The sequence below is a fragment of the Vicia villosa genome, unplaced genomic scaffold, assembly GCF_029867415.1.
Source record: "Vicia villosa cultivar HV-30 ecotype Madison, WI unplaced genomic scaffold, Vvil1.0 ctg.001616F_1_1, whole genome shotgun sequence".
NCBI lineage: Eukaryota > Viridiplantae > Streptophyta > Magnoliopsida > Fabales > Fabaceae > Vicia > Vicia villosa.
Genome location: NW_026705674.1, coordinates 66,807 through 138,895, shown reverse-complemented (window position 1 = coordinate 138,895; position 72,089 = coordinate 66,807). Strand labels below are relative to the sequence as shown.

Below are 72,089 nucleotides of genomic sequence, written 5' to 3'. Positions count from 1 at the left end.
GGTTTTCAAAGGTTTCTAAGGATTGCTACATGTTCATTGGTGTTTGCTGAAGCGATTGGTATACTCACACGACACCAACAACCCCAGAATAATCTCCAATTGGCCAAGGTACGTGACTCTGAAACTTGGATCGATTGGACTGTTTCGTGCATTCTCATGAGTTTTTAATTGTATATTGTGACTGTTCTTGATGCTATGAACGTTTATGTATCACTAATTTGATTTCTGGGCACGTTTAATACAAATCGCCATTGATGAATAAGTTAGGGTTCATGAGACCGATTTGGGGCTTTTCTGTTCAGGGTGAAATTAAGGGTTAATGAGAGTACGATGATGCTTAGGGATCTCGGACGAAGAGATTTACGTACTCGCGAAAAGTTTCTATGCAGGTTTTTGGATTTTAGAATTGTTAGGTTTTATAGCTACGAAAGAATCTGCAGCAGATTCGTAGCAAATTTTATGAAAAATTGCAGGTCCTGGGGAAGAAGAAAGGTGCGTGGCAACGCACCATTGGTGGATTTGAATTGCGCGCGTTTTTTTCATTTAAAATTGGGGAGTCCACATATGATGTGCTGAGGGCGTTTTGTTAAACAAAACAAGCGCGTAGTAGAGTTGGTGAGGGGCGTGTGTGTTGGTCCCTAGGGTCCAGGGTTCGATCCCTGGCCCTCTCATATTATTTTTCTAAAATTCCTTCTCTGATTCCATACCCCCTCAGCCCTATGGTACGCCATAGTCCATCAGATCTACCCTTTCAATCCTTTACTAAGCCAGATCTAACGTCCCTAACCTGATGGCCTATGCCATGTACCCTCATAATTACCATATAGGATTATAACCTAATAACTTTAATAATTTTAATTATTCATTTTGTTTTAATTAAAATATCTTTTTAATATATTATTTATATAATAATAATTATTTTTTACAAATAAGTTATTATATGGTATTTATATTAAAAGTTCTAATTTGTTGTTCGTGCCGATTAAATCGATTAATCGCTATGGTCAACAATAATTTTAATTAAAATGTTTATTTAATTAAATATAATCATATTATATTCGATTAAATGGTTGCAATTATCTTATTGATTGTGATGATTAACTTTCCTGTTTTCTAAATTACCATTTGTTATTATTTGTAATCGTGTTAATCGGTTATGAGGGATAACAATACAAAATAAAATTCACAAAAAATAATAAAACACAATAATTCATTATTAGTGATAATCGAATCAATCGATTTGAATTGGTAATGGTACAAAACCCCTAATCTTTTGACTATGGTGATCAAACCCATTGATCATTGCGGTTAATTGTGCCAAATCAGGGTTGTACGCCCAAACCCTAAAATAATTCTAAAATCCATTCAAACTTCAAATTCAAAAATACAGATGTTTATCTACGATAGGCTATTCAAAGCCTTCAAACCTTCAAATCAAATTTCAAACCTTAAGGGCGTACAACCCGTCCCCCGAACTACGTTGACTCTGATTCTCCATAAGGAGATACGTAGGCACTTGGCAACAAGGCGAGTCCCCTTCCCTAAAATCTCAATTTTTCCCCTATTCACTTCCTTAGCTATAAACCTCAATTTTAGCCATAAACCTTTATCCTTAGATTCAAAGCCAATAGGAAAGGGTTGAGGGTGCCTAACACCTTCCCTCGACCTGAATATAGTATCTTACCCTGATCTCTATACTGCGTAGGGTTTCCTATTCGCCCTTCAGAATAGGTGGCGACTCTCTAAGTTAAATTTTAGGCAGATTGCTACAGCTGGCGACTCTGCTGGGGACAACTATAATGGTGAATACTATGCTCCTATAGGTCTTAGGTTTTGGCAGGGTTTAGGTTTGACAACTTTTTAGGGTTTGGCTAACTCGCCTTTTTTAGGGTTTGTAATTATTCTTTTTATTTTTTTTTTAAAAAAAAAAACTTGTTTATTTAATTTTTATCTAAAAAATATTTAACTGTTTATAATATGTTTATATTTAATTGTTTATGTTAATATATTTATATTTTATTGCCTAATTGTTATATTTTTATATACACTGCTGCCATTATGTAATGTTAAAACCCTAAGTGTGGGAGTTAACTTTGAGACCAAAAGGGGACATGAATCGCCTTACGAGTCTCACTGATAACTCCACTCGGAGTGGGTTAGGTATTTGGAAAGGTCCGAAACGAAGCTTGACTTTGTGGAGGGCTGGACTGGATACTTAGCTGATCTCTCCGGGAACCTACCCCAAAAATTCGAACCTCATGGATAAAATGAGTTGTTCTAAAATCCAAAGAGACAAAAAGTCTCGGAGGCTACGAACGACCCCATGAGACCTTCTAGAACACCCCCTATTAAAAGGTTGGCTCCCAAGAGCCGCTACGTCGAACCTATGAACTTATGTGATTTGTGCTATATGTATATATTGTGTGGATCATTATTTTTATTATTATTTTTTTTTTTTTATTCATCATACATCATGTGCATTCTTGCATCATATTTTATTCAAAAAAAAAAGAAAAAAGGATATCATACGCATCATGCATGGCATACACATCATTTTCATGACATTAAGAGAAGATTCCTCTTCTGTCTCCAGAGCAAGGGACCATTGGGAAGGATAACCTAACATCCCGACCATACTATCAAACAAGATTTCAGCAGAAGAAATCAATGGATCAGTTGGAACAGAATCAAGCCGCCCTTCGTGAGGAAGTAGATCAACTGAAGGTCAGCGTGGAAGAGGTTAAAGGAGGTATGGCTCAGATGCTAGAGTTCATGAAGGCCCTCCTAGACAAACAAGACAAAGCAAAAGAGGTTCAGTCTGGGGATACCCTGGTTCAGGATGAGATCCCCAATGACGAAAACCCGCTGCTAGGATTTGTTCCAGGCTTTGGCCCTGCTAAGGACAGACCTCAAGTCCGATCTGTTAGGAGAGCTATCCAATTCCAAGAGAAAGGAGAGGCCTCCCAAGAAGGATTTGTCCCCACTCCACAAAAAAAGGGACAACCCGCACAGTGCGCATTCCTGCTAGCAATGTCCCTAAGGACGATGATTACCTGGATCTACAATACGGAGTGCAAGAGATGGACAACTCAGACCAAGTACCTCAAACACAACAGTCTATTCCTAACTCTAGGGAAGACTCCAAGGGTAGTGAACAAATCAAGGCACTGGAGGAGAGACTAAAAGTGATAGAAGGATACGATGTCTTTGATGTGGATGCCTTCGAAATGAGTTTGGTCTCAGACTTGACTATCCCTCGCAAATTCAAGATTCCCGACTTCGAGAAATACAAAGGACTCACATGTCCGAGGAATCACTTGCGCATGTATGTGCGGAAAATGGCTGCTTACGCCCGCGATCAAAAGCTAATGATACATTTCTTTCAAGAAAGTTTAAGCGGAACGTCTATTGACTGGTACATGCAATTAGAGAAGTCCTCTGTCCGAAGCTGGAATGATCTGGCCAACACCTTCTTAAAGCATTACAAATACAACCTGGACATGGCACCTGATCGGATGCAATTACAAAATATGTCACAGAAGAAGGATGAATCATTCAAGGAGTATGCCCAAAGGTGGAGGGAGATGGCTTCTCGAGTCCAACCTCCCCTAATGGACAAAGAACTGGTGGACATATTTATGAGCACTTTGCAAGGACCATACTACGACAAGATGGTCGGAAGCATATCTTCAGGGTTCTCGGACTTGGTAGTCATTGGTGAGAGAATTGAAGATGGAATCAAAAATGGGAAGATACAAGGGGCACCCTCAGGTTCCTATCACACAAAGAAGTCATATGACGGAAAAAGGGAACCCAACACTGTCGGAGCGATCCTGGTTAATCAAACACCAACACTACAACAGAAGGATCAGCAAAAACAACAGGGTGGCCAACGCCCCTGGAGGTCCAAGCCAAAACGATCATTCACCCCATTGCACATGCCGCTGTCTTAAGCTCTACAACATTTGCTCAGTCAGAACTTGGTAACTCTGCTGCCTCCATACTCAGCTCCGGCTAACCCCGCTCCCGGGTACAAGCATCATGCTAGGTGCGCTTATCATTCAGATAGTCCTGGTCATGATACAGAGGATTGTGGGCCATTGAAGCACAAGATCCAAGATTTGATTGAAGAAGGGCTCATTGAGTTTGAAGATCCTAGCAAGTCTAACACCATAGGTGGCTAGAAGGAGGATTTCTTAGATCATTAGTTTTGTTTCCATTCGCAATTTCTTTCCGTTTGTTTAAACATTAGTCTTATGACATATGCTATGTACTTTTCAAAAAAATCATTAATGCATTGCTTACGTTTGTCTTGATTCATTCCTAGTGTTCTCACTATATTTAAAACTGTGTTTTTACTCGATTTTCTCATTTGTGATATTCAACTCTAGTGGGAAGTTTTACACCTTTTGAGGGAGAATGACGAAAACGATACCATAATTTCATGCACTATGCTTTCAAACAGACCGTGTTGACGATGTACAGGCATTTGTTCAAATCCATAAAAATGGAGATATAAGGATGTTAATCCCTCGTCAACCCCTTTGAGCCCAAAGAAGTAGGAGTTTTCCTTCATACAAAATAAAACCCGTAATATATAACCTGGGGTAGGGTAGTTGCTCAGTTAACTTAATTGTTCCATGTTGTTCCTTCGAACATAATCACCGATGGTTCTCCGTCATCATTAAGACCGGCAGTCAATGTCCTCAAAGAAAAAGAAAAGCAATGCAAGAGCCTGCTAAGTCAAAACCTGTTAAGGAGACTTAGGCAAAATTGGGGCATCCCGCTGACTGTAGTTTTAAAACAAACAGTTCAGAAAAAGTTAGGGATAACAAAGTCGAAAAAGGTTACTATGTACCTTCGACAAAAGGAAAATACTACAAAAAAGGAGGATGACTGCTTTTGCAGATAAACCTTTGGTTTTGAACCATCATAAATGTCAAGTCACAATTCCCAAATTCTTTTGGAGACTAAACGCATAGCTAACTGAGCATAGGACTGAAGAACATCACGAAGATTGGGATGGGTACAAACAAACTTTGAGCCTCTATCTTTTGTTTCTTTAAACCGTGAACCAGGCCACGTTACAACCTTTAAAAGTCCTAACTGAAGCATGGTTAGTTCGAAAGCATAGCGTTACTAAAGGTATCCCGACTCCTTAAGGTCTACTATAACTCTTGAGTTGATATCACTTTCTTACAGAAAAAAAAAACCTTGTTTTACTCAAAAAAAATGTTTTCAAACTTTCAAGACAGACGTATGCATTTGCATTTCATTATAAAGTACACTTGTCTATATAGATTTAAATGTTAACATCAGGGAGAAGTTGCATGGGGCATGGTTAATGTCTAAAAATCCTACTGACTGACGAAGTAGCTTTTAAAAGCTTGTCAAAAGAAGAAGCATCTCTCACACATGACTGAGATAGCTGAAGTGCACACGGGGCATAACTCGTCATTATCCCATTTACATGGGGCAATCAAATCAAGATCCATGGAATCTCTCAAGGACGCGGAATAGCCCACGGGGCAAGCCCATTACCTGGGGGCACGTTGCAAAGGTCGCTCAGTATCAAATGACGTCAATGCCACTCTCGCATCCTTTTCAGGAACATTTATAGGACAGTTTTCTCTAAGATATATTCATTTCCAAGAACCTTTTCTAGGTAGTCTTCTGTAAGACGTTTCTTAACTGTTTTCAGTTAGTCTTTTAAGACATATTCAAACTTCTCCTACGCTTCCAAAAAACCTTGTCAAACTTTATTTAAATTACAGAGTCTTTTCTAAGACAGTTCACCATTCTTTCTAGAGTAGTCTTCTTCAAGATGTATTCCCTGAGTTTTGTTCAAAACCTCGCGTTCCTAAAAACAGTCTTTATCCTCTATAGGAATATTTCTGACCCTTTGCACAACACATCCCTTCGAGCTTTTGTTTAAAAGCGCAGTCTTATTTAAGACAATCTCCCATTTCTTTCCAAGGACCTCTTCAGGTAGTCTTATAGCAGACATCATCTCATTCATGAGTACTCAGCAAATCACTATCCGTCAGGCGTGACCGAAACGCATGACTCAACATCTGCTTCATATTCAAACCAACACTTAGCGTCAAGGAGACCTCTAAATTGGTCTAATCAAAGACGATCATTCCTGACAAAGACCCTTGAATGGGGAAACCACGTTCAGAGGGTTTTCCTAAAACGGGGGCATACAATCAAGGATCCTATTGACTAGGGGCATATCTTTCAAGAATTCAAACACTGGGCAATGCATATCAGGCAAGACATGGTGAAATTCGAGCTCACTCGAAAGGTCCCTCCCTCAGATTAAGGGGCACGTCTCTCAAAATTTCCAATATTCGGGAAGTCACATTGGCATCATACAAAGAGCATTGTTGCATATTCGATCTTCTCACGCCTATACCATTCACATCCCGCAGTGTGGGATAGGCATACATGCATAATTCTCATTGAGAATCTCATTACATGACACATGCATCATGACATTGCATAAAACTAACACTGCCTTTTCAGGACACTTCATAATCAAAAGGGTGTTATCATCCAATTACAGTACAAATACGATCGTATCAACGATTCAATCTCCACAGATACAATTCTAATACCTCATTCTGAGTTTTTCTTCAAAGGCAATCCAGAAGCAATCTAAGAATTTCTCACCTCTCCAGGTAGTCTTGTCCAAGACAATTATCCTGACCTTCCCAAGCAGTCTTATGTAAGACATATCCTAACCTTTCTAGGTAGTTTTGTTTAAAACGTTTCATGTCCTTTATAGGAACCTTTCCAGGTAGTTTTGTTTAAAACGTTTCATGTCCTTTATAGGAACCTTTCTAGGTAGTTTTGTTTAAAACGTTTCATGTCCTTTATAGGAACCTTTCTAGGTAGTTTTGTTTAAAACGTTTCATGTCCTTTATAGGAACCTTTCCAGGTAGTTTTGTTTAAAACGTTTCATGTCCTTTATAGGAACCTTTCTAGGTAGTTTTGTTTAAAACGTTTCATGTCCTTTATAGGAACCTTTCTAGGTAGTTTTGTTTAAAACGTTTCATGTCCTTTATAGGAACCTTTTTAGGTAGTTTTGTTTAAAACGTTTCATGTCCTTTATAGGAACCTTTCCAGGTAGTTTTGTTTAAAACGTTTCATATCCTCTATAGGAATCTTTTTAGATATTTTGTTTAAAATATTTCATATCCTTTATAGGAATCTTTTTAGATATTTTGTTTAAAACATTTCATATCCTTTGTAGGAATCTTTTTAGTCTTGTGTAAAACTCATCATTCCCTTTACAGAAACCTTTCTAGTTAGTTTTGTTTAAAACATATCGTTCTCTTTATAGGAACCTCTCTAGGCAATCTTGTTTAAGATATCTCGTATCCTATCCAGGAGCATTTCCAAGTGAGTCTTGTGTAAGACATATTACATCCATTCCAAAAAAAAAAAAAAAAAAAAAACCTTTTCAGGTAGCCTTCTTCGAGACATTCTTGTTTTAAGTACCTTTGGAGGTAGTCTTAGTCGAGACATTCCTGTTCTAAGTACCTTTTCTGGTAATCTTTTTCAAAAAAAAATTTGGCATCCTTTTCAGTCTTCTTTAAGATATTCTACGAACCTTTCTGGGTGGTCTTCTCTAAGACATTCATTGTCCTCTCCAAGAATCTCTTTAGGTAGTCTTTGCAAAACATTTCCAGCCTCTTCAGGTAGTCTTCTTCAAGACAAATTTCCGTATCCATTCCAGAAACCTCTTCAGGTAGTCTTATGTAAGACATTACTTTATATCTCTTCAGATAAGATCAAATGGGTGGCATCTATAAGCCCATCTCCCACAGAGCTCATTCTCTACGCAAGTAAATTTTAGGGCATTTCAGTGTCCAATCATCTTCTACCTCTTCAGGTTCAAGAAGATTGAACAGGGGCAGCTGTCATACCCCAAAATTTGCCCTCCCATATTCCACCTGCAATGATTCAAAATTCAAGATCCAGTCCCAAAGATTACTCATTCAAAAGTCCAGATGATCCACAATCAACTGGTTTGACCTAAAAAAAAGTCAACCATAATCAGAGCATAGTCAAAGCCTCCCAATTTTGGTCAACATCAAGTATGTGAGGTGTAACCATCATTTGATCAAAGATTGATCATGATTCCATTAATAGAAACTCAGAGATGAACAAATACAAAAAGGTTCAAATTAGGGTTTTTTAGGAGAAAGTCAACCCAACTTTGACTGGGCATAACTTTCACATGGAACATCAAAAATTCCCCACTCAAAGCCTATTTTGAAGGAAATTGGATTCTCTACAACTTTGTCTCTCACAAGCCAGGGCTAGAAATGATTCATTTGAGAGATACAGTGCAAAAGATTACAGGTCTTTTTCAGGCATCCTTCAAAAGTAGTTTTTTCCCAAGGAGGATATGATCAAGATAAAAGCTCCAAATGGAAAATATATTCCAAAGTGGCTTGTAGAGGACCTCTTGAGGTTTCCAAAAAGTCTTAGAACTCCCTCATAGCTTAAAAATTGAGTGAGATATGATTGATCAAAGTTGGGTGATTTTTGAAAGCAAAATGTGAAAAAAGAAGGTTCAGATTGAGAAACTTTGCAAATGGGCCTATGGTTTTTTGAGGCAATCTTGATCCACAAGTCATTAGCATGCCCAAAATCATTTGCCACGAAATTTAGCATTATATTTGATTTAATATGATTTTTTATTTCATTTTAATGATTTAAATTAAGATAAAAATCAAATATTATGATAAAGGAGATATTTTGATTGATTCCAATCAATATTTATGACTAAATGCAATATAGTTTCGTGGGATGTTAATTGGAAAAATATTGGCACAAGTTGAGAACAAAAATAGAAGGTTTTGAATCAAGAAATAAAATCAAATTCTCAAACATGGAAATATTGGATACAAATGCTTTGGGCTTTGTTTTTTAACCTAATTCCATTGTCCTATAAGTATACAACACTTAGCAATAGAATAGGGTTGAAAAATTGGATCGGAGGAGAGCACTCAAGAACTTAAAAAATTCACAAGAAAGGTGAATTCGGATTTTGGGAATTAGAGGTTTTCAAAGGTTTCTAAGGATTGCTACATGTTCATTGGTGTTTGCTGAAGCGATTGGTATACTCACACGACACCAACAACCCCAGAATAATCTCCAATTGGCCAAGGTACGTGACTCTGAAACTTGGATCGATTGGACTGTTTCGTGCATTCTCATGAGTTTTTAATTGTATATTGTGACTGTTCTTGATGCTATGAACGTTTATGTATCACTAATTTGATTTCTGGGCACGTTTAATACAAATCGCCATTGATGAATAAGTTAGGGTTCATGAGACCGATTTGGGGCTTTTCTGTTCAGGGTGAAATTAAGGGTTAATGAGAGTACGATGATGCTTAGGGATCTCGGACGAAGAGATTTACGTACTCGCGAAAAGTTTCTATGCAGGTTTTTGGATTTTAGAATTGTTAGGTTTTATAGCTACGAAAGAATCTGCAGCAGATTCGTAGCAAATTTTATGAAAAATTGCAGGTCCTGGGGAAGAAGAAAGGTGCGTGGCAACGCACCATTGGTGGATTTGAATTGCGCGCGTTTTTTTCATTTAAAATTGGGGAGTCCACATATGATGTGCTGAGGGCGTTTTGTTAAACAAAACAAGCGCGTAGTAGAGTTGGTGAGGGGCGTGTGTGTTGGTCCCTAGGGTCCAGGGTTCGATCCCTGGCCCTCTCATATTATTTTTCTAAAATTCCTTCTCTGATTCCATACCCCCTCAGCCCTATGGTACGCCATAGTCCATCAGATCTACCCTTTCAATCCTTTACTAAGCCAGATCTAACGTCCCTAACCTGATGGCCTATGCCATGTACCCTCATAATTACCATATAGGATTATAACCTAATAACTTTAATAATTTTAATTATTCATTTTGTTTTAATTAAAATATCTTTTTAATATATTATTTATATAATAATAATTATTTTTTACAAATAAGTTATTATATGGTATTTATATTAAAAGTTCTAATTTGTTGTTCGTGCCGATTAAATCGATTAATCGCTATGGTCAACAATAATTTTAATTAAAATGTTTATTTAATTAAATATAATCATATTATATTCGATTAAATGGTTGCAATTATCTTATTGATTGTGATGATTAACTTTCCTGTTTTCTAAATTACCATTTGTTATTATTTGTAATCGTGTTAATCGGTTATGAGGGATAACAATACAAAATAAAATTCACAAAAAATAATAAAACACAATAATTCATTATTAGTGATAATCGAATCAATCGATTTGAATTGGTAATGGTACAAAACCCCTAATCTTTTGACTATGGTGATCAAACCCATTGATCATTGCGGTTAATTGTGCCAAATCAGGGTTGTACGCCCAAACCCTAAAATAATTCTAAAATCCATTCAAACTTCAAATTCAAAAATACAGATGTTTATCTACGATAGGCTATTCAAAGCCTTCAAACCTTCAAATCAAATTTCAAACCTTAAGGGCGTACAACCCGTCCCCCGAACTACGTTGACTCTGATTCTCCATAAGGAGATACGTAGGCACTTGGCAACAAGGCGAGTCCCCTTCCCTAAAATCTCAATTTTTCCCCTATTCACTTCCTTAGCTATAAACCTCAATTTTAGCCATAAACCTTTATCCTTAGATTCAAAGCCAATAGGAAAGGGTTGAGGGTGCCTAACACCTTCCCTCGGCCTGAATATAGTATCTTACCCTGATCTCTATACTGCGTAGGGTTTCCTATTCGCCCTTCAGAATAGGTGGCGACTCTCTAAGTTAAATTTTAGGCAGGTTGCTACACTTTCATTTGCGATGCAAAGAACTCATTTGTTCTCATGCTCAAGATCAATGGCTGAGTATTTCTCTCCAACGACGATAAAGTGTTTATTCGTTTTAAAAATGTTTTCCCAAAAAGCGGAACTACATTAGCTCTGACTTCTCCATTGCACCGAGGAGGTATGTAGGCCCAAAGCTTAACGCTTTGCAGAGCTTATTTTAAAAATAAAACAAACCCTTTTTTTAGCACACACACACAGATTTTCAAAAAGGTTCCTGTGGAGTACCACAGATATGAGGGGTGCTTTAAACCTTCCCCTCATATAATCAACACCCGTACCTGAGATCTGTTTCTTGTTTTAAAAACAAAACTTTGGGTTTTTCGTTCTTTTCCATTTTCCTTTGAAAAAATAAAGCGCGGTGGCGATTTCAAACGGAATATTGATTCGAGTCAATCCCATGGCTTCGATATCAGATTTTCCCCGCTACACAACTGTAGGAGGGCACTCAGGGTATTTAAGGACCTACAAAAGAATTTCTAGTGTGGTTTACTGGGAAGGGATGAGAAAGCAAATTCAAGCTTATGTTCAAGCTTGTGAAGTATGCCAAAGAAATAAGTATCAAACTTTGACACCTGGAGGGCTGCTACAACCCTTGCCAGTACCCACTCAAATTTGGAGTGACATTTCAATGGACTTCATTGGAGGATTTCCTAAAGTCCAAGGAATTGATACAGTGATGGTGGTGGTGGACAGACTGACCAAATTTTCTCATTTCCTACCTGTTAGCTATCCTTATACTGCTAAGGAGATTGCTGAACTGTGCATCCAAGAGGTAGTAAGGTTGCATGGATTTCCTAGTTCTATTGTCTCTGACAGAGACAAGGTGTTTCTGAGTAACTTCTGGTATGAACTATTTAAGCAGGCAGGCACTAAGTTAAAATACAGCAGTGCATACCATCCTCAGTCTGATGGGCAGACTGAAGTAGTAAATAGGTGTCTAGAGACCTATTTAAGATGTGTGACTGGAATGAAACCAAAACAGTGGCCTAAATGGTTAGCTTGGGCTGAATACTGGTACAATACAAATTATCATGCCTCTTTGAAAACAACCCCTTTTGAGGCTTTATATGGCAGAGCACCACCTGTGCTAATCAGAGGGGATGCCCCTTTTTCAGCAGTTGATGAAGTCAATAAGCTGACAGCTGAAAGGAACATTATGTTAAAGGAGTTGCAAGAGCAGCTGCTTAAGGCCCAAGACATGATGAGAAGCCAAGCTAATAAACATAGAAGAGAGGTTGAGTATCAAGTTGGGGAAAGGGTATTCTTGAAGATTCAACCTTACAAGATGAAGAAATTGGCTAAGAGGATGAACCAAAAATTAAGCCCTTGATACTATGGTCCTTATGAAGTATTACAAAAGATAAGAGCAGTAGCCTATAAGCTGAAATTTCCTGAAGACACTAGGGTTCACCCGGTTTTCCATGCTTCCTTGTTGAAGAAGGCAGTTATACCTTCTATGGAACCACAACCCTTGCCAGCCTGTATGACTGAGGAATGGCATTTAGAACCTGAACCTGAATAAGTGATAGCTACTAGGCAGAATGAGCATGGAGAGCTGGAGATCCTAATCAAGTGGAAGAAGCTGCTAGATTTTGAAAATTCATGGGAGTTAAGAGATAAGGTGAAAGCTGAATTCCCAACATTTCTCCTTGAGGTCAAGGAGAGTCTTGAAGGGGGAAGAATTGGTAGATTTGGCAAATATTATGAGAGGACACGTAAGAAGAAAGAGAAAGAGAATATTCTCACATAAAACAAATTCTGTTAGAGGCTGCACATGGGCCAGGACAGCTGGCAGCAGCATAGTGGAGAATAATTTCTAGGTTTTAGTATTTAATGATTGGCTGCAGCAATCATTAGGGCACGCAGAAATTTGAATAGAACCTTCTACCTAGGAGAGAAAAGGCCTCTCTAAGTGCCTCTACTTTTCTTTCTTCCTATTTTCTGCATTTCACTACTGTTTTCATCATTTGTGACTGATTGTATGCTAGATCCCATTTGAACTCTAGCCTTTCTGTTTCGATTAAATCAGTCTATTTCCATTCCTACTGTGTTATTTCCATTTTCTATTTTAAGATACTAGATTGAACCTATCATGTAGCTTAAGGAAACAACTTATAGTTGGGATCAAGGTTGTCAAACTCGCGAGTCTACTCAGACTCGCAAAGGGTCTGCAGACTCGACTCGTAAACTCGTACGAGTTTATGGAAAATTAAAAATGACTCTCAAAAACCTGTATGTGACACATATATGACATACATATATTTTTAAACTTGTAAATGCCTTGTATATGACACAAATATATATATATATATATATATATATATATATATATATATATATATATATATATATATATATATATATATATATATATATATATATTATAACACCAATTAATATCAAATTTAAAATCTCATACTACATAACAAATTTCTTAACAAAAAACTCGATAATAAAACAAACAAAATAGAAAAGTATGTAGTTAAAGACTTAAAATATTAATTACTTCTTAATTGGCCGGTGGCTACTACATAAAGCAAAAAAGAAATCATAAAACAAACATACTAATGGCTTCAAACATCAAAGCTTTGGCGAAATCATCACCACCAATATCATCACCATCACCTTCATTGTTATTTTGTGGTGATTTAAAGCTCTAGTGGAATCATAATATCTGTAACCGCAGCCACCCCTCGACCATAATTTAAAACTATAGCTCTGCTCAAAATGTTCTAGTCTTATGTCAAATAGATTCTGAATCAAGGGGCTTGATGTCTCTATCATCAAGGTTGTCCATTCACCCTAGCTTCCCTTATAACACTTATACACAGGTTCCTTATAATTATCATTAATAATTAATTAATTAGTAAAAATTGTTACAAGTTTTCATGTGAGCAATGCATTTTTTCAAAACAGACTAAAACGTTTTCCACCATAAATCATAAATCATCTAAACTATTTTGTTACCTGCAAATTGATACATGGGGATCCAGATCAGTGGACCTCAGGGAACAATGACGTATCACTTCACACAAGAGAACATACAAGAAAACATTTGAGTGAAACATACAAGAAAATACTTATACAATGAAGGATTGATTTACAACAACGAACGGGAATAAATCAAGAGAAAGAACAAATGCGACCACGCCGTCAATGAAGGGAGGAAGAAATTTTGCTGAAACAAGAGACTAGGAGAGAGACTTTCTAATTCTCTTACAAGGAAAAAAAGGGTTTTTTTAAATAATTAATATATTTTGGGGAATTTGGGCCTTTTTTGGGTTAAAAAAACAAAATTCTGTAAAATTGATAGACTCGTAAACTCACAATAAACTCGCGAGTCTATACGAGTTTGTGCGAGTTTACCCGAGTCTATCAAAAAATTATTCTATGCGCGAGTCTACTCGTTTTTGCTTCCTAGACTCGTAAACTCGTACGAGTTTACGAGTCTACCCGCGATTTTGACAACCATGGTTGGGATTGCTTTGTTTTCATCTTTTGCTTCGCTGCGACTATAGTTGTAATGTTGTTAACTCACCATGACTATAAGCTATAGATTGTTTCCAAAATATGTTATTTCCTATATAGACTAAAAGTTATTTTTAAGCTATCCTAAAGTGGTTATTAAAAAAAATTGAAAATAGCTTATAGATATTTCACAAGCTGTTTCCATAAGTTCTCCCAAGTAGCCTCAAAAGTGTTTATGTTATTAGATAAACTCAAATAAACAATCAAAACAAACCCCCTAGCTTTGTGATGATATATCTAGGATAGTTGATATCAGAAATCATTAGTTTGTTTTTATCCAGAGCTGACTCTAAGTCATTAAGCTCCAGTTATCACCCCTTTTAATTTTGTTTGTAAAATCTCGTGTACCTTCTTGCTTCTGTCCTTGTGAATTACAGGAAAAACTTGATTCAAGTTGTGTAGTGTAATTTAACTAATTATCTTTCTCAATCTAACAGCAAGGCAGTTACTTGCTTGGCATATAGCGCCGGCGATAACTGTTTAATATCGGGATCTGAGGATGGAATAGTTCGAGTTTGGAATGCAAGTACTCATAACATAATCCGTGTCTTTAAACATGCTAAAGGGATTGCGAGCATTTTACTCACGGCACTATTGACCATTTGTAACAGGCCCTCATTGACACATGCCGCTGAAGGCCCTCATAACCAAGAAAGATCAGCATAGGAAGCAGGGTGGTCAGCGTATTTGGAAATCCAAGCCTAAACGTTCATTTACCCCACTAAACATGCCGATGTTCCAAATTTTACAACAACTGCTCAATCGGAACTTGATAACTTTATTGCCTCTATATTCAGTTCCAGCAAATACTGCTCCTGGGTACAAGCATAAGGCGAGATGTGCTTATCATTAGAATAGTCCTGGTCACGACACAGAGGATTATAGGCCATTGAAGCATTGGATTCAAGACCTAATTAACGAAATATTATGTCTGTACATGATTTTGTATACTTTTTGGTTGATATTAAAAATATTATGACTTAGTTTAAATATGATTTTTATGTGTATGATTTTATAGTATTTGAAATATTATGACTGTACATGAAATATAACTAAATGGTGTATATGAAATAGGGTGTGAATAGATTTAAATATAATATAATTATTCATTCATAAATGGCGTATTTACACCCGATTTTTATAAAAATAGGGTGTAATTAAGAACGTATCTATACCCGGTTTTTATTAAAATAGGGTGTAATTAAGAACGTATCTACACCCGTTTTTTATTAAAACTGGGTGTAATTAAGAATGTAATTACACCCGATTTTTATTAAAATAGGGTGTAATTAAGAACGTATCTACACCCTATTTTTATTAAAACAGAGTGTAATTAAAAACTTAATTACGCCGAATTACAGCCGATTTTTGTTAAAATAGGGTGTAACGTAAAACGTATTTACACCCGATATTTTTAAAATGTAGAGTAATTAAGAACATATTTACACCTGATTTTAATTAAAATAGGGTGTAAACTAGAACATATTTACACCCTTTTTAAACGGGTGTAAATTCGTTAGACATTTCTCACCCGGTGGATATACACCCGATTTTTATTAAAAATAATGAGTGTAAATTTAATAAAAAAACAGGTGTAAATTAACATTTTTGTACTAGTGACATTAACTCGTTGCTCTCATTTGCTATCTCTGCAACTCCAAACATAGAAAAAAAACACTTGCATTGCGGTTAAAGATGTTTTCAATACGCAACCTTGCCAAATCGAGTAGACCATTAACCATATCAAGAAGATCCAAAGATTTGCAAATTTATGTACTCTCTAGATTAGGGGTGTTCAAAAATATGGTTAACTCAATTGTATACTAGAATTGAATTGCATTGCACTGTTAAAAAACTGAACTGGATAAATGGTTAATAAACAGAACCATTTAATTTAAACAATTCAAGTTCAGTTTAAAACTGGTTCTGAACCCGTTTCGTTTTATAAACTGGTTTGAAAATATTTGTTTTTTCCTAAAACCAAAAATAATAATTTAGCACAACTTTTTTTTAAATATTTATTTTCATGAAAATTTAAAAAATCTAAAAAAAAAATTTCCTGGAAAATTAAAAAGAATTCCGAAAAAATATACTCACTATATATAATATGAAAAACCGAGTGTTTTCGAAAAAAATGAAAAATCAAAGTTTTCGGAAACACAAAAAATTGAGTTTTTTCGGAAATACAAAATATCGAGTTTTTTCTTAAAAAAATTGAATTTTCTAAAACACGAAAAAATTGAGTTTTTTCGAAAATATGAAAAAATCAAAATTTTCAGAAATACAAAAAATTAAGTTTTTTTGAAAAAAAATAAAAAATTGAGTTTTACACACACCACTAACTTCATAGTTCATACACGTTGCTTTCGAATTGAACGAAGTTTCACGGATCAAATTCAAAAAAAAAATAAAAAATTGAGTTTTACACACACCACTAACTTCATAGTTCATACACGTTGCTTTCGAATTGAACGAAGTTTCACGGATCAAATTCAACCATTGTGTCTTGTTTGTTTACATCGAATGTTGTGAATTAAATGATGAAATAGAAGTATAAATTCATGCTGTTTAACGTGGACTAAAGTTTAAAACTAATTATGCCCTTCTAGCTAGAAAAGCACTTTTTGAATTTTTGATTCAAGATTTAATATTTTTTTTACAGTTTATAAAAAAATATAATAAACTGGTTTGAAAATAACTTAAAAAACAAATTTGACTTTTAATTATAAACTGGTTTTAAACCTGTTTATAACTAAAAATTGATTGTAAACCAGTTTATAAATACAATCTAGTTCAAAACCAATTTAAAACTGAATTGTAATTGTTTTTGTAGTTAATTGGTTTTTTATTAAAGTGATTTTTAAAAATTGAACTGAACCATTAATTTGGTTCAGTTCAGTGCAGTTCTTGAACCACGAACACTCCTACTCTAGATAACTTACATTCTTATAACCTTTAAAAATGTCTGGAAGCTTAAAACCTATCATTCCTTTTCAGTTAATAATAATATGTGAGATTAAATAATACATATTTATATTATAATTACTTAGTCAAAATTTGTAGACTTTTATTTGTAAGAAATCGTAAATTTATCTTATAAATTTATAAGATAAATTTCATGATTTCTTAAAAATATCATTTTATGCACATCATTTATCCAAATAAATAATTTTTGTTCTATTTTATATGTTCTATGTTCATTAAGAATAATAAAATATAAAAAAAAGTAGTTATAAAGTTGATTTGTTAAGGAAAAATTTATAAATATTAATGTATATAAAAACAAAAAGTAGTAAACTTATAATTTACTCATCAAAAATAAGTTTGATATTATTTTTAGAAACAATATAAATTTATTTTAAGAAATTAATTATAAAATTGATTTTATTCAGATTACAAAAACTTTGTAAAGAAATAATTTTAATAATTATTATTCTAATTTAAATGGTTATCCAATTATTAATTGGAAATAAATATAAACGGTAAAAACTATAAAAATTATAAAATATACAAAATTAAGATATAATTACAATTATCTAAATTTATGCAGTAAAAAAATTAAATATTCAAATAATTTACATATCATTATAATATCATTAATACTTTCGGTCCTAACACACTCACATGAATGAAAGAATGTCACACAAAGGAAACTTCAAAATTGAACTATTATAAACCCAAATAACCAAATAATTATTAGTTATTAAGCCATATTGGAATCAAATACAATAACCTACAAAAATACGTTTTTTTGTAACATTAACACAAAATAATAATAGATCTTCTAATAACATAACTATATTTAGCTCTACATTCTAAATCCGAAAACTCCAAAGGCTTATTACTTTCAGAATGTTATGTGTTTAACCCCTAGTAAATCAGAATTCTTCAAACACATTTTTAGCATGTAGAGTTTCTCAATATTACCTTAAGAAATACATGCATGATCAACTCTTAGATTGAATATAAAACTATTAGTTTAATAATTTATACATTAAAGATAAATAAAAGAACATACCTGTCAATAGTAACAAATGAAACAATAGTAACAACAACAATGTGGTGAATAAAGATATATCTATTTATTTGAATAATTATTTAAAAACTATAATTAAAATAACAAAAATTACGTCAATAAAAATATGCATAAGCGACCATTTCGCAGACTTTCCAAGCAACAAGGATAAAACATAAATTTATCATCTTCTCCTGATTCAAATAGAAAATATAATATCAATAAAAAGAAGAGTTTATATATTTGTAATAGAATATCTAAGTCTCTATTATGCCACACAAACCAAAGGCAAGACATATATGTAAAGAGAAACAAAAACTATTATAAAAAATAGAAGATGACCATCAAAGATTTGTTTTGTAGAAAACGATGATAAATCATTATACATATTTATATACATGATGATTTTGGATATGGATAGAACAAAAACAAATAATCAAAATAATAATGTATTAATTAAATTTTATATAAATGAGTGAATGATCAGAATTAAACATTAGCAGTTAAAGAATTGAAAACAAAACGTTCAAATAGAAACATATATAATTTATATGAAAAATAAATATTTTATTATATTCACAAAAATAAATATTTTATTATAATCAAAATGAGCGTTAATAATAAAATCTCAAAATTAAAATTCCAAGTTAATCCACCGTTACTCATTGAAATTCATTTTTTTTTTTACTTTCTTACAACCTCTAAAATCAGTATAAATGAACACATCGAACCAGAATGTCTACTTGAACTTTTGCTAAATAGATAGCAAAACGTATTTTTTAAGGGTGAATATTCTAATTATGAAGAAAAAAAATATTAACCCAAACGTGTTTAAACCACCTTCTATAGTCCTCGTTTTGAAACAATAGATATTCCTCCAAATACATTTGATATAGATTTCGTTTCAAATAATATATATATTTTTTAATTTATCCATTGATGTAATGGATATTCTCAAATTAAAATATACTTTCTGAAATTCTTATTATCATACGGACAATATTAATATTTTCTTTAATCCCTGAATTCTCAATAACTCTTTGAACTTAAAATATTCTCTCATAAACTCTTCTGTTCAAAGAAAAAATACAATAAATTTCATAGTAAATAAACAAACAAAATCAATTTACTATCAACTAAAAAATAATTCTCTAAAATATAGAAATTAAGTAAACCCCGTAGAAAAATGAAACTAAAGTCCCCTAGAAAAAACCTATTGAAATTGAGTAAACTCTCTAAAATCACAATACTCAATGAATCATGTACAACATATTCCTTAATTTCACAATACACAAGTCATGTCTATTAAATTAAACAAAGTTCCTATACAATATGTAGTGATTAAAATTAAGTAATTCACAAACCACAATCCATATCAAATAAAAAGACTAACTATGACATACATGATGGCTAAGTTTAATGTTCCATATGATACTGGTGCTGCTAATATAAGTCAATGTCATCTGTTGCCATAATTGAGAAGTAATTATGATTAAGTAGTTCAATGTCCCTCTAAAAATTGAGAATTTGTTTAAAACATTGGGAATACAATCAGATGAAATGGTTACAAGCAAACGTATTGAATGCATATATTTGATGCCATGAACGAATAAATACAAGTGTTAGGTGTTTTAATTTACAATCTCTGCAGCAAAAACATTTCTTCTTTGTGACTCAGGAAAGTATGTTAGAATTAACAACTTGTAAGGGGTTGTCATGAAATTTCCTTCCAGCTTCAACATCTTTCCTGTAAAATAGGAATATATAATTAAATTCATAACTCTTCTCCACAAAACCAACATTCTTCTCTCACAGTGTGATGGTGAAGCACCATGAAGTGATCCTATGCGTCCACGTGATGCCGATGTGTATTTCGTGTCACCTTTGGAGTATCTGTTCAGCTGTACCAGCACTCCACCTCATCTCTCTTACAGTTCAGCTGTAACAGCACAACATATGAAGGTTTCAAAACAATGAAGGTTATGTTGATGAAGATGATGTTGTGTTGTAGAATGAGTATGGTGGTGATATTATTTTGGGAAAATAACAAACATAAAAAAAGGAACAAAATAACAACACAAGAGATTAATGTGGAAACTCCAAAATCGGAGAAAAAAACCAGGAGCGTTGTCAAATGACAATCAGAGAATAACACTATGTGAAAATTGTTACAACACATAATATACCCTCAAATAACCTCAGGCCCCAAGTACACCCATACTAAGTGCATTTTGTAATAACAAACTTGAATCCTATATATAGCCTCGGAGTCCCACTTCCATCACTAAACTAAGCGATGTGGAACTTAGAAGAACTTTCAATCCTATATATAGGCTTGAACTCCCTCTTCATTCACAAAACTAATCAATGTGAGACTTCTTCAAACATGTATATTTTCAATCAACTCAACAATCTCCGCCTTGATTGAAAATAATACATAAGTTTTCATTGTCTTCACCGACAATCATACTCCATCAAAAAAAGTATCAACATGTATATTTTTAACCAATCTCAACAATCTACACCTTGATTGAAAATAATACATCAAATTCCAGTGTCTTCACCGACAATCATACTCCACCATAAAAGGTATAGTTACTTGAAGCTACACCACTCTAAAAATTTTCACATTGTCTTCACCGACAATCATAGTTTTAACCTCTCTCATGAAAAATATATTTCACTTGAAGCTAAACCACTCCAAGAATTTCACATTGTCATCACCGACAATCATATACTTTATCATAAAGAATAAATTTCACTTGAAGCTAAACCACTCCAAAAAATTTCACATGCCGAAAACTAGTTTGAAAATTTATGGTGTAACTTCCTTGTTGGTAGGAAGCTCTTCAACCACCGACATAATCTTGAACCTTGTGTAATCTTGATTGTAGCAACACATCTTTGACTTAAACTTTCAACAAGTCAAAAAACAGTTCTTCCATAAATTTTCTCACTGCCCTTCATTTTTTGATGTGGAAGAACAAAATAACAACACAAGAGATTAACGTGGAAACTCCAAAACCGGAGAAAAAAACACGACATAATATACCCTCAAATAACCCCAGGTCCCTAATACACCCACACAAAGTGCTTTTGACTGATGCATCTTGTAAAAAAAAACTTGAATCGTTTATATAGACTTGGATTCCCACTTCCATAACTAAACTAAGCGATGTGGGACTTAGAAGAACTTTCAATCCTATATATAGCCTTGGACTCCCTCTTCATTCACAAAACTAAGCGATGTGAGACTTCTTCAAACATGTATATTTTCAACCAACTTAACATTCTCCACCTTAATTGAAAATAATACATACACATCCATTGTCTTCACCGACAATCATACTCCACCAAAAAGAATATCAACATGTATATTTTCAACCAATCTCAACAGGTATGATGAAATGAAAAAATAAACTGTAACCATGTTTTCCACTTCCATTGCATCATTAACCATGTTGTTGATGAAGATGATGTTGTTAAAGAAAATGATGTTGTTGTGTGGATGGAGAAGAATGATGAAGTAGTGTTGTTATTATGTCCCACGTCATTTAATTTAATGAAAAATAATCAATGTTTATAAAGCTAATCCAAACAATGTGTTTGAGTTTAAAAGTGAATGTGTAAACCAAAAGGGCTAGGCTGGTAATATTTCTTTAAGTATTAATTATTAATAATTTACTAGTTAAATAATAAAATAACTCAATCACATCCCAATCATTACTGACATGTTAGTAAAATTGGAGGGGACCATCAAAATTTCATATTTTAAATAAAATTGGAGAGGTATCATGAAAATTTTAAGTGAGGTAAAGTTTAGGAACTTAAAAACTGGATTTTAAAATAAGGATATTAAAATTTGAAAAACTTAAAAATAGAAGGAGAAAAGTGTATTTAAGAAAAAAAATAATAATATACATTTGTATTTACAAACGTTTTTTACCTTTACACATTGGAAAATTGAAATCTTCCTGCCTTATATCTATTGTACAATTCAATTAGAAAACAAAAAGTCTTCCACCCTCATATTTCAATTTTCATTCCACCATGTTGTTCTATAAAGTCAATCATCAAACTGATAGCTTCTTCAGTTCCCAGACTGTCAGGTCCAGATAAGATCTATAAGAAAGTATACATTACACATACAAGAAAGTACATTATCAAATAAATCAAAGTTAATAATCATTACCCAAAAATTAATAATCATTACCAAAAAATTAATAATCATGTTTCTTACACAAATGAGTAAAGAATCAAAGTTATGGACAATTTTGAAAATACTGGCTTGGAACAAGGATAATTTTCCTTTAAAGCAAAACTGGAGGCTGAATATTATATCTGTCATGATACCTATTCAAAATTTCAAATACCGGCGTAATGAACACGTGTCACTATATAAAAAAATATGATATTCCGGACATATTACCAATATATATTATTATTTAGCAGAATTGTATTGTACCTGAATGCATTTGACGAGTGACCTCAATATTATTGTAGTAACAACCCTATCAGTTTCCTGCATATGTTTTGAAATGACAAGAAATAACTCGATGCATAAACTAACAAAATAAGACGTTAGAAGGATAACCAAATACCTTCTTCAACAAGTCAACCACAGATCGCACAATGAAGAAAGTCCGATAACTTTTAATGTCATTATTTGTGTCTCCTACTTTAAGTGAGAGTAACAGGTTTGGAAGACCTAGAAACAGAAGGTGAATTAGTTTATCAAAAATGGCTTAATCACAAATTTCAAGGTTTTAAGCTGAACTCGAAAAATTTAAATCTATATTAGCAGTCTTACGAATTTGAAAGTTAGAACGTTCAAGAAAGCGCACAAATAATGTAACAACCTAAACATTTAAATACATGTTTTATTAGTCACATGTTTGTGTTTTAGGTAGACACAAACTTCAGATCTATCAAACCAACCTTGCTAATGTGGGGGGGAAAGTTTATAGCAGACCGAACAGCACAATATCTCGCCCAACTTTCCTTACAAGATATACCATGCATTCTAGATATTTGGCAAGGACCAACAGTCTAGATAAACTGTACTTATTAAACACAATGACTTTCAGTGCTTCCATTGTTGTATCGTAATAATTTTGGCGAAAAGTTATCTGCATGCAACAATTACATATCAAATCACATTAGGTTAACTGTTTACCTTTCAAAGCATATAAATTAAAACAGCAAAAATAAGCAATTCTGTACTAACAGAGGTCAAGCAGCAAGCGGCATTAATATTTTGTACCTGTACATGGGCACAAGAGTAACTTCTAATGAAGGGAACTAGTTTAGCCAGTAACTTCTTGTGATACAGGTCATTCATTAATAGTTCCTTATATTCAGTCACACACTTAATTGCATGCATAGTAGCGCAAAGTACTCGGGAGTCCAGATCATCTAGTGATTTAAAAACCAAGATTCACAACTTGGTCAAAGTACTGCACTATGTCCTGTGGTGGCAAAAGGGAAGAGAGAATCATATATGAATGAAATTGTTAGCATCATAATTTACATGATATGCATGAAATCAACAAAAAATCATTTTTTGGCACTATTTATGCAGAGAAAAAATTGCAGTTGCAACCACACATCATGACACCTATGTCATGATTAGGTTTTACATCTCCCACAACTGTAATTGCAGCCGCAACATAATTGTTTTCCTAGTTCCGACAGCACATGGCAAGTCTCCGATTTTCATGATATTAAGGATCACAGCGCAATACGACTGCAGACCTGATTCAAATCACGATATACCCTAGCTCGCATGGCATGATAACAATAATGAAGGGGAAAAGAGTACGATTCTTCTCAAAACAATGTTCTACAGAGCAGACATAGAAAAATTACATGACATGATTGCTCTTTCTATAAACAAGAGACTTTAAAGCTCATTCAATAAATATACATACCACATTGATGTTTCTCTCTATGATCCAACCAAAGGCAAGCATTGCTGCATGACGGAGGCGCCAATCAACATGAGATGCATAGTGCATCGTTATCGTCTCAGTTTCCGTGGGAACAGACACACCTTCATCCCCATCTAAAGAGAGTGAATCAAACAAGAAGACCCCATAGTTGAAAGCATCTGTCATCCCACAGTCATCACAATCCTTATTGTCATACCAAAGAGGTTCATCATCATCATCAACACACAACAAAAGGCTTAAAGTGTTAGAAATTCGGTATGATAATTCTAGATAACTTCGAAGAATCGTGTTCCTACACTTTTCGAACAAAGTATTTCACCCTATTTTTGCATGGGTTCACGAAATCTTTGTGGGGATTATTCTCGAAGAGCAATCTGTTTCTAATAATAGAGAACTGTTAAAATTAATGTGTTGTAACCACCACTATGAGTAAGCATTATGAAAGAAGTGCAAAAGAGTTGTAACCATCATAATATAATTACTGTCTTTATTTAGAGTTATGTTAGAATTGTATCATTAAGATTGAGAGAACCAAAGAGTCCTCATCTTAATTATCATCTTATTGTCTTCTATGTCAGTTTTGATTCAAGCCTATATAAAGGCTTTGTAATGTTAAGAAAGATATATCAGTTGGTGGTGAATTCAGTAAAATAGCATATTCAAAGCATATCTTCCACCAGTGGAAGTATAGTGAAAAAAGTGTCCAGTTTTAAAGCATATCTTCCACCAGTGGAAGTATAGTGCAAAAAGTGTCAAAAACCAGTTTTCCTCTGCAGAATTCTGTAACACTATAATTTATAACATACCACCTCTAGAATACCACCAACAGAGTGGAACTTGTACACACAGATGTGTGTGGTCCTATGAATACTTTGTCTCATGGCAAAAACAGGTACTTTATCTTGTTTATTGACGACTTTACCCGCATGACTTGGGTATATTTCATGAGACAAAAATCTGAAGCGTTTGTAATCTTTAAGAAGTTTAAAGCATTAGTTGAAAAACAAAGTGGCCGATTTATAAAAATGCTGAGAAGTGATCGAGGGAAGGAGTACACCTCAAATGAATTTCACAAATTTTGTGAAGATGAAGGTGTTGAAAGACAGTTCACCGTTGGCTATACACCTCAGCAAAATGGTGTATCTGAAAGAAAGAACCAAACTGTGATGGAGATGGCGAAATCTATGCTACTTGAGAAAGGTTTACCTAAAACCTTTTGGCCCGAGGCCGTTAACACTGCTGTGTATTTGATGAACAGGTGTCCAACAAAGGCGGTGTGGAAAAAAACTCCATTTGAAGCTTGGAGTGGGAGAACACCGTCGGTGAACCATCTTAAATTTTTTGGATGTGTTTGCTATGCTCAAATTCCTAAACAAAAGAGGACAAAGCTGGAAGAAACAAGTGAAAGATGTGTCTTTATTGGCTATAGTTCCATGTCGAAGGGCTATAGACTTTACAACTTGAAGACAAACAAGGTGATCATTAGCCGGGATGTTGTATTTGATGAGAATGCTTCTTGGAATTGGGAAGAAGACAGAATGAAGGAGAAAACAGTCCCTGCAATCATATTACAACAACAAAATTCAGCAGCTGAGAATGAGCAACCGGCTCCATGTACACCAAGTTCCTCATCCTCTCCAAGTTCAAGTTCATCATCTCCCAGCTCAACTCCAATAAAATTGAAGGATTTGAGTGATATTTATGCAAGATGCAACTATTGTGTTGTGGAACCAGAAAATTTTGATGAAGCAATCAAAGATGATGTTTGGAGGAATGCGATGCAAGAAGAGATAAATGCCATTGAGAAAAACAAAACATGGCAGCTAGTTGAAAAGCCAAATGAGAAAGAAGCTATTGGAGTAAAGTGGGTGTACAAATTGAAGCATAATCCAGATGGGTCAATTCAAAGAGCCAAGGCTAGATTGGTAGTAAAAGGCTATGCACAACAGCCTGGAATTGACTATTGTGAAACTTTTGCCCCAGTTGCAAGATTGGATACTGTACGAACAGTTATTGCATTAGCAGCTCGAAAAGGGTGGAACTTTTACCAACTTGATGTGAAGTCAGCTTTCCTGAATGGAGAATTAAAAGAAGAGGTATATGTGCAGCAACCTCAAGGCTTTGTGACTAAAGGCCAAGAAGAAAAAGTTTACAAGTTGAAGAAAGCTCTCTATGGGTTGAAACAAGCACCTAGAACATGGTATAGTGAAATTGACAGCTACTTCATTCAACAAGGATTTCAAAGAAGTCCAAGTGAGCATACCTTGTATGTGAAACATCAAGGTAAAGATGATATCCTTCTTGTTGCCCTTTATGTTGATGATTTGGTGTATACGGGTAACAACAAGAAAATGGTTGAAAATTTTAAAATAGAAATGATGAAAAAATATGAGATGAGTGATCTTGGCTTGCTGCATCATTTTCTTGGTATTGAGGTTTACCAAGATGAATATGGAGTTTTTATTTGTCAAAGGAGATATGCTGAAAATATTTTGAAAAAGTTTGGAATGAAAGACTGCAAACCTGTTGACATTCCTTTAGTGGTGAATGAAAAATTAAAGAAGGAAGATGGTGGAAGATTAGTAGATGCAAGCATGTATAGAAGTTTGGTTGGAAGCTTGTTTTATCTAACAGCTACACGACCTGATTTAATGTTTGCTGCTAGTTTACTCTCAAGGTTCATGAGTAAACCGAGTCACTTGCACCTTAGAGCAGCAAAAAGAGTTCTAAGGTATGTCATGGGAACCATGGAGCATGGAATCAGGTTTGGAAAAAGTTTTAAACTCGAAATTAAAGGCTATTGTGACAGTGATTGGGCTGGAAGTGTTGATGACATGAAAAGCACTTCTGGTTATGTGTTCAGCCTGGGTTCAGGAGTAATTTCTTGGTGTTCGAAGAAACAAGACACGGTAGCGCAATCTTCAGCTGAAGCAGAATATATGGCAGCTGGTTTGGCTACACAACAATCATTGTGGTTGAGAAGAATACTTGAAGATATCGGAGAAAAGCAAGAAGAAAGTCTGCTGCTTCACTGTGACAATAAATCAGCAATAGCCATGGCGAAGAATCCTGTTTTCCACAGTCGAACAAGACATATTAATATAAAGCACCACTTCATTCGAAGTGTGATCGAAGATGGTGATGTGCAGTTAGTGTTCTGCAATTCAGAAGAGCAGCTTGCAGACATTTTTACTAAAGCACTACCAAGAGGGAGATTTCAGCAACTTAGAGAAGCAATGGGAGTTAAAGAGCAACACATTAAGGGGGAGTGTTAAAATTAATGTGTTGTAACCACCACTATGAGTAAGCATTATGAAAGAAGTGCAAAAGAGTTGTAACCATCATAATATAATTACTGTCTTTATTTAGAGTTATGTTAGAATTGTATCATTAAGATTGAGAGAACCAAAGAGTCCTCATCTTAATTATCATCTTATTGTCTTCTATGTCAGTTTTGATTCAAGCCTATATAAAGGCTTTGTAATGTTAAGAAAGATATATCAGTTGGTGGTGAATTCAGTAAAATAGCATATTCAAAGCATATCTTCCACCAGTGGAAGTATAGTGAAAAAAGTGTCAAAAACCAGTTTTCCTCTGCAGAATTCTGTAACACTATAATTTATAACATACCACCTCTAGAATACCACCAACAAGAACATATCAGGAATGTAGAGAGGAAGTATTATTTTCGTGTGCCAAAATCGAGGCCAAATGACTCCTTATATAAGAGATCAATAACAGAAACCGAAAAGACACACCTATTCAGAAAAAACAGTCATGTCTGTTGGGAAAGGGTACCCCGACGGGGCGCTGCCCCGCACCCCGCCAGAGGCTCTTCCCCTTGGACCCCGACGGGACGCTGCCCTGCACCCCGTCAGGGGCTACGCCCCTTGGAACCCGATTTCAATTATTCGTATTCAATTACACGTTTGGCTTGACGAGCGTGCACTCCGCACTACCCTAACTCGTTTCAAACTTAACGCATAATTGCATCGGCCTATAGTAAATCACATTACTACCAAAATACATAGATGATACTAAAATCACCAACATAAAGAAACTGCAAGTACCCTCCTCATTTCCTCATGAGAAAGATTCCCAATCATATTTTCCATCTCTTTCTTATCCACCGCATCAAGCTCCTTGAGAACGTTAACTGCAACAAGCACCAGTTCCTCGCTCACATTTTCTATCTCTGCTACTCTAATCATGCACCAAAACACTTCACCGTGTTTCCCCTAAAAAATATAACCATCTTCCAGCGTTACTAAATCCTTCAAACGTTTAACCCTATCCTCCGGAACCTCTTCTTCCCCATGTTCATCAATGATACTCAACAAAATCGGCAAGAGAATGTCACGTATTTCTGTTCTCCAAAGACCTTTCGACAGTACCATCAACGAATTCGCTACATTGTATGCCAATTTCTTCAATTCCCGATCCATCGAGTATATCAATTCCAAGATGTTTGAAAAGACGAGATCAAACCTCCCTTGATTCAACCAGAACTCCCTATTTTTAAAAGCATTCCCTGAAAGCTCCGTTAACAATAAAAGCCCTTTCTCAATATTCGATTCCGCTTCTCCAGAAATGCAATTGCAAGCATACTGAAGAAGCTCTTCCCAACTGCCGAGAGCAAACTGATGCAACCTATCAGCGAGGATGCCAATCATTTCGCATAGCGAAGGAAACACAATTTCTTCAGATTCCACCTTGAGTGAATAAAGAAAAGGCTCTTTGAGTTGAACTAAGATAAAGGAATGCATTGAACTGTTTAGCCCTTTAGGAAGAACTTCAAGAATAAGAGAAACGATTTGCATTCGCGTTCGAAGCGGAGGGTGGAGTTTGAGGATTTTGGCGTGCTTGAATCAGAATGCATTAGGGTAATTGATCGGTCACCATTTTACACTCAATTTCATCATGAATTCGACACACGATCGTCATGTTTGGTAACACTTTGTGTTTGTTTTCCAATGTTTTCTTTAATTTATCTAGTTATAAGTTTATTTGTTTGAAATTTGTTTTTGTGCCGTTCTCACTGTCAATTAGGTGCTTTTGATCTTGTTTGTTAATGGTTTTAGGTTAGCTTCCGATTGATGGAAGATCGCATGTCCAAGAGGTGTGCAAAAAGGAAGCAAGAAGCAAAAAGGAGCAAGGAGGGAGAGGCGGACACGGTCTGACCGTGTCACCTGACACGGCCGTGTCAGGCCTCCTGAAGAGTGGTACCCCTAAGACCAGAAGCTGACACGGTCTTCCCGTGTCAAGTGACACGGCCGTGTCAGCTGTGCGGACAAAATTTCTGAATTTTTGGTTTTTCCAAATTTTAAATTTCCAGGGGCAGTTTGGGTATTGCAGCTGAGATCTAAAAACCTAGAGGGATTAAAAGAGGATTGAAAGACAAGGAGAAGAGACTTTTTATTGTACGAAAGAATTCCAGAAGAGGGCAAGATAGCTTTATCAAGGTTTTGGAAGACGAAGAGATTCAACGGTGGACACCATTGAAGATCAGAGTTCTCCTAATCTTTGTAAATGTCTAAACTTTTTGATTTTGGTTTCTTGAATATTATGAGAGGCTAAACCCCCCAATGCCAGGGGGTGTCCCTGATTTTAATTGTAATGACTATGATCTACGTATTTCTTTAATCAAGTATTCATGTTTTGCAATTTAACTGTCTAATGTTTTTATGCTTTCTTTGTTGGACAAACAAAGATCGATCTGCGGTTTACAATTCGTAGGACTATGATTGTTAAGGTTTTTAGACAATTGAATCTGAGATATCACCTAGGACTAGGGATACGGTAAGGTTATTTGAATATTCTTGATTATTTATATCTTTGGTTCACAAACCTTTGTTTCTAAGGACTTAGGCAATAGGATTGCAAACCAAAAGGTTTTCACTAAGTGTTATACCCCAAAATTTTCCCGCATCTTTTTTCAAGAAGACTTCTATCTAAAAATTAAGAGTTTCATATAATCTTGGATTTTTATCCCATAAATATCCTGATTTACGAATACTTGGTTTTTAGAATTTTTTTCTTATACGATATTTTGGCTCGCTGTTGAATTTATTCTTACACAAACGCCAAGTACTGTTTATTACTTCACACACGCTATTTATTTGAGATTTATTTATAGATAAATAGTACTGACGCAATTGGTATAGAATTAAATCTTTTGCAGGCGCAGAGTCCGGGGACTCAGACTGTACTGGTAACAAGTAAATTATTATTAATTTTTGTTTCCCACTAATTTTTGTACTATATTCCATTATTTTCAAAATCTTTTCCTTTCTTTTCAAATCTCTTTCTTTCAAAAATCAAATCCTAACTTTATTCTATACATCTATCTTTTTTCCAACACTATCATACACTTTCTTTCAAATCCTACTTCCACTCAAATTTTCCTTTTGTACGGAATCACTTCATTCCCTAACGTCTCTATCTTTCTTTTCATTCTATAAATACCTCTCATTTTTTCCATAAAATCTCACATCAAATTCTAATTCATCTCTCAAATTTCTACTTCATATTCATTCTCTCTTCTTCCCCGGCAAAATGGCGAAGCGGATGGAAACGTGTTTTCTTATGGTCATCACTGTCGTGGTGGTAATCATGTCCTTCTTCTGTCTGCGTAGTCCTAAAAAATGTGGACCTGGGTTGTTTACACTCCCAATCATCTATATGTTATTATTTGTAGCATGGGTTATTAATCGTCACTCTTAAAGTTGTCGTATCTTTTATTTTTTAATAATAACGTACCGTTCACTCATCGTACTGTTCATTACAGTATGTAATATTTGTACTGTCAGTATTAAATATCGTACTATCTGTCGTACTGTTGTTTAAATATTAAGACAATATTTTGTGTGTTTTCTGTCAGTTAGATATTTATTTTTCTGTGCATTAAATGTTTTTCAGGGTTATTATCGGTAATTTTGCTCGCATACAGTATATATTATTTATTTATTACGTCTGTGTTTTTTTAACAAGTCATGTAAATAAATTTTCACCATTAACATAACAAAAAACAAAAAAAAAGAAAATTAACTTTAACTGTTGAATTTTCACCTTAACTGCTATATTAATACCTGAACAGTCAGTTGACAGTCAAACCCGCTGACAGTGCAATTCTCCGTGTTTTGTACCATCAATCAAATCAAACTTTTGCATTTCAAAATTCCAAGATTTTTGTTCTAGAAGTCTTATGAATATCACATGATTAGCATAGACTCAACACTGCACAAAAATCAGGTACGCTTAACTGTCTCCTATACAAACAGTCCCTAACTAGGGTTTCTTGTTTTTTTCAGGAGAACAAGTTTTTGAGACCTCAAATGGATTTCATGGACAGGTCGCGAAAAATTTTTATGCTTGTTTACCCCTATTCGCTATTTTGCAGGGATGAGTTTCATCTATTACAGCGCTTCTAGGCAAAAAACGCTGTTAAAAGTATTGGCTGGAGGTTGAAGACGAAGGCGTGGCACCATCTGATTGGCCGGTTTGAAAAGCGCGCGTTTTGTCTTATTATTGGATCCGGTGCTTCGCTGACTAGACTGTTGCCATGTGCCACGCATCTTTGTCCATCATATCATTTTAATTATCTAATCTAACGCTTTTTGACCTGCAGGTTCACCATAGACCCTAGGGGTTTGCCACACATGATCATTATTTTATATATTTTCTATTTTATTTTATTTTCTTTACAAAATTAATTTAAAATAGTTTCAAAAATCAAAAAAATATAATAAAAATATTTTTAGGTTTCTAAAATAATCTATTATTTTTTGACATAAAATATTTTATTTTTTCTTAAATATTAAAATATTTTGTATAATTAACTAGTATATATTTATATATTTTATTTTTAATTATTTTAACTAATCAAAAAATAAAAAAAAATTGTTCTTTATATTAAATATAGTTTATATATTATAAGCTAATTTTGTACATATTTAGGACAATTTTCTCTTTAAGTTTTAATTATTTGTGTAATTATTTTTATAATTATATGATTATTTAACTTAATAATTTCAAAATCAATTTCAAAAATTCCAAAAAAAATAGTTTTGTTTTAAAATTAATTGACAAGCATTTTGAACATATTTTAAACTTAATTTTTAGGTTTAAATTTTATTTCTACCTTTTTTCTCATTTTAATTAAATTAATCATGCATTAATTCTAATTAAAATCAATCATCAAAAAATCCAAAAATATTTCTTTTATTTTCTTGCAATTTAAATTCCTATATCAAGTGTATAGGTTGTCAAATTCATGTAAATAGCATAGTTTACATTTCCCGCACAATCGATGTAATAGCGTAGATTTACTTTCCGCATTTTACGTTTCCACATTTTAATTTCTGTACATATAAAACTGCGTGTATGTCAAAGATAAAAAATTGAAGCGTTAGGTCACTAACTTCAAAGATAAAATATCTGAATCAAAACACAAATCACACCTGCACCTCTTAGGGTAATCCCTCTTTTACTCTTTTCAAAATCAAAATCAAATTCTATTGTTTCAAATGCAAAATCGAACTTTCGTTTACATCCGGTAAAAGGAGAATTTTCTAAAGGAAATAGGAAAAGACCTTATAACTTAGGGTAGACCTCCTAATTGCTTGCTCAAATCAAAACAAACAAATGTCTCATATATCATTGTTTTTCAAAATAAAACTTTCAAAAAAAGACAATACTTGGTATATATCCAACAAGGATCATTACGAAGTTAACGTTCTTTTTTTCAAAACATCTTTTGAAAGATAAAACACTTTGTATACATCCGCACAAGGATCATTACAAAGTCAATTTACAAAGGTATTTGAAACCACATACAAGCATTTCAAGGCAAGAGAAAAGTGATTCAAAACAAGTGAGCTAAGCAAATTAAGAGCCCATGGATAACCATGGATACAAAGGGTGCTAACACCTTCCCTTTGTATAACCTACCCCCTTACCCAGAATTTCTTAAAGGTCTTTTTTCTGTTTCTTTTATAAACCTTTCCTTAATTGGATAAAATAAAAGTCGGTGGCGACTCTCTGATTTTCAAAAACACAAAAGCAGAAAGAGAAGAGTCAGTTCGTGTATCTCTCCACGAGAGGTACGGTAAAAAACCGAGGGCGACACTAAGGACTTAGGAAAACACCCTTAAGAACAAATAGTTGCATCTCATGAACTTGTTGAAGAGATCTTTTTACAGAGTCATTATAAGGAAAATCATACACCTACCTTGGCATTACTCTAAATTTATACACAAATGTCCATTTTAATTTCAGCTTATTTATTTTAAGTTACTTATTTCATTATAATAAAAGAAACACTCCTATGCTATTTTGTTTAATTGACTAGTTACAAAAACTTGTATTTCCCACGTAATCCTCGTGATCGATACTTGGGGTAAAACTCATTATTACTACATCGGTGAAGATAGTACACTTGCTATTTTTCCGATCAAGTTTTTGGCGCCGTTGCCGGGGATTGCCAAAATATAAGTTATTTTTCAGTCAGTTAAAATTTTATTTCTTTTGCAAAAATTTGATATTTATTTACTTATTTATTTTTATTGTTCACTCCCAACTAATAACTGTCTAATCTTGTATGTGAGGAAAGGCCTCAGCTGAACTTCTTTTTGACGCAGAACCCGAAAGATTATTGCGAGCACGACTCCGAGAAATTAAGCGGAAAAGACTAGCATCAAAAGAAGAATCACCTATATTTTCAGAATCAGAAGACGAAGAAGTAATATCTATTCAGTCCGAGCAGTCAGATTCTGAGCCTGAAACTATGGCAGCTGATCCACCTCCTCCAGAGAAACTTTTAGGTGATTATGGAAGGGATAATGCACTGCTGGGAAGAATGACCATAGTAAATCAACCGGTTAACGTGGCACACTTCCAACTACATCCTTTCACTATCCGTCAGTTAGAAACTAAGCCTTTTGCTGGAAGAATAAATGAAGATGCAAATAAGCATTTACAGAGATTCCTCACCACAACAACATCATTAAAAATAGAAGGCCATTCTGAAGAAGCCAAGAGACTTGTGATGTTGCCATTTACTTTATCCGAAGATGCGGAAGAATGGTTTTACTCACTTCCAGCTGGAAGCATCACAACATGGCAACAGATGGAAACCGCCTTCTAGAATGAGTATTTCCCTGCTCCAGTCTTCATTCGAAAAAGATATGATATCGTAAATTTTAAGCAGAAAGAAGGGGAATCGCTGAGAGATGCATATAAAAGGTTCAAGAGGTGTTTGGTTGCATGTCCTACTCATAACATGGACCCAACCGAGCAACTGCAGATTTTTGTTAATGGTCTCCGACTTAAGACAAAACAGCTTATTGATACTGCTGTCGGTGGCTCAACAAATTTTTCAACAGCCACTGGTATCAAGAGAATCATAGAAGCTATTGCCGCTAATGAGCACATTGAGTTATATGACCGTGCAATGAGCCAACCGGGAGGTAAAATTGATTTGAAGCTTGCTGATCAGGTAATTAAAATGGAAGAACAAGTCGCGGCTGAAGTAGAAAGAAGATTGAAGAAGATGAATATTAGTGAATAGAAACTAGCACAAGTTGAGCCAATCGCCTCAGTTGTTTGTGAAATATGTAGTGGACCGCATTTTGCGATGCATTGTGTGGCAACGCAAGAACAGGTGGAGCAGATTCATATGTTGAGGCAAAATAATCCATATGCCAATACATATAATCCAGGTTGGAAAAATCATCCTAATTTCGCATGGAAGGACCAACAAGGAAACGTTCAAAAGCAAGGACCAACCCAATTTCAATCTCCAGCTCAGTCACAACAATATAGACCTCCTCAACAACAACTTCCTTACCAACAACAATTTCAACACCACCCGTAACAGTTCCAATCTCAAGCGCCTCAACAATTTCAACAACAGGTACCGAAGAAAGCAGATTGGGAGATCGCTATTGAAAAAATGGCAGCTCAAAATTCTCAATTCCAAGAAGAAACAAGGAGCAATCTGAGGAACACAGGAGCATCAATCAAAAATCTGGAAATTCAAATGAGTCAGATTGCACAACAAATGACCAACACTCAACCACATGGGGCTCTACCCAGTGCCACGGTTACAAATCCCAGAGACAACAATCATGTGAACGCTGTGATTACCAGAAGCAATAAATCCAATGAAAAACCTGAGAAGAATTCTGACGAAGAAGATATGTTGATTGAAGTGGATGTAGAGATTAAAGAGAACGAGGTTGTAAGTCAAGTGGTCAAGGGGGATGAAAGGGTGGTAAAAGAAAAAGTGGTTACACCTAAACCGACGGTTAAACTCCCTTTCCCCACAAGAAATAAGAAGAAAGAACAACATGAGAAGAATTTTGAGAAGTTCTTAGAGATGTTCAAGAAGCTTGAACTGAACATTCCCTTCTTAGAGGCACTTGAGCAAATGCCAACCTATGCAAAGTTCTTGAAAGATATTATCTCAAAGAAGTGGACCATTGAGAGTGATCTGATTATTCTAACTGAAACTTATAGTGCTATTTTGCAGGGCATGAAGATTCCGGTTAAAAAGAAAGATCGAGGTTCAGTGACTATTCCATGCACCATTGGTGATAGGTCTTTCAAGAAAGCTCTTATTGATTTGGGAGCAAGTGTAAGTCTTATGCCATTATCCATCTACAAAATTGGGGATAGGTAAAGTACAAGATACACGAATGACACTTCAGTTTGCCGACCAATCAGTGAAAAGACCGTACGGAGTGGTAGAAGATGTGTTGGTGAAAATCGACAAGTTCGTTTTCCCTGTAGATTTTGTTATTCTAGAGATGCCCGAAGATGAAGAGATACCAATCATTTTGGGGAGACCATTTTTAGAGACCGGGAGATGTTTGATCGACATAGAGGAAGGTACAATGACCTTGAAAGTTTATGATAAGGAATTAAAGATTGATGTGCGAAACACCATGAAGTACAAAGATGACATTGCCACAAGTCAACACATTGAGGTAATTGATCAAATTTGTGATGAAGGAAATTCTTTGACAACACAACAATTACCGTTGGAGAGAGTTTTGAGCTTATCAATCTTTGGAGAAGAGGAGGCAGTTGATGAAAAAGATAGTGAAGTTCTAGCCATGATGGAAAAAACATCATTTGTCAAAATCCTCGCCAAAACCGATGGGAGGAGCTAAGGCAACCATTAGTGGAGGAAAGAAAAGATGAACCAAAAAAGGGGGCTGAACTAAAACAATTACCGGAGAACCTCAAATATGTCTTTTTAGACACTGAGAGTAAATGCCCGGCCATCATAAGTTCTCACCTTGAGTTCCTTCAAGAAGATAAACTTGTCAAAGTGCTTAAAAAGCATAAAAGCGCTCTTGGATGGTCCATTAAAGAGTTGAAAGGAATAAGTCCAACAATTTGCATGCACAAAATCCTCATGGAGGATGATCACAAACCAGTTGTCCAGCGATGAAGGAAGTGGTTAGAAAGGAGGTGGTAAAACTTTTGGACGCAGGGATGATCTACCCAATATCTGACAGTTCATGGGTGAGTCCAGTTCATGTGGTTCCAAAGAAAGGTGGAACTACCGTTGTTAAGAATGAGTTGATTCCCACAAGGACAGTTACAGGGTGGAGAGTCTGTATTGACTACCGAAGACTAAATCTGGCAACAAGAAAAGACCACTTCCCGTTGCCTTTCATCGACCAGATGTTAGAAAGGTTAGCGGGTCATGACTATTATTGTTTCCTCGATGGCTACTCGGGGTACAATCAGATAGCTGTTGCACCTGAAGACCAAGAGAAGACTGCATTTACATGCCCTTTTGGTATTTTTGCTTATAGAAGAATGCCATTCGGGTTATGTAATGCCCCGACCACATTTCAAAGATGCATGCAGTCTATTTTTTCCAATATGCTTGAGAAGCATATGGAAGTATTCATGGATGATTTCTCGGTTTTTGGTAAGTCTTTTGATAATTGTTTAACTAACCTTGCTCTTGTTTTAGAAAGATGCCAACAGACCAACTTAATCCTCAATTGGGAGAAGTGTCACTTCATGGTGCATGAAGGTATAGTCTTGGGCCACAAAATTTCTCATAAGGGGATAGAAGTTGATCAAGCCAAGATAGAAGTCATTGCAAAATTGCCTCCTCCCCTGAATGAAAAACGTATCCGAAGTTTCTTAGGGCATGCGGGTTTTATCGTAGGTTCATAAGAGACTTCTAAAAAATAGCAAAACCTTTAACTACACTTTTAGTTAAGGACAAAGCTTTTATTTTTGACAAAGAATGTGCCGTAGCATTTGATACACTAAAGCAAAAATTAGTGTCGGCACCAATTGTTGTAGCCCCAGATTGGTCTCTACCTTTTGAGATCATGTGTGATGCAAGTGATATTGCAGTGGGGGCGGTTTCGGGACAACGTAGAGAAAAATTGTTACATGTTATTTACTACGCTTGTCATGTGTTGAACCCTGCACAGATGAACTATGCAACTACTGAAAAGGAGTTGTTAGCGGTCGTTTATGCCTTTGATAAATTCAGGCAATATTTGTTGGGTTCTAGAGTCATTGTTTATACTGACCATGCTGCCTTGAAGTATCTTTTTGCTAAACAGGACTCTAAGCCAAGACTGCTAAGGTGGATCTTACTCCTTCAAGAGTTTGATGTAGAAATTTGTGACAAGAAAGGGTCTGAGAACACTATGGCCGATCACTTGTCTAGAATGTCACCTATTGAAGAGACAGAAGCCACGTGCCTAATAAAGGATGAGTTTGCAGATGAACATATCCTCGCTGTTATTGGTGTACCTTGGTTCGCCGACTATTCGAACTATTTGGTAGGTGGTATTATCCCTGATGATTTTAACTATAACCGTAGAAATTTTTTTTATATGATTGCAGGTTCTACTTGTGGGATGATCCTTTCTTATACAAAAAGGGTCTCGATGGTTTGATTAGAAGATGTGTGCCCGAGGAGGAACAACGAGATGTGCTAAAAGCATGCCATGACTCAGACTATGGCGGACATTTCAGTGGTGATAGAACGGCTACAAAGGTCTTACAATCGGGTTTATATTGGCCCACATTATTCAAAGACGCTCAAAGCATTGTGAAAGAATGCGACAGGTGTCAGAGAACGGGGAATATTTCAAAAAGAAATCAGATGCCTCAGAAGGGTATACTTGAAGTGGAGTTGTTTGATGTGTGGGGTATTGATTTCATGGGACCTTTTCCACCATCATATGGGAAGAACTACATCCTTGTAGCGGTGGACTACGTCTCTAAATGGGTTGAAGCAGTTGCTCTTCCTACAAATGATGCCAAGGTGGTGGTGAATTTCCTCAAGAACAACATATTCTCCAGATTCGGTGTCCCCTGTAATACGGTAAACTGACTTTATTTGAAATGTGCAGATAGCAAGAGTCGCCACCGACTTTTATTTTATCCAAATATCGGAAAGGCAAAAAGAACAGGAAAGACCTTTGAAAGATTTTGAGTTCGGGGGGTAGGTTATACAAAGGGAAGGTGTAAGGCACCCTTTGCATCCATGGGTATTCATGGGCTCTTAATTGCTTAGCTCACTTTGTTTATTTGAAATGTTTAAAAAGATTTTGAAAAAGAACTTTAGCTTGTAAATAAGCATAGTCTTTTTGAAAATATTCTTTGAAAAGAAGTAGGAAAAGATTTTGAATTTTGAATTTGAATAGAGCAAGCAATCACGAGCACCTACCCTAAGTTTGAAAAAACGTTCTTTTAGCTTTTCGGGTGAAAGGATCTATCCATACCATAAGAGGGCAGGAAGTCTTTCAATTGGATGTGCGGGTTATCGAAGGGTCGTCGTGGATAATCGTTCGCCACAAGACTATCCCTACCATGAAGAGGGCAGGTAGTCTGAGGGAAGGATATAATAGTCATTTAAGCAACAATAAGGATACCTTAGCAATCGAAGGGACTATCACCATTTAATCGAGGGACGAGATCATATTTATCGTAGGCAACTCGAAGGGACTATGATCTTTTATCGGAGGGACTATGATGATTTGAATTTGTAGGCAGCATATGCTAAGGTATCCCTACATCCGAGGGACTTGACTATTTGATCGAAATTGAAGGCAACAGGCAACAAGAGAGGTACCCTAAAGGTGAGTGTATGCAGCAAGCATGTGGGTTCAGTTTGAATATTTATCTTGTATTGTTATGAACTACGTTTAATTATTAGTTGTCACTCCCTATTTTACTAACCACGCAAGTAATATCATACAAAAAATAAATTGCGGAAAGTAAATGTTCTATGCTATTACATTTTATGGGATGGGGGATACAAGATAAAACCCGGGGGAATTGCGAGAAAGTAAAGTGCGGAAAAATAGAGGCCTAATTACTATTACATCCAAAAAATGTGCAACCTATACACCTTCTAATATTTAAATAATAGAAATTAAATAAAGAAATAGGTAAATGGCATAATTAAAAAGGAAAATTAAAATGAAGGCAGAATTAAATAAAAGGAAAATGATTTAAATAAATAATTAAAAAAACATGCGACATACATTAGAATGGGAGATGAGAAGAGAAGTTCGTGAATAAGTTTGTTTAGAAAAATCAGGGTTAAAAGCCTTATGGGGAAAGCCTAAGCCTGTAGTTAGACAACTCTTACATTATTGAGACAAACCTACCCTACAGGTTTCTTTCCCTTAGTTATCTATAGTTTTTAAGGTTAGAGGAAAAAACCTAAAAACACTAATTTAAATTATACCTAAAAATTAATAAAAAATTAGTTAGCCTAAAAATTAACCTAAATCAAATATTATCTAACTATCCTAATCTAAATTCAAATTAAATCTAAAGATAAACCTAATTATATTATTCTAACTAACCTAAGTTAATAAATTTGTTTTTATTATAAATGGTTTTTATTTTATTTATAAAATAGATATGTAATTAGTTTTCCTAAAAAAAGAAAAAAAACAAACAAAGGAATAAAGCAAAATAAATAATAAAAAAAATAGAAATAGAAGAAACCTGGGCGCTGGGGATTGAGTGTGACGCTCCCTTGAGGCTACACCATGGGACTGCCCGCTGTAACCTTCGGATTTGGCTCTGATGAGATCCAAGGGCAAGGAGACGAGGGCGCATCATGAGTCCTGGTTGACCGTGCGTACATGATCCGTGGTTGAATAATTGCCAAAATAAGTGGCGTCGGAGAGGTTCGAACCCCTGCCACTATGTTTGAGTTATTACGTTACCAGCTGGGCTGAAGATTTTTATTGTAAAAAATGCAATCGGAATAAAATAAATATAAAGAAAAGAGTCAATAGAAAGAAGTCAAACGATCCAGCGCGGATCCCACTAATGCGACGACGAGCCAATTGTGGGAGGAGAGAGAGAATGGAACAACTGATCATCAAATGAGACAGCGCCACGCATGGTCAGCCCTTCAACGAACACTGTTCATTATCTTCTTCACTCGTACTTGCGACTTTTCTTGCGGAAATTGCCACGAAGTTTCCTGCGGATTTTGCTTGGAGTTCGTCTTCTTTGAACCTGCGAATCTGAAACACATACAAGCAACGTTCTAGACAATCACCAACGCGCCCAGATTTATTACTCACCTCTTTACGGCCACAAAGGGGTAGTTTTCTGGGCTTGAATCGCCCTATAAGCATGAATACGAAAATACATAACCTTGTGCCCTAACCATGGTGCCTTACGTTATTGGCTCCCAAACTCTCATGTGATGCATTCATCCTACCCTAACCAAACTCAGTAACACATTAGCACCGTTAGTTCTTATTAAAACGAGAGATAAACGCGAAAACGAAAGTTATTCATACATGAATATAAAAACAACGTGAGGTACACGTTCCATGTTGTTTCAACCAAGTCTCACGACCTCTACCTCCTTTTTGACGCCTTGGGAGATGATTAGGATGGTCCCTCTGACTTGATAACGGCTGCAACCATCAATATCATGTGCCCTAATTTTTGAACTTTATGGAGGCTTTGAAACCCTTGTTTCCATGGCTGCAAAACGTGTCCCCATGCATTCTGAACGATTGAGTATATATATTGGAACTTTAGGTGAAACATTGGGCTTGGACCTTATCTTCTTAGGTGACTTGGAATTTTGAAGAAAATATTATGTAATTCCTTCTAAATTTGGTCAATACCCCTCCCTAAGTGTGATGGAACGAATTTGGATCTTATTGTATGAGTATTTGGGCCATTAGATGATTAAAATTGGATCCATACAATTTATCTTTATTATTTCTATAATTTTACTTAATTTATTTAGCTTTATAATAAATAAAAATCCAAATAAATTAACTAAAGGTCATAAAAATATGAAGACAAAATTATAGGTTCCTTTTTATGTCACAAACATGTTTAGGATCCAAAACCCAGGCCCATTGAATCAAAAACACAAAAATAAGCAATTAGGGTTTCACACTTTTCTTGAGAATCGATCAACTTGTACGAGCCATAACTCATTCAATTTTTATCGTATGGAGATGATCTAGAACTTTTTGGAAAGCCCAAGATGTCTTCTACAAGCCACTTTGGAACATATTTTCCATATGGAGGTTTTATCTTGAAGATATGGCTCCTGACAAAAAACTGCTTTTTGCGAGCTCCTAGAAGGACATGTAATGTATTGGCTCCTATCTCTCAAATGGTGCATTTTTGGACTTGGCATGTGAGAGACAAAGTTGTAAAGAATTCAATTTACTTCAAAATGAGCTTTGGATGGGAAATTTCTGATGTTCCATGTGAAAGTTATGGCTGGTCAAAGTTCAGTTGACTTTCTTCTAGAAAACCCTAATTTAGAAACTTTTTGTTTTGTTGATTTTTGATCTTTCCTTGATGAACTATGATCAATTCTTGATCAAATGGTGAATGATACTTCAATATGAGGATCTTGACAAAAAATCAGGAGTTTTGACTTTATTTTGACCACAGTTTGACTTTTAGGTCAGTCAGTCGATTATTGATTGTTTGGGTCATTGAGTGAGCAATCTTTTGAATCAGGACTTGAAACTTGTCATAGCGATGATGTGAGACATATTGAGCCATATGAGATGCCTTGGGGCCATTGATTCACTGATTTTCCTTTGGGTAAACCAAACCCTAGTTTCTGAGCTTTGCATAGGAGAGTGTGTCTTGGAGCTTTGCGTATTGATTTGACTTTGTATAAGAGAAATAGTATGGGCAAATTTTGGGGTATGACAGCTGCCCCAGTTCAATTTTCTTAAACCTGAGGATATAGAATGGTTTGTATACCATTCGGAATCTAAAGGTGGAAGATGATTGAACACTAGAATACCCAAGAATTTGCCCTAGCTGCTGATGAAGGGACTTTTGTCGGAGATGGGCTTGAAGATGCCATCCAGTAGGTCATGCATTTGAAGTGTTTGAGAAGTAGTTGTTTGAGTGTTGATTGTGTCATTACTGTTCGTAGTAAATGAATTAGATCTTTGAGAGTTTGATCGTGTCAGTACCGTTCGTAATACCTGAATTAGATCTTGGAGATATGATCGCGTCTATACCGTTCGTGATAATAGAATTAGATCTCTTGTCTTGTCAGCACCGTTCGTGGTAACCGAATTAGACTTTAGAAGAAGTTGATCGTGTCCACACCGTTCGCGATGATGGAATTAGATCTCTGAGATTTGATCGTGTCAGCACCGTTCGTAGTAACCGAATTAGATCTTGGGGAGATAATCGTGTCTACATCGTTCGTGATGATAGAATTAGATCTCTGAGAGTTGACCGTGTCAGTACCGTTCGTAGTAACCGAATTAGATCTTTTGTCGTGTCAGTACCGTTCGTAGTAGCTGAATTAGACTTAGTTGGTCATTGATTGTGTCTACACTGTTCGTGATGATAGAATTAGATCTCTTGTCGTGTCAGTACCGTTCGTAGTAACTGAATTAGATCTTAGGAAATGGTTGATTGTTTAAGGAACCGTCTGAGGTATCGACTTAAATTTGAAGGTAGATTGTTTAAGGAACCTTCCAAGGCATCGACTTAAATCTGAGGGTAGATTGTTTAAGGAACCGTCTGAGGTATCGACTTTAAATCTGAGGGTAGATTGTTTAAGGAACCGTCTGAGGTATCGACTTTAAATCTGAAGATAGATCATTTAAGGAACCGTCTGAGGTATCGACTTAGATTCGAAGGTAGATCATTAAGGAACCGTCCAAGGTATCGACTTAGATCCAAAGGTAGATCATTAAGGAACCGTCCAAGGTATCGACTTAGATCCGAAGGTAGATCATTAAGGAACCGTCCAAGGTATCGACTTAGATCCAAAGGTAGATCATTAAGGAACCGTCCAAGGTATCGACTTAGATCAGAAGGTTTTGAAGTTGTTTATTTGACTGCAGCAGTAACCTGAAAAAAAGTAAGGTTAGTTTTTTATGCCATGTCATGATGCATGTAATGTGTTTATGTGACGGGATTCTCAAAATAAATGAGAACCTTGCATGTTATGTACGCATTTGTCGCGATGCATTATGTATTATGTATGAACATGTATGCAATTGTATGAACATGTTTATGATTTATGACGTATGACTATGATTTATGCTATTTGACACATCTTGATTGAGAAGGTGGATCTCCATGTCATTGTAGTTTTGATGTTTGATCTTATCTTGAAGATGCTCAGCTGGGGATTTATGATTTCTGCTTCGGGACGATCAGTAACTTGATGTACCCTGATTGGGGATTAGAGATATTAATACACCATGTTGGAGAAGAGCAAAGTGTTGGAGAACCGGTAACGTTGAAGGTGTAAACTCTGTTGGGGAGTCATGTCTTTGTCGGGACGAGTATGTTTGAAGATGATTACTCTGCGGGGATATGATCTTGTGAAACAGGCTCTATGGGGAGACATGGGCGTCTTGAAAGTTGCCCCCAGTATTATAGTAACTACCATTCCTGGATTTGATTAGGACACACCACTGAGTATTGATCAAGATGTCTAACTGAACTTGCATAGATTTGCCCCTGGTAGTAGGGACTTTGGAAAGATTTGTCTCGCGAGGACTTTATAAGATGTGCACTATGGGTGACATGCCCCTAGTAATCATAAACTTAGGATGATGCCCCTGATTGTTTTGGCATCCTTGAGGGATTCTCGGAATCTTGACTTGATTGTCCCAGATGGATCAGGAAATAGTTTGAAACCCACTTGGGATGTATGCCTTCAATTGTTTGGCGTTTGAAAGATTCTTGGAATCTTGACTTGATTGCCCCGGATTGATCGAGAAATAATATGAAACCCACTTGGGATGTACGCCTTTGACTTTTTGGCATTTGAGAGATCCTTCGCTTCTTGACTTAATTGCCCCAGATTGATTAGGCAAAACGTGCCATGCCCCTTGTATACGTAGGAGACATTGCTTCTTGGAGTAATCTGTGTTGGTCGGGATAACTTTGAGTCATTAGCCATACCATGTGCAAATTCTTCCTGATGCTAACATTTGAAATTATGTAGCAAAATATGTTTAATAATGAATTCATGAGATGCAATGCATACGTCTATCTCGAGTTTTTAAAAAACATTAAAACAAGAGATGTAAAAGTGCGATATTTGTAAAGACATGATATTAGTAACAGCGTGACGTTTGTAAAAATGAAATATCAACTCAGCATTTTTGGTAAACCTAAAGGAGTCGGGATACCTTTTTGGTGACAGTATGCTTTCGAACTAACCATGCTTCAATTAGGACTTTCAAGGGTTGTAACGTGGCTTGGTTCACGGTTTAAGAAACAAAGGATAAAGGCTCAAAATTTGATTGTACCCATCCCCTTCGTGATGATCTTCAGTCCTAAGCTCAGCTAATTCAACTTATGCATTCAGGTTCCAAGAGACTTTTTGGATTTGCACCTTTGATAAGGATAATGGCTCACAAGCAAAGAGAAATTTTGAGATGACAGTCACTTCTTCCTTTTGGTAGTCACAACATTGTGTTGTTCAGGAATTTATTGACTTCTCTTTTTTTCATTTTTTTGATATCCCTAACTTTTGCCTGAACTGTCTATTTTGAGCTTACAGTCAGCGGGATGCCTTGATTTTTGCCTAAGTCATCTTTTGATTTTTGACTTAGCAGGCTTTTCTTTGTATATAAGTTTTTTCATTTTTTTCTTTTTCAAAGATATTGACTGCCTCGCTTAATGATTGATGAACCATCATTGGCTTTTAATTGATATCTCCAACACTTCTTTGATGTGTGCGGATGAACGCTTGTGGTTGAAACCTTTGTTGAAAGGTGTACCGAGTGATTCTCTTAAAATAGAATGCACAGGTGTTACCCCATAACTTCGACTTACCAATAAATGGGCAACTGGGGCTCAAAATTGGTAATTGGGCCTCAATTTGGTAAAAAGGCCCTAAATTGGTAATTGGGCCTCAATTAAATAATTACATTGCCATTTGGGTCGAAGTGGTTCGACTAAGTAATGCTTAGTAGTCGAAGCTGTTCGACTAGAAAGATTATCAGAGGCTTCAGCGTTCGACCAAAAGTATGCGAAGACTTAAGAATTTTGCTGCAGAAACTGAAGTGGAAGTCGAGAGGTATTAGAATTTAAAAGGAGACGGTTTTCAGCAGTTACAAGAGACGCGTGGAGGTCTCACAGTTGAAGATCTTGCATGTCGAAGACACGTGTTGACTGATCATCACTCAACCGTTATTAGTAGTTATTTTATCTTTACTATTTAAGCAAGTTCCATAGGAACAGTAGAGGGGTCCGCATTTTCTACATAAACACAAGTAAACTCAAATCTCTATGCAAAAATGAGTAAAGAGTGCAACTTTGGAATGTACGTATGCGTACCAGTTTAATTAATGCAATCATTTTACGTTATATTTCATCTTTCAGTGCACATTTACTGCTCTTTTATTGCTTTTATTTACTTTAAAGCCTTTAATTTCAGTGTTTACTTTTTCTTTAAAGTCACTGTTGCATTCAGTACAAACCAGATACACATAATATAACAAAATAAAGCAATTAGTCCTGGAGTATTCTAGTTGATTCCGCAAAAGTAACCTTTAAAAAGGAAACTAGCGCTTGTTTACCATTTTTCTGGGTAAACAAATTGGCACACCTGGTGGGACACGTCAATTGCTGTTTGTTTTATATTTGTTAGTATAATAGTTATGTATGATATTAAGAAGTGGTCGGAAATTAACTAACATGGCTGAAGTTAATACAAATGATTCTGATCTTTTTGGAAATCAAGGGGTTGTTCTGACCGGAACAACACCACAAAATGCCGCAAATTCATCCCCAGTTAGAACCACAAATACTGGTGGATCGACGGTAGCAATATTGGTATCATCACCAACGAATGTACAGTCACCGTTTAATCCATTATGACCGCCGTTTCATGGAATGATGCCTCCACCAGGTTTTAACCCTCAGTTTGGAATGCCCACGTCTATGATGCAAGGTTTGCACACAAATCCTTCATTATATTCTGACAGCATGATGGCTACAAGCACATCAAATCTAGGGGGTCGACCTATAGGCATAGGATACAATAATCAGGCTTTGCCATCTCTAAGTACTACGTCAATGTTGTCAATTCGACAACAAATTGACGAAAGCAATCATGAAATGGTAAACGCTCTGACTCATCAAATGGGAACTGTTTTTACTCCCATGATAAATAACACGAGTCAAAGTTATGAAATATTGGCTGGACAGATGGCCAGAATTGCAGATTTCTTTGGAGCGCCCCCACAACCAAACCTTTCGACTACTCAAGGGTCAAATGTGAGAGGGGTCGAACCTATAAGACAAGGAGATCAAATTGAGCAAGAGGTCCCTAGAATAGTACAAATGCATCAAGATGCTGACCAGGTTCTTAGGAACATCCAGCAAGATGTCAATGTTGGACACAATAATATCTCTAATGTAGTCGAACAGATTTTAGTTCAGAATGGAATAAATGTAGGTTTGCATAGACCAAATTTCGTTTCCCCGTTGTCAGAATACGTAAGGCAAACAGAGTTTCCTAGGGGGTGGAAAGTCCCAAAATTCACCAAATTTGCTGGTGATACTGGCGAGTCGACGGTCGAACATATTGCTAGGTTCCAGACAGAGGCTGGAGAAATAGCAAACAATGAAAATCTAAAGATGAAGTATTTTCCAAGTTCTTTTACAAAAAATGTATTTACTTGGTTCACGACCTTATCTCCCCAATCTTTGTTCTCATGGAACCAATTAGAACGATTGTTCCATGAACAATTTTATATGGGACAGTCGAAAATTAGTTTGAAAGAATTAGCTGGAGTTAGGCGAAAGGGTACAGAACCAGTCGATGACTATCTAAACCGTTTTAGATTACTGAAAGCTAGATGTTTCACACAAATTCCTGAACATGAGTTAGTCGAAATGGCTGCAGGTGGGTTAGATTATGCCATAAGGAAGAAATTAGACACCCAGCATTTGAGAGATATGGCACAACTGGTAGATAGAGTACGCCAGGTCGAAAGGCTAAAAGCTGAAAAAGCCAGAGTTAGTAAATATCATAAGAAAGAAAAGATAGCTTATGTTAATACAAGTGAGTTCGACTCTAATAGAGATAGTGAATACGAAGAGGGAGAGGTCATCGTGGCTGAATTAAAGCCAGGGCCACCATATATCTGTAAATTGCTCAAGCCCTCAAAAGATAAAAATCTGATTGAAAGTAAAAATGAAAAATTTTCTAGTAAAACGTATTCATTTGATATAACAAAATGTGATGAAATATTTGATGTGTTGGTTTCTGATGGGTAAATCATAGTACCCCCAGGACTTAAAAATCCTCCTCTTGAACAAAAGAAAAAAAGAGGATTTTGTAAATTTCATAATTTCTTGGGTCATAAAACTTCTCAATGTGTCCTTTTCAGGGATTTGGTGCAAAAAGCTTTGAAAGAAGGAAGGCTACAGTTTGGAGAAAGGCCAAAGTCATCAATGCAAGTTGATACTGATCGTTTGTAAGTCGAAGAGGCTCACTATACTGAGCTTGCTGATGTGATGATGGTCGAGACTACTGATGGTTTCGTTAGAAAGCAAAACGGCGCTACTGATGGCAAAGTTTTGAACATGGTTTATCCTGAACCAAAAGAAAGTCTTTTGAAATTCCTTGAGAGATGCCAAAATAACAACTCTCAAGTTGGATTATGCCCAAGGTGTGATGCTGTTTTCAATGTTGATGCTGCAAACAAAGTGAGGTTCGACCCTCGTTGAGGCAAGAATCGTCAATTCATGTATACAGGAGAAAACAGTGGTCAAAGGGCTGGAGAATACAGGAAGATGTTTGAAAAACCAAGGACTTTCCGTCCCAAGACGGATGTCCCTGAAGACAAATGGGTGAAACCCATTAACTTCAGAGGTAAACGTCCAGAATGGCAGATTCAAGGCGTTGGAACCAATGCTGAAGGCTCTTGGACTGATAGTGGATCCAAAAGAAAAGATTACATATCTCCGAATTACAAAGGAAAGAATCCCATGACTCGAACGCAGTGGAGGAGTTACCAAAGAAGTCATAAGAATGGACAAGAAGGTTCGAAAATGGTGCAGGCAGGATTTTCTCACTATCAGTAAAAACCTTTTCACAGGAAGTTGACTGAGGAGCAGGCTAAAATAGCAAATGAAAGATTAGCTGCTGGAATGATACTAGGGAAGAAACTCATCAAAGAGTTAGTTTATGATGATGCTCCGGCTCCCAATACAGGGAACGAGCCTGAATATTCTCCACTGTCGGACGAAGAAGTCGACGACAACTTTGACATAGAGTCAGATGAGTTGTTGATTGACTGTGGAATCGTCTCAGTACTTCCAGCAGAGTTTGACAGGGTATATGAGGTATCTGAGAACGAAGATGATTTTCTTCCTGACGAGAATGTGGAAGAAACGCCTGTCTGTTACTATGTAATGGGGAAAGGAGTGGTAGAAGAACAAAAGGCTGTGTTTGATAGGCCAGGTCAAGGGATGAAGTACCGCTTGAAACCCCTATTCATAAGGGAAAAAGTGGATGGGGTACCGGTAAACAAAGTGTTTGTCGATGGTGGAGCTGCCGTGAACCTAATGCCCTACTCCTCCCTCCAGAAAGTGGGAAAGTCTGATAAAGACTTAAGACCCCATAATATGGTAATGTCGAATTATGAGGGCAAGACAAGTGGAATACTTTGAGTAATTCAAGTAAAACTAGCTGTTGGTTCGACTGTCAGGTCAACCATCTTCATGGTGATCGCATCTCAGGCAAATTTTAAATTGCTCCTAGGTCGGGAATGGATCCATGGTATTGGGGTAGTTCCTTCCACCTTACATCAGCGTGTGGCCATTTGGAGACCAGATGGTATAGTGGAGAATATTGAAGCTGACCAAAGTTATTACAAAACTGAAAGTGGTCGCAGACACTTCGACCAGCATTTGGCAAATGTAGCTCCTTGCTACAAAGCAGAAGATGTATATCCTTCTGATGAAAGTGTGTCTAAGTATCTGAACTTAGACCCAAATTATGGTTTCATTTGGAATAAAGAAGATCCTAATGAACCATTGAATCATGAAAGTCCTCCAGAGTAGAGGACAACAGTCAAAGATGATGACCACTGAGTCAGAATACCTGGCTCGAATAACGGCTTATTTGGCCGAAAACAAAGAAAGAACGACTTTAGAAGCAGAACTAAAGAAAAATATGGCTATTGAGGCCATGATGGTAAAAAATTAAAACAATCAAGAAGTCGATCACCAGGTCGAAAGATTTGATGGAATATACGATGACGAGCCTTTAGGTTTCGAAATGGATCCAGCAGGATCAGTAAAAAGAATACAAGCTCAAGATCCCCTGGAAGAAATCGATCTGGGTGCTGGAATCAGTAAAAGGCCTAAATATGTAAGCACGAAGCTTGCGGGTAATCTAAAAACCAAGTTGATTCGACTCCTAAGAGAATACGAAGATTGTTTTGCTTGGAATTATCATGAAATGCCTGGTTTGGGTCGACAGGTGGTGGAGCATCGACTACCGTTAAACCCAGGTAAAAAACCTATCAAGAAGCTTCCTAGAAGGGTTGCGCCAGAGGTTATGGAAAAAATCAAAGTAGAAATTGAAAGATTGCTGAGAAGCAAGTTTATTCGAACTGCGAGGTCTGTCGAATGGTTAGCTAATATAGTGCCTGTCATAAAGAAAAATGGTAGCCTTCGTATATGCATAGATTTCAGAGATTTAAATAAGGCTACCCCTAAAGATGAATATCCCATGCCGGTTGCTGAAATGTTAGTCGACTCCGCAGCCGGATTTGAATATCTCAGCTTATTAGATGGATATTCAGGTTATAACCAAATTTTTATAGCTGACGAAGATGTACCTAAGACGGCGTTTCGATGCCCAGGTGCTTTAGGAACTTATGAATGGGTAGTAATGCCCTTTGGTTTAAAAAATGCTGGAGCTACATACCAACGAGCCATGAATTCCATGTTTCATGATTTTATTGACAAGTTTATGCAGGTTTATATTGATGATATTGTAATAAAATCTAACTCTGAAAATGGTCACTTAGACCATCTTCGACAGTCTATTGAACGAATGAAAAAATATGGGCTCAAAATGAATCCTTTAAAATGTGCTTTTGGTGTACATGCAGGGGATTTCCTGGGCTTCGTGGTTCACAAGAAAGGCATTGAGATAAACCAAAATAAGACGAAAGCAATCTTGGAGCTAAAGGCGCCAGAAACAAAGAAACAACTCCAGTCATTGTTGGGGAAGATTAATTTCTTAAGGAGATTCATATCAAATCTAAGTGGCAAAACGAAGATATTTTCACCACTTGTGAAGCTCAAGAATCAAGATCAATTCAAATGGGAGCAAGAACATCAACAGGCATTCGACCAAATAAAAGCTTATTTAACTAAGCCTCCTATTTTGTTACCCCCCAATAGGACAAAAAGTATGAAATTGTACATAGCTGCATCAGTCTCGATAATTGGGAGTATGTTAGCCCAAGAAGATGATAATGGCGTCGAAAGAGCTATATATTATCTAAGTCGAACCCTAGTAGATGCTGAAACTAGGTATAATGATATTGAAAAATTATGCTTATGCTTGTATTTCTCATGTAACAAACTTAAGCAATATATAAAGCCTGTTGATGTGTATGTGTCCTCTCATTTTGATGTTATTAAACATATGTTGTCTAAACCAATTTTGCATAGTCGAATTGGTAAGTGGGCCTTAGCGCTAACTGAATTTTCCTTAACATATGTTCCTTTAAAAGCTATGAAAGGACAAGTTGTGGCTGATTTTATAGTCGACCATGGTTTAGTCGAGTTGTCTGTAAATTAAGTTGAACGAACTGAATGGAAACTGTTTTTTGACGGTTCTAGTCACAAAAATGGATCAGGCATTGGAGTCTTGATTATTTCTCCCAAAGGACTTCCAACAAAATTCCATTATAAATTGAAAGATGTATGCTCTATTAACGAGGTCGAATACGAAGCCTTAATAACTGGTTTGAAAGCCCTAATAGACTTGGGGGCAACTCGAGTTGAAGTTCGAGGTGACTCTGAGTTGGTAATTCGACAAATCAAGAAAGAGTATAAATGCATAAAAGAAAATATAATAATGTATTATGCAATTGTGATACGCTTATTAGAAAAATTCGAACATGTTGAGATCTTGCATGTACCAAGATCTAACAATTACATTGCCAATGAATTGACACAAATTGCTTCTGGGTATAGAGTTTCTAAAAACAAGTTAGAAGATATGGTCGAGATCAAGAATAAAGAAACCCATGAAGTGTTAGACAAGTTAGGTCAATTGTCGACGTCAAAATTCGAGGGGATAGGTGATAATGTTGAAAGTAAGGATTTGTATGCCTTGGAAATTTTTGCAATCGACAATATGACTGATGCTGATTGGAGAAACCCATTGGTCCAATACCTAAATAATCCAGTAGGAGGAACTAATCGAAAGATTAAATACAGAGCTCTAAACTATGTGATATTAGGAAATGATTTATACAAGAAAACATCTGAGGGTGTATTGTTGAAATGCTTAAGTGAAGTTGAAGCATATTTGGCTGTGTCAGAGGTTCATAGTGGTGTTTGTGGAGCTCATCAGTCAGGCCATAAGATGAAATGGCTGTTGTTTAGACAAGGTCTATATTGGCCGACAATGTTAAAAGATTGTATCGAATATGCAAGAGGGTGTCAAGAATGTCAGAAGTTTTTAGGCATTCAACATGTTCCAGCCAGTGAATTGCATGCCATTGTCAAACCTTGGCCTTTTAGAGGATGGGCTTTGGATTTAATAGGAGAAATCAAACCTGCATCTTCTAAGCAACAAAGATTCATTTTAGTAGGAATAGATTATTTTACTAAATGGATAGAGGCAATCCCACTAGTTAATGCTGATCAAGAAGCAGTGATTAGTTTCATACAAAAACACATTATCTACAGATATGGGACTCCAGAAACTATTACTACTGATCAAGGATCAGTTTTTGTCGGTCGAAAGATGCAAGCTTTTGCAGCAGAGACAGGATTTAAATTGCTAACATCTACTCCATATTACGCTCAGGCCAATGGTCAGGTCGAAGCTGCTAATAAAGTTATTATAAATTTGATAAAAAAGCATGTGGGAAAAAAAACCAAGAAATTGGCATCAAACACTCGACCAAATCCTTTGGGCTTGTCGGACGTCACCAAAGGAAGCAATAAAGACTACCCCATTTCGTTTGACTTTTGGGCATGATGTTGTATTGCCTGCAGAAATTCATCTACAGTCAACAAGAATTCAACGACAAAACAGTCTTTCGTCTGACGAATACTGGAATATGATGCTAGATGAATTAGTAGAACTAGACGAAGAACGATTAATAGCGCTGGATAGGTTAATAAGACAAAAGGAAAAAGTGGCGAAAGCTTACAACAAGAAAGTCAAAGAGAAAACATTCATGGTAGGTAATTATGTATGGAAATTTATTTTACCCATGGATCAAAGGAATAAGTTATTGGGTAAATGGTCCCCAAGTTGGGAAGGACCGTTTAAAATTTTTCAAGTGTTTTCAAACAATGCATATGAAATTGAAGAACTAAATTCAGATGGTCAAATCTTGAGGATAAATGGTAAATATTTGAAAAAATATAAACCTATACTTCAAGAAATTTGCATAAGAGAATAAAAACTAAGAGATTATATTAAATGGCCAAAACTTGGCCAATCATTACAAAAAGTTCCTTCATAAAATGCATTGTCATTACAAAATATAACCAGCCAGTCGAAAACAAAATTACAGAGTTGGAAAGTTGTTCCTAAAATAGGCTAACTTGGCTGACTCAAAGTCAATCTTAGAATCAAGTCGAGACAAATTTTGCCTAAGCTGTCGAATGCTGCTTTCCAACTTGAGAGCATTTTCACCATGACCAAGTCCTTTCAAGACTTCTTGGTTAATAACTTCAGGCGAAGGGATCTCTTCAGTTTGAGCCAAATTGGTTTTCTCTTGTTCAAGATCTTGAATCTTCTTATTGAGGTCATCAATTTGAGCCTTGTAACTAGCAATCTTGTGGTCGATCTCTCCCTTTTTATCAGAAAACTTTAAAGTTTTCTCCTGAAATTCTTCAACTTTTTTGGTCGAAGCTGCACTGGCATCCCATTCCCTTTCCATTTCACGCTCTTTGTTCTTGGCCTGACGTGTAATATTCTTCTTCGTCATAAGGTCCCTCCAGAGCTGGTCGAAGTACGCCTCAAAATCAAAGAAGAATTGAACAACAACTGCTAGAAGAGAAGCTTTGATTAGTAAGTCTAGGATCTTACGAATCTCTCCACCAAGATGTTCAGAACTATCCAGAACAGCGAAAAACTCAGGTTCGTTCAGATGGGCTTTCAGCTGGCATATAGCTTCGACAAGAGAAGCATCAATCTCAGCATCAGGATTGGTCGATTGAGCAGGAATCTCAAAAGAATTTGGTCGCAGCTTCTGAAGTCGAAACAGAGATTCTAAAGGATTAGTCTTCTTCAAGTCCAGAATTTCCTCTTGGCTAAGAGAACTATTGGAGTTAGAATCGTCAGCAATGAGATTTGGTTTTGACTGAGAAGCTGCATTATGTTCGGGTCGAGGGACATCTTCAACATTTTTTGTGATAGGAATCTGTTCGACGATGGGTTGGTCCTGAGGATATGTTCGACTTCGACCTGGAGTGTTAGCCAAATCAGTGTTGCTTCCAAAAGCATCAGTCCTTTGAGGGCTAAAAGGATTGGAGTCAGGAGTAGCTTCAGCAGTTTTTTCAGCAACCTCGACAATTTTTTCCTGAGTATGGTCGACAGTTGGTGCATTCTATTCAAGAAAAGTGTTAGAAAACAGAGATATTGAAAGAGATATATTGGAAAAGAATGTTAAGTCACCTCAGTAAGAATTTGAGACGAAGAAATTGTTGGAGTTGTTTGAGGTTCGACAACCACTTTGGGAATGTTTTTAATAATCTTCCGTTTCTTTGATGGAGTCGGAAGCGGGGGTCGTGAAAAAAAGTCACTATCTTGATGCGGTAGAGAGGTAGTTTCCTCTGAGTCAGCAGAGACTATCAACTAAAGAGAAAAATGACAATTAACAAAGTTTGAAATAGTATTGATGGAAGAATAAAGGTCAAGACAAATACCTTTCTAACAGTTTTATTTTTCTTGGTGGTGGTGGTGTTCGACGTACTGGGACGCTTTCGACCTGATTTAGAAGCAGAGACTTCGACTTGAGTGGTAGGATCAGGCCCTGAAAGGTCTAAATTTGAAATTAGAACATTGCTATTAACAATAAGGAAACGAAAGCAAACAAAAATACTTACTTATCGTAAGTTGATCCTCCAACTTGTCGAATGCAGTATTCAGTTTCTTGACAAAAGAATCTCCGTCAAAAAGCTAGTAATATTCAGACCACCACTCACTAAATTCTTTAGTGGTGAAATAGGAGTTTTGGAAGGTAAATGTTGGGTGTTCCAAAGATTGTCTGTTGTGAAACTTTAAACAGTCAAGATGTTGACGAGCTACGAACGGTCGACCAGAATAACAAATGTCATTGGCATGGGAATATAGGCTTTTGGGCAACATTTGACTTAAACCAAATTATCGAGAGACCAAATTTGGTTGATAACTTACAAACCCATAGCACTTGCTTGTCGACTCAATGCGATGAGAGAGAAGTGTTGGGGTCAGAAAAGCAGCCCAAATAGCATTTAGTTGAGCTCGAAGGGTTGGAGTGTTCCTAGGGAAAACAGCTTTAAACCAAGATGGCCCAAAACATCTGTTGGAGAAAGGGGCCATTGAAGCAATGAATGTTCTGCATTCCGAAAAAACCTTCACATACTTAATAAGGTTGGTCCTGTTGGATTCATCTTGAGGGGTTTGGAAAGCGAGTTTGACACCTTCGACCCTCCTATCATACATGACCTCCAGAACAGAGCGAGAGACAGTATAGCCAACATTTGACTCGAAGGTGGCATTCAACCAATGTTGTAAGAGCCAATAAGGTCCCGACAGAGATAGCTGTTTTGGGGTTTCATGAAGGCGTTTGATCCTTAAAGATGCTAAACCCAAATTATGATAGAGAGAAGCAAGGAGAAGCTTACCTAAAGTGACCTTTCGACCTTCATGAATTTGGATAGCCAAAGGTATGTAAGATTTAGCAATCTGAACTGATCCTGGACAAAACAGATAGTATGAGAGCCAGTAGGTGAGGAAAGCAACATGCTCTTCGTCAGAGACTTCTTCTGTCGACTTGTCATAATGATCTTGCATATATTTGGTTATGGTAGCGCTGGTGAAGTTGAAATTAATTTCTGTTGGAAGAGTTGGGTCGAAGAGCTCACCCAAAGGCGAAAGCCCTGTGATGTCATCCACGTCGAAGAGAGTGGGAGTCATCATTCCACAAGGAAGGTGGAAAGTGTTGGTCGAACCTTCCCAGAAAAATATTGAGGCAAGTAGCATTGGAGGACAAACCCTATGACCAGTTCTGGATAACTGTATGACGTCGAAGATACCCAATTCTTCCCATCTTTGTTGCTTCTTTGCCTGAACTTTGTTAAGCCAAGCCAAGTGTTCCTTGTTGCCAGGAGCTGGAGTCGAACGAAATACCCTAAGCGAAGGGTCCATAAACTTCAAGTCGAGGATACGTGGTTTGTCGAAAGCTACAGGCATGGTGGTTTGGAAACAAGGAAAGAAACCAGTGGTTTGCTCTGGGTGGTAACGATGGTCTTGTAATGGCCCTGAGAAAGCCATTAATTTATCAGTATTCTGAAAAGGGATTAACATCTGGTTTTGCCAGATGATGGCTTTGGCTTCAGTAATGTTGGGTTGAGGAATGAAATCTAATCCTTGTTCTTCTTCTTCACGGGACATAATAAACCCTAAAGGGTTCGCACCCGTAGCGTATACAGTGGTATTGGTGGTTGTAGCTGCCATTGTTGTGTATGAAAGGAAAAGAAGAAAATGGGTAAAAGTTAGAGGAAAAGAGATGGTTCTTTCTGAAACGTTGAGAAGAGTTGAAAACGAGGAGAAAGAAAGAAAAAGGAGAAAGAAGCTGTACATATATATAAGCTGGTGGTGACGTCATCAAAAATCGTGCAAAAAGAAGTTGTGAAATCAAAGGTCATGTCAAAGAAACACTTTGAAGACTGGTTTCAGAGAGTGGGAGCAGTTATAGCCCATTACCTAGTGTTTAGGTAATAATTAGTGCCTGGGAAAATGAAATGTAATCATGGTGTAATGGGAAGTAAGGAAGTCGAAACCTGAGAAAGAACTGAAATGCCATCTTTCCTCTTTCCTAAAGTCAGTCGAAAGAAGTCGCTTGGGGGGAAATTTGTTACCCTAGAACTTCGACTTACCAATAAATGGGCAACTAGGGCTCAAAATTGGTAATTGGGCCTCAATTTGGTAAAAAGGACCTAAATTGGTAATTGGGGCTCAATTAAATAATTACATTGCCATTTGGGTCGAAGTGGTTCGACTAAGCAATGCTTAGTAGTCGAAGCTGTTCGACTAGAAAGATTATCAGAGGCTTCAGCGTTCGACCAAAAGTATGCGAAGACTTAAGAATTTTGCTGCAGAAACTGAAGTGGAAGTCGAGAGGTATTAGAAGTTAAAAGGAGACGGTTTTCAGCAGTTACAACAGACGCGTGGAGGTCTCACAGTTGAAGATCTTGCATGTCGAAGACACGTGTTGACTGATCATCACTCAACCGTTATTAGTAGTTATTTTATCTTTACTATTTAAGCAAGTTCCATAGGAACAGTAGAGGGGTCCGCATTTTCTACATAAACCCAAGTAAACTCAAATCTCTATGCAAATATGAGTAAAGAGTGCAACTTTGGAATGTACGTATGCGTACCAGTTTAATTAATGCAATCGTTTTACGTTATATTTCATCTTTCAGTGCATATTTACTGCTCTTTTATTGCTTTTATTTACTTTAAAGCCTTTAATTTCAGTGTTTACTTTTTCTTTAAAATCACTGTTGCATTCAGTACAAACCAGATACACATAATATAACAAAATAAAGCAATTAGTCCTGGAGTATTCTAGTTGATTCCGCAAAAGTAACCTTTAAAAAGGAAACTAGCGCTTGTTTACCATTTTTCTGGGTAAACAACAAGCAAATTAACTGAGAACTACCCTGCCCCAGGTTATGATCAAGGGTTTTAATTAGTACAAGAAAGAAACTTCTACTCCTTAGGCTCAAAGGGGTTGACGAGGGATTAACATCCTTATATCTCCATTGTTTAGGAATTGAAACAATTCCTGTACATCGTCAGCATAGTCCGTTCAAAAGCATACTGTATGAGGTTGCGGTATCGCTTTCGTCATCCTCCCTCAAAAGGTGTACAGCTTTACTAGGAGTTGAGTATCATAAAACATATGCAAAGTAAAGATGCAATTTAGATGAGTGATAGTGAAATAATTTTTTCAAGACAAACATATGCAATGCACTGATGATGATTATTAAGACAGATAATGTCTATCATGAGTCAAATGTTTAAACAATCAGAAAAGAAACTTGCAAATGAAAGTAGATCTAATGATCCAAAAGTTCATCTGTCTAGACGTTAGTCAGTCCTGTCATGACTAGGCATAGGAGCGGTGATCACCATAGGAGTTTTCAGGAGGGGTGAATTTGATTTCCCCGTCATCGATCAGATCTTGAATCTTATTCTTCAATGTTCGGCAATTGTTTGTGTAATGTCCAGGACTATTGGAATGGTACGCGCACTTCGCATTGAGTTTATAGCCAGGAGTGGAGGTGTTAGGATTCTTAGGAGGGTCCCTCAGAGTAATCAATCTGATCTTCAACGGATGTTATAATGCTTGAGCCGACGACATATTGATTTTGGTGAATTGACACTTAGGTACGTCTGGCTTGCGTCATCGTTGTGGAACTGGTTGGAACTTCCAGAATGTTCATCTGATTGGAACTTTCAGAATGTTCAGGGTTCGAGCTTCCGGAATGTATATCTGATTGGAATGTTTCAGAAGTCTGGGGGTCAAGCTTCCAGAATGTTCATCTGATTGGAACTTTCAGAATGTCCGGGGTTCGAGCTTCCGGAATGTATATCTGATTGGAATGTTTCAGAAGTCTGGGGGTCAGGCTTCCAGAATGTTCATCTGATTAGGATTGACTTTTTGGTGGTATTTGTCTGACTAGTTGGTCGACCTGAAAGGAAAAGTTAGTTTTATGCGATGTTTATGAATGTAGATGCAATGTTCAAGGATCGTTAGGAAGTTTAGTTTGCGACATTAGGAAATGATTGGTCACCGCTTTGTCTGAAGAATCTTGGTCTTTGTCTTTGGATGTCCGTCTTTGAGAATCAAGCTCACCATATCGAGTGGGTCATCGCCTCTGATTCAAGATATCTCTGAATTTGAAGGTACTTGGCTAGAGGAAAATAAATCCTCTTGCCCCTTGATAGGTACTGAGCCTTTGAATTGGAAGGCATAAGGCCAAAGGAAAATACATCCTTTTGCCCCTTGATAGGTGCGGTGTCTTTGATTTGGAAGACAAATGGCCAGAGGAAAGTAAATCCTCCTGCCCTTAGATAGGAATTCCGTCCTTGATAAGAGCACGTGAAATTGTGCGCCCTAAACTCCTAAGATCCTTGAAAGGGTTAGTTATGATGTTATGATGTCATGCAGATACAATGCATTAAATAAAGCATAAGGTCAAATTGTCCTACAGGCAAAATCCTACAAGAAAGTTAAAGCAAGGTAATGAGGACGAAATGTCCTACAAGCAAATCCTACAAGGAAATAAAAGGTTAGAGCATAAGGTAATAAGGACGAATTGTCCTACAAGAAAATCCTGCAAGGAAATAAAAGGTTAAAGCATAAGGTAGTGAGGACGAAATGTCCTACAAGCAAATCCTGCAAGGAAATAGAAAGGTTAGATAATAATCAAGTCACACAAGAGTCCTTAAGTTTAAAGGTTTGCATGAAGTATGACCAGGTAACTACCCTTCCCTAAAGGTACTTCTAAGGATAAGGATGTTATCAGCAACGGGTTCTACCAAGTTACTCAGAATTGTCAGCCCCTCCAAAGAACCCTCGAACATGGTACATGCATACCACGCAATGATACTTTGAGAGAGAACCTATCTGAGTTGTAGTATCGGGTAGCGACTATGCCCTTAACATGCATCAAGAGTAGTCCCCCCACTACGTTCCTAAAGGTTAAGATGGGTTAAAGGTGACTAAAGGTCCTTGAGCTCTGACGCACCCAAAGATACATGCGTAAACCTCTCTCATGCAAAAGAGGTACACAATAACCAGTGGAGGCCTAACTCAAGCGCGAACTTCATTTTGACCAATCCCAAGCATGCACAAGGGAGGTTTCCATGACTATGCCGCTCCTATCTTAAGGTGCACTCGAATCCGGGTGTAGGATTCATCTTCCATTCAATACCCAAAACAACCTTGAAAAATAAAGCAAGCAAACAAACAATTATGTGATCCTAAACTTTAAGGTAACCCCTCTTTTAATTCGAAAGCGTCCCCAGCAGAATCGCCAGTTCTGTAATACGGTGAACTGACTTTATTTGAAATGTGCAGATAGCAAGAGTCGCCACCGACTTTTATTTTATCCAAATATCGGAAAGGCAAAAAGAACAGGAAAGACCTTTGAAATATTTTGAGTTCGGGGGGTAGGTTATACAAAGGGAAGGTGTAAGGAACCCTTTGCATCCATGGTTATCCACGGGCTCTTAATTGCTTAGTTCACTTGTTTGAATTGTTTGAAAAGATTTTGAAAAAGAACTTTAGCTTGTAAATACGCAAAGTCTTTTTGAAAATATTCTTTGAAAAGAAGTAGGAAAAGATTTTGAATTTTGAATTTGAATAGAGCAAGCAATCACGAGCACTTACCCTAAGTTTGAAAAAACGTTCTTTTAGCTTTTCGGATGAAAGGATCTATCCATACCATAAGAGGGAAGGAAATCTTTCAATTGGATGTGCGGGTTATCGAAGGGTCGTCGTGGATAATCATTCGCCACAAGACTATCCCTACCATGAAGAGGGCAGGTAGTCTGAGGGAAGGATATAATAGTCATTTAAGCAACAGTAAGGATACCTTAGCAATCGAAGGGACTATCACCATTTAATCGAGGGACGAGATCATATTTATCGTAGGCAACTCGAAGGGACTATGATCTTTTATCGGAGGGACTATGATGATTTGAATTTGTAGGCAGCATATGCTAAGGTATCCCTACATCCGAGGGACTTGACTATTTGATCGAAATTGAAGACAACAGGCAACAAGAGAGGTACCCTAAAGGTGAGTGTGTGCAGCAAGCATGTGGGTTCAGTTTGAATATTTATCTTGTATTGTTATGAACTACGTTTAATTATTAGTTGTCACTCCCTATTTTACTAACCACGCAAGTAATATCATACAAAAAATAAATTGCGGAAAGTAAATGTTCTACGCTATTACATTTTATGGGATGGGGGATACAAGATAAAACCTACCCTACAGGTTTCTTTCCCTTAGTTATCTATAGTTTTTAAGGTTAGAGGAAAAAACCTAAAAACACTAATTTAAATTATACCTAAAAATTAATAAAAAATTAGTTAGCCTAAAAATTAACCTAAATCAAATATTATCTAACTATCCTAATCTAAATTCAAATTAAATCTAAAGATAAACCTAATTATATTATTCTAACTAACCTAAGTTAATAAATTTGTTTTTATTATAAATGGTTTTTATTTTATTTATAAAATAGATATGTAATTAGTTTTCCTAAAAAAAGAAAAAAAACAAACAAAGGAATAAAGCAAAATAAATAATAAAAAAAATAGAAATAGAAGAAACCTGGGCGCTGGGGATTGAGTGTGACGCTCCCTTGAGGCTACACCATGGGACTGCCCGCTGTAACCTTCGAATTTGGCTCTGATGAGATCCAAGGGCAAGGAGACGAGGGCGCATCATGAGTCCTGGTTGACCGTGCGTACAGAATCCGTGGTTGAATAATTGACAAAATAAGTGGCGTCGGAGAGGTTCGAACCCCTGCCACTATGTTTGAGTTATTCACGTTACCAGCTGGGCTGAAGATTTTTATTGTAATAGATGCAATCGGAATAAAATAAATATAAAGAAAAGAGTCAATTGAAAGAAGTCAAACAAGCCAACGCGGATCCCACTAATGCGACGACGAGCCAATTGTGGGAGGAGAGAGAGAATGGAACAATTGACCATCAAATTAGACAGCACCACGGATGGTCAGCCCTTCAACGAACACTGTTCATTATCTTCTTCACTCGTACCTGCGACTTTTCTTGCGGAAATTGCCACGAAGTTTCCTGCGGATTTTGCTTGGAGTTCGTCTTCTTTGAACCTACGAATCTGAAACACATACAAGCAACGTTCCAGACAATCACCAACGCGCCCAGATCTATTACTCACCTCTTTACGGCCACAAAGGTGTAGTTTTCTTGGCTTGAATCGCCCTATAAGCATGAATACGAAAATACATAAGCTTGTGCCCTAACCATGGTGCCTTACGTTATAGGCTCCCAAACTCTCACGTGATGCGTTCATCCTACTCTAAACAAACTCAGTAACACATTAGCACCGTTAGTTCTTATTAAAACGAGGGATAAACGCGAAAACGAAAGTTATTCATACATGAATATAAAAACAACGTGAGGTACGCGTTCCATGTTGTTTCAACCATGTCTCACGACCTCTACCTCCTTTTTGACGCCTTGGGAGATGATTAGGATGGTCCCTCTGACTTGATAACGGCTGCAACCATCAATATCATGTGCCCTAATTTTTGAACTTTATGGAGGCTTTGAAACCCTTGTTTTCATGGCTGCAAGACGTGTCCCCATGCATTCTGAACGATTGAGTATATATATTGGAACTTTAGGTGAAACATTGGGCTTGGACCTTATCTTCTCAGGTGACTTGGAATTTTGAAGAAAATATTATGTAATTCCTTCTAAATTTGGTCAACACCCCTCCCTAAGTGTGATGGAACGAATTTGGATCTTATTGTATGAGTATTTGGGCCATTAGATGATTAAAATTGGATCCATACAATTTATCTTTATTATTTCTATAATTTTACTTAAGTTATTTAGCTTTATAATAAATAAAAATCCAAATAAATTAACTAAAGGTCATAAAAATATGAAGACAAAATTATAGGTCCCTTTTTATGTCACAAACATGTTTAGGATCCAAAACCCAGGCCCATTGAATCAAAAACACAAAAATAAGCAATTAGGGTTTCACACTTTTCTTGAGAATCGATCAACTTGTACGAGCCATAACTCATTCAATTTTTATCGTATGGAGATGATCTAGGACTTTTTGGAAAACCCAAGATGTCTTCTACAAGCCACTTTGGAACATATTTTCCATATGGAGGTTTTATCTTGAAGATATGGCTCCTGACAAAAAAACTGCTTTTTGCGAGCTCCTAGACGGACCTGTAATGTATTGGCTCTTATCTCTCAAATGGTGCATTTTTGGACTTGGCATGTGAGAGACAAAGTTGTAAAGAATTCAATTTCCTTCAAAATGAGCTTTGGATGGGAAATTTCTGATGTTCCATGTGAATGTTATGGCCGGTCAAAGTTCAGTTGACTTTCTTCTAGAAAACCCTAATTTAGAAACTTTTTGTTTTGTTGATTTTTGATCTTTCCTTGATGAACTATGATTAATTCTTGATCAAATGGTGAATGATACTTCAATATGAGGATCTTGACAAAAAATCAGGAGTTTTGACTTTATTTTGACCACAGTTTGACTTTTAGGTCAGTTAGTCGATTATTGATCGTTTGGGTCATTGAGTGAGCAATCTTTTGAATCAGGACTTGAAACTTGTCATAGGGATGATGTGAGACATATTGAGCCATATGAGATGCCTTGGGGACATTGATTCACTGATTTTCCTTTGGGTAAACCAAACCCTAGTTTTTGAGCTTTGCATAGGAGAGTGTGTCTTGGAGCTTTGTGTATTGATTTGACTTTGTATAAGAGAAATAGTGTGGGCAAATTTTGGGGTATGACACCCCCGAACACTCATAAGCGATGAAGGTACTCATTTCTTGAATAAGTTGATGGAGAATCTGCTGAAGAAGTATAATGTGAAGCACAAGATTGCAACAGCTTACCACCCTCAGACTAGTGGTCAGGTAGAGGTATCGAACAGGCAAATCAAGCAGATTCTCGAAAAGACTGTGAGCGCCTCAAGAAAAGATTGGGCTATGAAGCTTGACGATGCATTATGGGCATACAGTGCTGCATTCAAAACACCCATAGGCATGTCACCCTATCAGTTGGTTTATGGTAAAGCTTGCCATTTGCCACTTGAGCTTGAACACAAGGCATTTTGGGCTTCTAAATTCCTCAACTACGATATGGTAAAAGCAGGTGAGTCCCGTATCCTTCAACTACATGAGTTAGAGGAATTTCGAGATCAAGCTTATGAAAATGCAAAGATGTACAAAGAACAAACAAAGAAGTGGCATGATCAAAGAATCATCAAGAAGGACTTTTGGGAAGGACAACTAGTGTTGTTGTTTAACTCGAGGCTAAAGCTGTTTCCTGGAAAATTGAAGTCAAGATGGTCAGGGCCGTTTGTTGTACACAAAGTATTCCCACATGGTGCGATTGAAATTAAAAACCAAGCCAATGGGGACATATTCAAAGTAAATGGACAGAGGTTGAAGCCCTACTATGTTGGGCAGGAAGCTGGATCAATTGATCATGTGCGTCTCACTTAATGAGGTGGACGTCCGTCGAGCCATGCGACGTTAAACGAAGCGCTTAGTGGGAGGCAACCCACTATTTTTGTTATTAACAATTTTCTTTGTTTATTGTTTTTGTTTTGTAGGTTGTTTTTGAAACACAACTATCAAGGAGTGAAAAGAGCAGAAAACCCAAAACAGAAAAAAAAATTTGAGCACAGTGCCTGACACGATCTGGCCGTGTTGGCTGACATGCCCGTGTCACACTGATTAAAAATTTTTGAAGGAAAAATTGGTTTTCCAGACCCGGACACGGTCTAACCGTGTGAGCTGACACGGCCGTGTCACTCTGGGTTTATTTTTTCAGAAACAAAATTGGATTTCCAGACTCGGACACGGTCTGACCGTGTCACCTGACACGGCCGTGTCAGCGAGTCAGATTTTGAATTTTTTTTGTTTTGATTGTGGGTCCAGCACGCCCCACACACCTAAACCCTATTTTTCCCTTCTCTTACTTCACTTTCTCTCTTTCTTCCTCTTTCTTCCTTCTCCTTCTCCCACAAAAACTTACCTCCTCCATTAAACCTCTAACATAAACCTTCATCCACCACTTCAAAAATTCATTTTTCCCCACACCCACTTCACAAAAAGTGTTCTATTCGTCACCCTCCATCTACCTACGGTGACCGTTTTCGCTAACTCGCAATTTTAATTTTTGTGAAATTTTCAGGTACCCAAAATGCCCCCGAAGAATGTTTCTAGACGAAGGCCAACCGAGGATGGACCTTCAAGACCTCCAACTCGACCACGGAGGAATGTTGAACCGGTGGCTGAGCCGGGTAACGAGAATACTCATGGGTTCACCTTCACTCACCCCGCCCATGAAGTCCGGTATGCAAAACTTAAGGATCGACGGTTAATTCCGAACAAGTATATGTGTCCCTCTACTTTAGCTGAATTGGGTTTGTTTGAGGATGTTCATAGACTGTTGAATAAAATAGGGTTGTTAGATTTTATGTTGCGTACAACACCTACTTATGAACGGATAACATTAGAGTTCTTGAGTACAGTGGAGTACGAGGTCCATACGGACTGGGAAAGAAGACTCCCTATGTGTACCGGTGCCATCACTTTTCAGTTGTTTCAGACTCAGCACCGGTTAACTCTAGAGGAATTAGGTGCTATCCTTGGTATACCCGTTGATTGACCGGGAAAATTGCCTAGTGATTTTGTACCCGGAAGGTTTTGGGCTAAGATCACAGGAACTGAATATATCCCTAAAGACGCGAAAGCTTCCCGGATTCATAATCCATGTTTTCGTTATGTGCAAAAATGCTTAGCCTATTCTATGTTTGGCAGGGGTGACAGTCAGGGCGTTATCTCGCAAACTGAGCTTTTTCTTATGTCATCTATGATCTCGGACACTCCGGTTAATGTGGCGGCTTTTGTGGCTTGCCATTTAAGCAAAGTGGGAAAAGCGGTTTCTGGTGACATTTGTGTTGGGGGTATCATCACTCAAATAGCTAGATTCCTTGGCTATGACCCGATGGAGCATCATCATGAGCCCGTCGCAGGTATGACTAAATTAGATATGCTTGTTTTGATTAACCAACTTGTGATACAGATGAATGGAACTACTTACGAGTACAAAGTTGGGAAAATGGTGGTTATGACTCTTCCAAACCCTGACCAAACGTCCACCCTCAGTGAGGAGAATTGGCGCTATCGGGAAATTTTTAGGAGCAATTATCAGTTTCAGCGGAATGAAGAGAGTGAACACCTACAAGGAGATACAGGTCAATCATCACAAGGTGGTAACCAATCTTCATCTTTCACAAGTGAAGAATGGAATTGGATTCACGGTGAATTCGCCGATCTCAGAGGTGAGCAAGCGCGCCAAGGTCTGGAGTTACACCGTCAAGGGGCTGAACAAACCCGTCAAGGCGTGATGATGACGGAGATGCATAGCATGATGCAACAATTGATGTTGCATTTTCCTCCTCCTCCTCAGTAGGATGTTCTGTAAGTCCTTTTCGGCAAGTACGAAAACATTGGGGACAATGTTTAGTGCAAGTGGGGGAGGGATTTTATCAGTATTGTTTTCTTGTTTTAGTATTTCATTTTAATTTGTTTTTGTCTGAAGTTTTCTTTTTTTTAGTTGTATCAAAAGTGTAACAGGATGAAGATTGGTGTCGAAGGCATGAGTTGATGAGTGGTGAATGGAGGGACGACACAACCAAAAGCTAATGTCTCAAGGCACTTTGGAAGTAGATGTAGCCGAAAATGTCGGACGCAACATGGTGAACGGAATTGAGCAGTTGAGTGACGAAATCAAGCCGGAAAGAGAAGTCACACGGCATGGAGGGTGTGCGGAACCTGCAAACTTAACCTTCCTTGTGAGGATTATAAAAGGCCAAACACTTACAGAGATCACCATAAGAGTAAAATCAGGTATGTCTTTATCTCCCTAATTTTGCGTCTGTCCTACCAACATAATACAGTTGCGAAGTCACACAAGAGGCAGTTGTTTGTTTTCTTTTCTTTTCCCCTATCCTTGTTTTCCGCCATTGTTGTTTTGTTTATTGTTGTCATATCCCTCGTTTACCCCGTTGAGCCATTCCCCCTTGTTTTGTCGGGTAGCACTTATCGTTTTTTTTTCTATCTCAAAACCGTGTGAAAATTGTAAGTTTGGGGTGGTTTATATATAAGTATGAAGGTTAAGGGGCAAGTGTGCAGAAAAATAAACAAAAGAGAAAAGAGAAGTGGGTGAACCACACACAAAAAGAAAAAAAAAAGAGAAAAAGAAAAAGAAGAAACCCCCCACACATGCATAAAAAAAAATGAGTACCCCAACACTCGAAATTTCGGTGAAAATAGAGAGTCTAAGAAGAAACCCCCCACACATGCATAAAAAAAATGAGAAAAGAAACATAAGTGCAGAAAAACCCATTGAGTACCCTTTCCCTGTTTATCCAACCTCCACCTCAGTCCCATTACAAACCAAAAAGCCCTCAAATTGTGTGAATTCCTTTTGGTGTAGTGGAAGTAGGATGTTCGCAAAGTCAAGGGTTGATATCGCATATTATGATCTGAGCGAAAAACACTTTAACCAAGAGAGAATTTGTGAGAAGTGTGACAAGTTTGTAGGTGAAACACATCTTGATATGAAGTGTGATGGGCAACAAGGCGCGATGAGTCCCAAAAGCTGACTCAAGGAAGAGATTCAAGTTGCGAATGATATCGGCTATGTTGTGGTACAAAAGGAAATTCAAGGTGACCTTTGTTTGTTCGCTTGCATCACTTGAGGACAAGCAATGAGATCATTTTGGGGTTGTGATCGGTCACCATTTTACACTCAATTTCATCATGAATTCGACACATGATCGTCATGTTTGGTAACACTTTGTGTTTGTTTTCCAATGTTTTTTTTAATTTATCTAGTTATAAGTTTATTTGTTTGAAATTTGTTTTTGTTCTGCTCTCATTGTCAATTAGGTGCTTTTGATCTCGTTTGGTAATGGTTTCATGTTAGCTTCGGATTGATGGAAGATCGCATGTCCAAGAGGTGTGCAAAAAGGAAGCAAGAAGCAAAAAGGAGCAAGGAGGCAGAGGCGGACACGGTCTGACCGTGTCACCTGACACGGCCGTGTCAGGCCTCCTGAAGAGTGGTACCCCTAAGATCAGAAGCTGACACGGTCTGCCCGTGTCAAGTGACACGACCGTGTCAGCTGTGCGGACATAATTTTTGAATTTTTGGTTTTTCCAATTTTTAAAGTTCCAGGGGCAGTTTGGGTATTGCAGCAGAGATCTGAAAACCTAGAGGGATTAAAAGAGGATTGAAAGACAAGGAGAAATGACTTTTGATTGTACGAAAGAATTCCAGAAGAGGGCAAGATAGCTTTATCAAGGTTTTGGAAGACGAAGAGATTCAACGGTAGACACCAATGCCAGGGGGTGTCCCTGATTTTAATTGTAATGACTATGATCTACGTATTTCTTTAAACAAGTATTCATGTTTTGCAATTTAATTGTCTAATGTTTTTATGCTTTCTTTGTTGGACAAACAAAGATCGATCTGCGGTTAACAATCCGTAGGACTATGATTGTTAAGGTTTTTAGACAATTGAATATGAGATATCACCTAGGACTAGGGATACCGTAAGGTTATTTAAATATTCTTGATTATTTATATCTTTGGTTCACAAACCTTTGTTTCTAAGGACTTAGGCAATAGGATTGCAAACCAAAAGGTTTTCACTAAGGACTTAGGAAAACACCCTTAAGAACAAATAGTTGCATCTCATGAACTTGTTGAAGAGATCTTTTTACAGAGTCATTATAAGGCAAATCATACACCTACCTTGGCATTACTCTAAATTTATACACAAAAGTCCATTTTAATTTTAGCTTATTTATTTTAAGTTACTTATTTCATTATAATAAAAGAAACACTCCTATGCTATTTTGTTTAATTGACTAGTTACAAAAACTTGTATTTCCCACGCAATCCTCGTGATCGATACTTGGGGTAAAACCCATTATTACTACATCGGTGAAGATAGTACACTTGCTATTTTTCCGATCAGTAATGAAGTGCGAATGATTTGAAAATTGTCATTAACGTTTCTTTCTTGGTTTCAGCGTATTCATCAACTGCTTCTTGCAGCAGCGAGAGGTCGATGAGTTCGAGTAATTTTTCCGCGTGTTGTTGAAGTTCCAAGTTATGGATGAGAGATTTGTCTTGGGCTTCTTCAATGCGCCTTCTCTTGAAAACTCTTTCTTCCAAGTAGTTGCGCGGTGGCGGGTTTATATCGGGCTCGATGGGATCGCGTAGGACAGATTTTGGCGGAGGTTGCAATGGATGCTTGTGAGTTGAGGCGGAGCTAGATGTTGACGCCATTGTTGAGAACAAGTTGAAAATTCTTCGATGGAGGATTTTGGAGGGAAAAGTAGTTGACCCAGGTCAGCGGGACCCCAGCCAGGGGCTCTGCCCCTTGGACCCCGATTGCAAATACACATTCCAAATACTAAAAAATCGGGGTGTCACAATGATTGAACCCATCAATCCATTTGAATATCTGAAGATATAGTACACATATGTTTCTTACAATACTCTACTATTCATACTTGACACCTTACAAGCCATGTGTCCTTATCCATTAATAAGCATATAGGAAGCCAAGTCCAAGCTTCCTGAAGCGGCAAAACTTCATGCTCACATTGGTGATCCTTTTAATCTTGCACCTGTATTTGCAATTTTTCAAAAGAACCATTAAGAGGATATACTTCAACCTAGCCATCACTTGCAGGTCTGAGCACATACCTTGGGAAGATAAACACAATTGCTCCAATCTTTAACTATGATCTTTCCACATTGAATTCTGCTTCTAACGTTGTATTAGAAGGGAATTGGGTATACCATAGCTAATATTTTTAAATGGACTTTAATCCCATCCCAATTACCGACTTCTTCACTAAGTCTCTAGCTAACCCCTTCGTCAAGTCGTCAGCTAAGTTTTGTTGCGACCGAACATACTCAATAGATATCACCCCATTCATGATTAATTCCCTAATCATACTATGTCTAATACCCAAATGTCTAGACTTTCCATTGTATATTTGACTATATGCTTTAGCCAGTGTGGCACTACTATCACAACGAATATAAATTGGTGATATCGGTTTAGGCCATATCGGAATTGTTAGAACAAGATTTGTTCTTATCAATTATCTTAGTTTTGATGATAACAATAATATGAATTTTGCTTTAAGATAATATGGTACTCTAATCCAATGCAATTTCCCTTTCAGGAAATATATATAGAGTACGCATAATTCAGCGCTCAGAAGATGTGTCTCAAATGGTTCAGCATGCAACATCAGAACATGGTCTGGCAAGACATCAGAAGATGGTCGAAGCAGAATCAGAACATGGGTCTATGGAAGCATCAGAAGAACATGAGATCAGAAGCACTGAAGATCAGAAGATGGTATCACGCTCAGAAGCACTTCAAGATCAGAAGATCAGAAGATGCTGTGCACCAAGCTGTTTGACTCTGATGATATTCAAACGTCGTATTCACAAACATCAGATCAGAAGGAAGTACACGTGGCAGACTACGCTGACTGACAAAAGGAACGTTAAAGCTACTAAAGGCTACGTCAGTAGACACAGCGTGAACAAGGCTCGAGGTAGTTGACAAAAGCGTATAACATTAAATGCAAAGCTGTACGGAACACGCAAAGCATTAAATGCATTCAACGGTCATCTTCTCAACGCCTATAAATATGAAGTTCTGATGAGAAGCAAGGTTAACGATTTCGCACCAATACAATTCAAATTAACTTGCTGAAACTCTGTTCAAATCTAAACTCAGAATCTTCATCTTCATCAAAGCTCACTACATTGCTGTTGTAATATCTTAGTGAGATTAAGCTTAAATTGTAAGAGAAATATCACAGTTGTGATTATCGCTTTTAAGAAGCATTTGTAAACTCTTGAATAGATTACATTAAGTTGTAAGGAACTAGAGTGATCAGTTGATCAGTATACTCTAGGAAGTCTTGGCAGTTGGCTGAGCAGGAAGTCTTGGCAGTTGGCTGAGCAGGAAGTCTTGGCAGTTGGCTGAGCAGGAAGTCTTGGCAGTTGGCTGAGCAGAAAAGTCTTAGGAGTGAACTAAGCCTAGAGTGATCGTGTTGATCAGTAGACTCTAGAAAAAGTCTTAGGAGTGAACTAAGCAGTTGTTCCTGGAGTGATCAGGTTGTGATCAGAAGACTCTGGAAGACTTAGTTGCGGCTAAGTGGAAAACCATTGTAATCCGTGCGATTAGTGGATTAAATCCTCAGTTGAGGTAAATCATCTCTGCGGGGGTGGACTGGAGTAGCTTCGTTAACAGCGAACCAGGATAAAAATAATTGTGCATTTTATTTTTATCGCTCAAGATTTAAAGTCACACTTATTCAATCCCCCCCTTTCTAAGTGTTTTTCTATCCTTCAATTGGTATCAGAGCCTGGTTCTAAGGTGCAAGCACTTAACCGTGTTTAGAAAAGATTCAGGAAGAGAAAAACGCTTCATTTAAAAGATGGTTGATGAAAGTGAAAGGACTATACCTACACCTGCATCTACATCTGGCTCTGCTGAGCAATACAACGGTAACAATGGTTATACTAGACCGCCGGTATTTGATGGTGAAAACTTTGAATACTGGAAAGATAAACTGGAAAGTTACTTTCTGGGTCTAGATGGTGATCTATGGGATCTTCTGATGGATGGTTACAAACATCCTGTAAATGCCAGAGGCGTAAAGCTGTCAAGACAAGAAATGAATGATGATCAAAAGAAGCTTTTCAGGAATCATCATAAATGTAGAACTGTTTTGCTGAATGCTATCTCTCATGCTGAGTATGAGAAGATATCTAACAGGGAAACGGCCTATGACATATATGAGTCCTTGAAAATGACTCATGAAGGAAATGCTCAAGTCAAGGAGAC

General features: G+C 36.8%; 1 pseudogene; it reads right to left on the bottom strand.

Annotated features, from left to right (window-relative positions):
- Positions 1-22,454: 22,454 nt before the first annotated feature.
- On the bottom strand, positions 22,455-69,496 carry LOC131635999 (uncharacterized; annotated as a pseudogene).
- Between the last annotated feature and the right edge of the window lie 2,593 nt (positions 69,497-72,089).